This window comes from Patella vulgata, chromosome 8 (assembly GCF_932274485.2).
Source record: "Patella vulgata chromosome 8, xgPatVulg1.2, whole genome shotgun sequence".
In the NCBI taxonomy this organism is placed as follows: Eukaryota; Metazoa; Mollusca; class Gastropoda; family Patellidae; genus Patella; species Patella vulgata.
In genome coordinates, this window is record NC_065886.2 from 16,785,836 (window position 1) to 16,857,924 (window position 72,089).

Sequence of the window (72,089 nt, forward strand, 5' to 3'; positions counted from 1 at the left end):
TTACTCATAATCAAATTAAAATTGTCTGAAATACCAATCTTAACTTTAGAATGGCGTTGATGATAAAACATTAAAATTATATTAATGGTATTTAATAACTGAACTGGAATACATAGGGTCCTATTTTACAAAAACTTAAATTTCCTTAAAATCGTCTTAAACTAAAATTTCACCCTAACTTAAGATACACGAGTTAAAATCTTAAAATAATAACTTAAAATAGTGGTGTTTCACAAAACTATTTTAGTGACAATTTTAACTAAAATCAATTTTAACTTAGGACAGCTGCCATCCTCACCTAACTTTAAATCAAGACATTAACAAACGTTCGTTATGGCTACGTTGTTAGATGATAATAATAATAATAATAATAATAATAATGATAATAATAAATTGTCTTATATAGCGCTAAATTATGTCCGCGGGTCATTCCTTAGCGCTTCACAGTGAGTTCAACTATTTATTCTTGCACAAACATTTGGTAAACAGATGTGTCTTTAGTGTTGATTTAAAACTTGAAAATAGAAGTGTCGTGTCCATCTGTCAAGGAACCTCATTCCATAAATATGCACCATTTTACTGGTAAAAAGTATTTTCCATACAATTTATTATATCTGGGAACCGAAAGCAATGTTTTATCTGCTGAAGATCGCAAATTTTGTCACAAAGGAGTAGTGAATGAAAACAGTTCACGCATATATGTCAGAAAACTTGGCTTTATGGATAGTTGTCAGAATGTTATAGTCAATTCTAGCTTCAACAGGCAACCAATTGCGATATATAGATATATTTAGAATAATGATAATATTGCCCATTAACCGGGTCCCATAATTTTAATATACCATCATATTCACAAAAACAATTCTGATCCATTTCTTTTCATGGCATGGGAAATACAGCAACGGTCCATCTGACTATATTAATGTAAGGCAATTTAAGAATTTAGATGACACCCCAAATTAGACCCCAAGAAACAAAAACACTCAAAACCCCAGTTAACAAAACCCTTTGTTACGGTTTTATATAGTACTATATGATTCAAGTATAAATTATACTATTTGAAAATAATAAACAGACAAAAAAAAAAACAGCAACAAAAGAAAGCTATATGAAATGTCATTGAAAGAAGAGCACTCTTGTCTATAAAAATATCTTCATGTAGAATGGTTTTAAACGGCCAATTTCTTGGTATTAGAAGGCCTAAAGACCTATAATACTAAACATGCCATATGCAAATTGTTTTGGGATTATGATTATTTGTAAAAAGATAAATCACTAAATCAAATGTGTTTGTTGAAAAATGTTATAGGCTTATTTGACATTAAATTTAAATATCACAAATTTATTATTATTTCTTAATGAAGGCTTACGTTAATAAAATAACGTAAACCAGAGAAGTTTTAGAGCCAAAAGGTATTTTATCTTGAGAAAGATCATTTTAATTAAGTGAGATAGATAGCCATTATCCAATAAGGAATGTGACACCTTGGCATTTTCAAAGTATCATTGAAAGGGTCTATGGGGCTGACATTCAAGTCTAGACATCGGAACATTGGGTATTTGGTGGATTAGTTTCAAACTTGTTAAATACTTTTAACATTTTATTCATCTTTTAAAAATATTAATCACGTTTTATAAATTCCGAAACACACCCACAAATATCATATGTTTGTAAGTGACAATTGTCAGTGGTTTGTTATTCAAAATACCATAAAACTACAAAAACATTTAAGCGATTTATTTCCTCTGAAGAATGTGAGTAAATCAAATGGTTTTTAGTTATCTTGCCACTGCCACGTGATATCTGGGGTAGCTCCTTTGATCCGAAACGTATCATAAACAAAAATAAACTCGCTGGTGTACAAAGTATACAGTAATGTATGAAGGGTAAGTTAATTTCAACAATACATGTATAACACAACACAGTTTTATCGATAACAATCACTATATTATACACACAGCGATAATAGCGTCCCTCGTTTTTTCCTAATTTCTTATTTTTGACTTGCATTGTAGTTGTAGTAGTCTCAATTTACCATGTCGCATTTGAATACGTGCAATCAGGGCTCACACTGTCTTTCATTTTTTCCCGTCAAAATGGATAATAATTTTTATATAAAGGAATTATTCATATTTTTTTTTCCACAAAGTCAAATATTTTATCTGCCAAAAGTGTCTGATAAAGAATCACACCTTAGGCTACAACAATTTAATTTATTATGTAGGCCTATTTTAAAACTTACAAAATCCATCTTACATGGGGGTTGGGTGGTCTAGTGGTTTAACACGTGCGCGGGAAATCACAAGGTCTGCCATTGATTCAAGTGGTGTGGCTTAAACATGACAAGGGAGTAGGGTCGCTTGTCCAACCTTGTGGGTTTTCTCCGATACCCCAGTTTCTACCCATTGCTAAAGACCTCTACGTGCAAACGAATTATTGAAATGATTTAGTTTGCGTCCTGGCAAATTGGGACTACAACCACTTCCGAGGCGAAACTCGAAAAGTCGCCAGTTCGACAGCAAGCCAAAATGGCTTGGTATGCGTGTTGGCGCCTTCTTACTGACATCAATAAATACAAAAATATGACTAAGTCGAAAGTCGACAAGACGGCACATAAGCCAAAATGCAAGTCGAAAATTAGAAATTAGGAAAAAACGAAGGGCGCTATTATCGCAGTGTATTATTTCTTAATTTCCTATTTTCGAGTCGATTTTGGCTTGTATAGCGTGCTGTCGCCTCACATTTTGTCGTAACTTCTACTCTTCGACTTTTCGAATTTCGTGTTTTGAATGGTAGTTATAGGCTTCCATACAAAATACTATTTAGCATTTTCGATCAAAAGAGTGTAGTTTTTCGTAGAGGGCGACTAATCGCCAAAAATATTTTGCCCGAGTTTCTAATTTTATCTGGCATTTTGATTCCTACGGCAAGTCACATACGCTCACACCCTGCAGGGACCAAACCCAGAACTACAATCTCGAGGTCGCTGGCCAGTTATAGCTTGAAACGCGACAACCCTCACGCAAATGAAGTGATGACGCCACCCATATGAAGTGTAGGTGACACTAAACCGAGACGTGCTCGAAGTGAAAAATTTGATATCTGAAGTGTTCATTTCTACCACACTTCCGTAACAACACTTCAAATTTTCAATGAAATAAAGAAGGCAGAAATGATGTTGAAGTGAGGAAGAAGCCATGCCAAATATGCAAATTAGGCTTCAACGAAGTGTTCACTTCAACCAAGTGCTTATCGGGTGTTATTCTCACTTCAACTCAGTGCTTATCGTGTGTTTTTATCACTTCAACTCAGTGCTTATCGAGTGTATTGCTCACTTCAATCCAGCGCTTATTGAGTGTTTTATTCACTTCAACTCAAGTGCTTATCGAGTGTTTTGCTCACTTCAAACCGGTGCTTTTCTCACTTCAACCCAGTGGTTATCAGGTGTTTTTCTCACTTCACCCAGGGCTTATGGAGTGTTTTTCTCACTTCAAACCGGTGCTTATCGGGTGTTTTTCTCACTTCAACCCAGTGCTTATCAGGTGTTTTTCTCACTTCAACCCAGTGCTTATGGAGTGTTTTTCTCACTTCAAACCGGTGCTTATAGGGTGTTTTTCTCACTTCAACCCAGTGCTTATCGGGTGTTTTTCTCACTTTAACCCAGTGCTTATTGGTTGTTATTATCACTTCTACACAGTAAGGTTGCAGACTTCAACAGTGTGAGGCCTAGCTCACAAACCAGGTGGGGGGGACTGTATTTGATCCCAGTGTCAGTCATGAAAGTTACTCCACCCTCCCAGGATTTTCTGCACCGTTCGCCTGATCAGTAGATCTAGGGCCTGGCAAATTATAGTGATGGGGCTGAAAAGCCGAAGTTCCATGTAGAAATTGTCGTCCATGTAAAAAAAAGAAACCTGTGTAATTAAAAGAGGACAATTCAGAAAAGCCACATCTGGGCTTAATTTCCCTCATAGCACACTGAATAATCCTAGTTGTGCTGAAAAATTGCAAACATGAAACAAAACACCACTTTGATATTTATTATTTATTATTGTTTTCAAAATATTACAACACAATTGATACAATTAACAAGTGGTTGCCATCTAAGACACACCAACATATTGCAAAAGAGAATAAGGAATATAAATAAGGCTAATCACCCATTGTCCCAATGTTTCATATAGAATTAGAAAAAAATCTGTTAAAAAAATTGTAGCCTTATCACGTTCACATAATTTCCAAAAAAGTGGGTTAAGTGTGGATTGCTGATATTTATTGGATTTGTCCTCTCATGGTCCCAATGCTACACGGCAAATTAAAACATTGTAGCCTCATCACATTCACAAGCTTTTTTGAAAAGGTTATCTTCGAATCGCTGCATATCGTTGGGGTTTCCGATCTCATGAATCCAATGCTTTACACCAAATCTGAAAAGGATCGGTTAAAAACTGTAACTCCTATCAAATTCAAAGTTTTTGGCTATGGGGCATAACTCTGAACTCGAAAGCCAAATCTTCAGCAAAGAGGGTTAATTCGGGCATGGGAAATGTTGGCATATAAAACTGAGAATTCTAGAGGATCCAGAAGTTAAAAACAATGGATCGTACAATCAGGTGTAATATTCTATGCCAAAATCCTCTGGATGGGCTCACATGCTAAAAACCCAATTTTTCCACAATATAAGGGGCCATAATCCATGAGGTTAGAGTTCAAAATGAATCCGATCCCAGATGATTTGAATATAAATATGCATTTAAATTTCATTAAAATCGGATAATTGTGACCACAAACAAATTTCACCGGAGGTACATCTGGACGGACAGAGGCAGCGACATGAAAATGTGGGTGCCATAAAAAATAAATATTCATAGACTCAAGGGCAGGTGTTTTGTAATTTGGATAGCGCCAGGCTATAATCCATTACAGTTTACACATTTCGTGTGTTTTCTTGCATCTTTAACACACCATATTCAACCCACATTCAATGTTGCTATTAATCAACTCCACACCTTATTCGACCACATTCATAGGTTTGATTAACCTGAAATTAAAACAAAAAAAATGTTCAGTTAAAGATGCATTCCGAAAAAAGTAATTATAGGGAGATTATTTCGAATAAAATATGGTAAGTTTGGATATGGAAAGTAGAGACACCCAATCTTACTACAAAATACTAAATTCCTGCGGAGAGAGAGAGAGAAATGAGGTTTAACGTCCACTCGATATAAACTAGGTCATTTCGGGACTAATATATGGTTCCATTTTATTTCAATAATTCGAAACTGGAGAAAACCCATGAGATTGGACAGTTGACCCTACTCCTCATCACATACAACTGAGGAATCGAAACCATGCCAGTTAACTCAATGACAGACATGAGCTAACCAGTCTGCCATCCAACCCCCCAGATTCCCATGGAAACACTAAGAGACACAGTGAAAACAAGCAGATGCCATGCAAGATACACCCACATTTTGTAAGAGGTGGACAGAGAACAAGCCCAAAAAGCGATTTAAGTTTCATCAAAATTGGATAACAATTGTGATCTCTATAATGTGATTTGTACAATCAGTCGCCATAATCCATGGCCATCCAACCCCCCAGATTCCCATGGAAACACTAAGAGACACAGTGAAAACAAGCAGATGCCATGCAAGATACACCCACATTTTGTAAGAGGTGGACAGAGAACAAGCCCAAAAAGCGATTTAAGTTTCATCAAAATTGGATAACAATTGTGATCTCTATAATGTGATTTGTACAATCAGTCGCCATAATCCATGGCCATCCAACCCCCCAGATTCCCATGGAAACACTAAGAGACACAGTGAAAACAAGCAGATGCCATGCAAGATACACCCACATTTTGTAAGAGGTGGACAGAGAACAAGCCCAAAAAGCGATTTAAGTTTCATCAAAATTGGATAACAATTGTGATCTCTATAATGTGATTTGTACAATCAGTCGCCATAATCCATAAGTTTTGGTCCGATATGCCTGAATATTCTAATGAACTGAGATCTTTGGGATATAAACATACATTTCAAGTTTTATCATAAAAATTGTCACTCTAAAGGGTCCACAAGCTAAAAATGCAATTTTTCATACGATCAGGGGCCATAATCTATAAGTTATGGTCTGATATGCATGAATATTGAAAGGAAATGAGATCCAGGGAGTTACGACCCAATATGCGCGAATATTGAAAGGATCTGGGATCTTTGAGTTATATACATACATTTTAAGTTCAAAATTGCGACCTCTAGATGGGTCCAAAACCTTGGCTATTTTGTTGGGCAATTTTAGTCTGATTTTCACGAAATTTGAGCTCAACTGTTATTAAGATGTAACGGTGATATAGTTGAACCTTTTTTTTTTTAAAAATCAGATAAAAACTGTGATTCCTGGAGGTTTCACAAGCTCAAAATGTGATTTTTTCAATACAATCAGGTGCTATAATCCATGAAGGAAAGGGGATTAACTAAGACTAAGGCCTGTATTGTGCTAAGACAAATATGGATGACAGACCACAGGAGTGGATGACGGAAATATATGACTGTATTGAAATGTAAATGCATACAAAGGATTACCTTCCATTGACTGTAATCAACATTGTTAGTACCGGTACAGAGCGTCATTAAAATCTTCAGCTGTAATGACTTTCAATGACTGATTTATACCAAATACTGTATACAGCACTTATTATTTGTCTTTCCATCATTCATCCATCCGGGTCACAAGCTCACCATCTGAAAACATAAAATTATCTTTTTAGATCAGATGGGATGATTCTTCTCAAAGATGAGGGTATGAAATGAAATGAAATGAAATGGAGGTTAACGTCCTACTGTTCTGCTCCTAACCTGGGCTAATGAAGGCGGGCATACGCCATACGACTAGACAGCTTTCCTTGTCAGCCCCTCCGTTCTACATACGAGGGTATGAGTTACATGTATAGTGAGAAAAAGATACAATTTAATTGCAGCAATTTATGAACAATCCCCATACATTTTTTAACAAGCGGTTGCCATGCATGATTTGCCCACATTTTGCAAGAGATGGACAGAGAACAAGCTCAAAAAAAGTGATTTTTCGTACAATCAAGGGCCATAATTCAGGAAGTTACGATCCGATATGCATGAATATTGAAAGGAACCAAGATCTTTGGGTTATAAACATGTATTTCAAGTTTCATCAAAATCTGATCAAATTTGTTTCCCCCCTCCAGAGTGTCCAAAACCTTGATATACCATATATTTACAATATTTGCGTACGAGGAGCAGCCATTTTGTCCGGCAGTTTTGGTCCAATTTGTACGAAACTTCGTACTCAATCATCATAAGGGTGTAACAGTGATATATTCAAACGTTTTTTTAAATTGGATAAAAATTGTGACATCTTGAGGGATCACATCCTAAAAACGCGACTTTTCATATAATCAAGGGCCATAATTCAGGAAGTTATGATCCAATATGCACGAATATCGAAAGATCTTTGCGTTGTAAATATGCATTTCAAGTCTCTACAGGGTCCACAACATTAATATACCATATTTTTACGCCATTTGACAATGAGGCGTGGCCATTTTGTCTGTCAGTTTTGGTTAGATTTTTACGAAATTCAAACTCAACCATCCTTACAGTATAACGGTGATATATTCAAACGTTTTTTTAAATCGGATAATAATTGTGACCTCTAGGGGGACCACAAGCTATAAACGTGATTTTTCGGCCATAATTCAGGAAGTTATGGTTCGATATGCGCGAATATCGAAAGGAACTGAGATCTGTGGGTTATAAACATGCATTTCAAATTTTATCAAAATCAGATGAAAATTGTGACCTCCAGTCCACAACCCTGATACGCAATATTTTGACATTACATGTATTTGCGAACGAGGGGCGGCCATTTTGTCCGTCAGTTTCAGTCCGATTTTTAAATCTGATAAAAATTGTGTCCTCTATGGGGTCCACGTGATTTTTCGTACAATCAGGGACCATAATTCAGGACGTTATGGTCCGATATGCGCGAATATCGAAAGGAACCGAGATCTGTGGGTTATAAACATACATTTAAAGTTTAAACCACATCGGATAAAAATTGTGACCTCGACAGTGTTCACAACCTAAAAACGCGATTTTACGTACAATCATGGGCCATAATCCACGAAGTTACGGTCCGATACATGCTAATATTAATATCGAAAGGAACCGAGATCTTGGGGAGATAAACCTATATTTCAAGTTTCGTTGAAATTGGATAAGAATTGTGACCTGTAAAGTGTTCACAAGCAATTGTGGACGGACGGACGGACGGACTTGGGCGACGACAATATACGTCCACATAAAAAGGACTGGGGAGCGACATTAAAAGTTAACTGGAGATTTTTTTTATCAGACTACATAAACAATCCCACCTATATGACTTAATTATCCCACAAAGCAAAATTGATGCAATTTGTACATTTGGGCAATCAGTTTCATTTTCAGGCAAGTGAAATCATTGAACTACTTGCCCTAAGAAGTTAATGTTGAGTTAGGAATGTGTCATGTTTTATTTTCCAGCAACAAGGGAGAGAGAGAGAAATGGGGTTTAACGTCCACTCGACACAAACTAGGTCATTTCGGGACTAACATATGGTTTAATTTTTAAATATTTACACAATTCACCTGCGCGTAGGGTCTTTAGCAGTGGGAGGAAACCGGAGGACACGCAGAAAACCCACGAGGTTGGACAGGCGACCCTACTCCTTGCCACGTACAACCGGGGATTCGAAACCACGCCAGTCGACTCAATGACAGATTTTATGATACTTTGAGAAATTATTCAATATTGGGACCATCTGAATAAAAGGTTGAAAGATTTAAATTTACGGGCCATTAGCTGCCTTTAAACTACAGGGAAATAGGTAGGGAACGTATGATTATTGGACAGCAGTACTGAGGGGTAATCTCTATATCTGACTTTCAACCCCAAGAACCATTGAACTAACGGATTTCAGATCATCGGCCCATGTATGGAATAACATGTAGGGTGACAGAATAAGTTTACTTCAATTTACCATCTTGTCTAGACACATTTTTCACATACCGCACTGGTGGATTATTAATTTACAACCTCTGAAAAAAAAAATAAAGACGAAATAAATTCACCTTTTTTCAAGTACCAATATAGTGTACCACAGTTTAAATTTACCGAAAACAACTGTAATCATTCAAAATGAATGCCAGTTAACTCGTCCACACAAAAAGTCTAGTTATGTAGTCCACAAATATCAAAATACATGTACACTAGTTAGTCGTTGACACGACATTGGTCAACTCGTCCACACAACCATGGCGCCCCAATTCGACAATCACAATGGCAATGATATGCCATGAAAATGAAATGAATAAATCAATTATCTGCATAGATCTAGTTCAAATTAAACTGAAGAATTTTCTGGGACAACTCGTCAAATTATAAATAATTCGGTGTACTTAATCAATCAATGAAATTGGCATTTCGACGCCATGCATAATACCAAATCCAAATTGTTTGCGAGTCATGAGTCATAATCACACTAAACTTATTTTTACGCGATTTTCAGCAACTTAGACATGTTGTTAGTGATAAATCGTAACTAATCATTAAATTGGCTAGCTATAACAAAAACCTGGTCTTTACAACAATTAAAACTTTGAGAAATATTATAATAACTTACCTTAAATTGTTTTAAATAGTATCAATCAAGTTAGCGAAAAGAAAAATGGCGCCCATAACATGAGACGAAGGCTACGATTGGATTAAATTTCACTTACGTCATTATTGACCAATCCTAGCGATCTTTAGAAAATACGAGTAAAAAAAAATTAGAAAGTTAAAAATAATTTTTTACTACCGGTATCATTAACATTAACAGAAATTCTTTTGTTTGTGTTTGGTTATAAATCTATTTCCTAAACAAATGTGGAATTATGTATCAAAACATTGTTTTCCAATATCTTAACAACTTTCATGAACTGGGCTATAGGCCTATTTCGCTTGAGACTTGTGATGTATTAATTATCTCACATCTGGGTCACAGTAACACCCACACACCCACAAAAATAAATAGGTCAACAATATTTTTAAATACCGGTACTTGATCGCCATTTTGATAATACTAATAGGCTAATTTAATTACAACTAGACCTACAATTAAAAATTTAGTTTAAGATGTTGTAGGTCTAGGACCTACATCTCTATATATTTATTTAAAAAAACAACTTAAAAACACATATTTAATTTAAACAGGATTCTATCTGACCCTGTTGTATTTTAGTATATTATTACCATGGAACTTATAATACAACTGTTAACATTGTTTTTTTTTTTGTTTTTTTTTTGTATTGTCACTCTGTAAGTTCCGCTGAGCACTATAAATATGCTGTAATAATAATAATAGTATAATATTAAAAAACAGAAATAATAATAACTAGATCTGCATAGCAGATATGAAAGCTTTCATATTAACTGCAATGGGGGTTATTAGAATCTATTGAAACAATAAGTATAAATGTCATCAGGTATCTGAAAAGTTACATTTACCTTATGAACAAAATGGGAAAAATACAAAACAAAAATTGTCGACTTGTGGCTACCATCCAAGGCATATTTAGAAAACCGTTTTTTATATACAGAGTACGCAGGACAGGAATTAGTTGTGCTTCAATGTAAACCGGCCCGTTTCTTGCTTTTAGTTTTAGTGTTAGGTGTGATTTTCAAAGGATTCAATCGGAAATCGCTGAAAATCAATTGGCTTCTTCATCTCATGACCTTAAACACTGTATAAATTTAAAGTCAATCGGATATTGAATTTAGCCTCTAGAGCGTCCACAAGATTTTTTAAAGTGATCAAGGGCAATAACTCTGACGGTAATTATCGGAAATGGCTGTAAATATCAGATATCGCTGAAAATCAATACTGTAGGCATCTTCGTGTCATGACCTTAAACACTGCGCATAAATTGAAAGTCAATCGGATATTAACTTTGGCCTCTAGAGCGTCCACAAGATATTTTGAAGTGATCAGGGCCACATCTCTGGCAGTAAATATTAGATATCGCTGAAAATCAATCGCCTACTTCGTCTCATGACCTTAACCACTGTGTATAAATTTAAAGTCAATCGGACATTAGCTTTGGCCTCTAGAGCATCCACAAGATTTATTTTAAGTGATGAAGGGCCATAACTCTGACAGTAATTATCGGAAATCGCTGAAAAGCAATTGGCTTCTTCATCTCATGACCTTAAACACTGTGTATAAATTTAAAGTCAATCGGATATTGAATTTAACCTCTAGAGCGTGCACAAGATTTTTTGAAGTGGTCAAGGACCATAATTCTGACAGTAATTATCGGAAATCGCTTAAAATCAGTAGGCTTCTTCCTCTCATGACCTTAAACACTGTGTATAAATTTAAAGTAATCGGATATTAACTTTAGCCGTCCGGACGGCGGCGACGACAATATACGACCACATTTCAATGTGGGCGTATAAAAATTAACCGATGGCATATAATATTTAATGTATGATAAAGACAAAATAGTCGATTTCGGTTCCTGGTGTTGCGCTCATTTTAAAAAAAAATGTCTTTTACGGATAATGTGTATAGTACTAATAGCAATCACATACGGAGGAGGCGATAAGATCCCTTTGCATTTGGAATTTCAAAATTAATTAAAACCAAATTTAAATTCCGAAAATCGGTTGTTTATTTTTTGCTGAAACTCCTTTTTTTAATCTGATCAAAATGGGAGTAAGTCACAGAGTGGTAATGGGCGTATTGTGTCCAAATTTCATGGTTTTGGGACAATCGGTGCCGGTGTCGTGGCGAAATTCCACTTTTTTCGCCATTACAGAAGCCGTAAATGGCGGAAAAAACGAACGGCAGGAACCGTGTCAAGATCAAACGACCTGAACGAATACAGGTATCGCCTTGAAGTTTTCAGTGCACCTAGGTACCAACGTGAAAAGTTCCTCGCCGTAATTTGGTAGTCAACGTACCTTTGGTTCCAGCGTGGCACATGCGCGAAGTAAAAAGAAATTACGGTCGATTTTGGGATTTTGGGTATATTTCGGAGTGGTTTGGTAGATGACGGTGGATCAGAGACTCAGATTGATCTAACATGGCGATCATAACACAACATGATAATCACTTTGAAGTATGAGTAAATTTTCGCGACCGGGTTGATTTGCTCTGTCCAGGCAACGTTCCTGTGATCCGATTGCCTTCAAATTTGCACAGAATGTACCTTGGGGATTTTAGTTATCACATATTAAAAATAGAAGAGTGTTGGATTCCGAGAACGTTCAAAATAAATTCAAAACCCACCCCCAACAATCAAAGTTTTTTTGCTTAAAAAATTGCCGTATTGTATCGAATTTTTATTGTTCTTGATATCTGAGGATTTTCTCAATTTAATATGTGATAAATATCATCGCGGCGCAGCCAACCGCTAGAAATTCCAGAGATTTGGACCACCGGAAGGATGCCTCAGCAGTCAAAAAAGGTCAAAATAGGCGATTTCGGTTTCTAGTGTCGATACATCGTTACGGTCATTTTAAAAAATTGTCTTTTAAGGATTATGTGTATAGTACCAATACCTATCACATACGGAAGAGGCGATAAAATCTCTTTGCATTTGCAATTTCAAAATTAATTAAAACCAATATTAAATTCCGAAAATCGTTTTTTTGCTAAAATGGGAGTAAGGCACAGAGTCCGGGGTGGTAATGGGCGTATTGTGTCAAAATGTCATGGTTTTCGGACAATCGGTGCCGCTGTCACGGCGAAATTCCACTTTTTTCCCCTCATGGAAGCCGTAAATTGACTTGAAGCCAGGGTCCTTGAAGTTGTACAGCTGCACCCGGTGACCGATATTTATTTAACGGGGAATAAGTGATAATTCATATTATAGCAGTAAATAACAAGCCAACAGTGAGGCTGATGTCCCCCGCCGAAATCCCCAAATAAATAGATGACATATATTAATTAATCGCACATACAGACGGACGAACCCATTTTAATAGTTCCCTGCTTTCTTCGAAAGGCGGGGGACAATCAAAGTAGGAGAGTTATTGTTTTCCAAAGTCTCGACCAATCAAATTGCGTATCGCTCTGCTTACCCTGAGCAGAAAATGCTCATTATCAAACTTAGTCAAGGTATTACTGTAATGAAACTATACACCAAGTTTCATCAATCTCACTTAATTAGAACTAAAGTTATCGTGTCCCAAAGCATCAACCAATCAAATTGCTTATCTCTGCTTACCCTAAGCGGAAAATGCTCATCTTCGAACTCCATCAAGGCATTGACCTAATCAACACATACACCAAGTTTGAACATTCTAGCTCAATTAGGAAGAGAGTTATCGTGCCCCAAAGTATCAACCAATCAAATTGCTTATCTCTGCTTACCCTAAGCGGAAAATGCTCATCTTCGAACTCCATCAAGGCATTGACCTAATAAACACATAAACCAAGTTTGAACATTCTAGCTCAATTAAAAGTTATCGTGTCCCAAAGCATCAACCAATCAAATTGCTTATCTCTGCTTACCCTAAGCGGAAAATGCTCATCTTCGAACTCCATCAAGGCATTGACCTAATCAACACATACACCAAGTTTGAACATTCTAGCCCAATTAGGAAGAGATTTATCGTGTCCCAAAGCATCAACCAATCAAATTGCTTATCTCTGCTTACCCTAAGCGGAAAATGCTCATCTTCGAACTCCATCAAGGCATTGACCTAATAAACACATACACCAAGTTTGAACATTCTAGCTCAATTAGGAAGAGAGTTATTGTGTCCCAAAAAGTGTGACGGACAGACAGACGGACAGACAGACAGACGGACAAACCCATTTTAATAGTCCCCTGCTTTCTTCGAAAGGCGGGGGACAACTAAAATATTTCATAGGGATTATAATAATATGTATATCTTGTCTGGATACAGGGTTAAAACCAATATTAAATTCCGAAAATCGTTTTTTTGCTAAAACTCTTTTTTTTTTAATGGGATCAAAATGGGGGTAAGGCACAGAGTCCGGGGTGTTAATGGGCGTATTGTGTCAAAATTTTTATGATATATTTAATATCAATAATATATGTATATGCATGCTTTATTTTACCTTACACGACCTCTAAAAATGCCCCAAATCGTTAATGTACGACTTTTTGGATTTCGATCTCCTTTTTTCGGCTACCCCGGACATTTTCAAAAAATGATACAATGATTTCACACAACAGGCCAGCTATTAGCCTCTCGATTGACAAGAGTTTCATCGCCCTCCATTCATTATAACCAATGTCATCGTGCCCTAAAGAATCAACAAATCAGCTTGCTTATCTCTGCTTACCCTAGGCAAAAAATGCTCATCTTTGAACTCAATCATGACATTGACCTAGTGAACGCCTACACCAAGTTTGAACATTCTAGCTTAATTAGAAGGAGAGTTCTTGTGTTCCAAAGTCCCGGCCCTTCAAATTGCTTCTATTTTTCATTTTCAATTCAAAATGGTGACCATCACGTGACCGAAATCAAAATTCTGATCCGATAGATTTTTAGGCATTCCTTCCAGGATTCCGAAAATATGACGCCCGAGTCTGTAAGTAAAATAGCAAAAAAGCCTTTTTGATTTTTCACGTTTAAAGATGGTGGCACTTCCGGTTCGATCGACAAACTCCATATTTTGTGTACGAAACAGTAATTACTTGTCTAGTATCGAATTTTTTTTTTAGGTCATTCTGACCTATATTTCGACGATTTTTTTGAAAACTTTGATCCTTAATTTCACCAAGGGGAGATAATTTAGAAAATTTCCAAGGACATCATTGAAGTCGCATTGGCAAGATCTACTAACATTCTAAATTTCACGAAAATCGCACAACTATTAAAGAAGTTGTCAAATTGGTAATAACTTCCGGTTCGAAATGACAGCGACGAATTTTCGAAATGCCAAAATCCGAAATTGCAGATTTGAAGTAAATGTTTCAAGATACTCAAAGAAAAAAGAATTAGTAAAATAGGTCAAATAGTCACAAAGTTACAGCATTGTAGGTCAAATGCATTCCTTCGTAAAATTCGGTGATTTCGGATTCGTAAAACGTTTTGAAAATATATTAAATCAACAGCCACCACCCATTTTTGGGGGGATAGGTAAAAGTTTCAGAACGATCCTATGGTTAGATTCTGAGAAATCCGATTTGTGGACAAAACACAAAAAAAAAATAACAATAATAATCTTAACAGAAACAATAAGCTTTCATATGTAATATGAAAGCTTAATAAGTAAATTTTAGCAATGTCTAAATGTCAACATTTTTTGTAATCTTTTTACATTTCTTCCAAAGCAAATGTTAATTATTGTATCAAAACATTTCCAAAGCAAATATGTTCTTAATGGACGTAATATGCAAATAAAAAGTTGAAGTTGAAGTTGAAGTTATTGTATCAAAACATTGTTATTCAATATTTTAACTTTTCATGAATTATAGTTTCTGAAATTTCGATGTCATTGAAAATATGATAGGTGTAGGGCCTACGCGGGGATCACGTGGCTAAGTGGGCAAGATGCTGGCTCGCTAGCCTGGAGGTCGGGTTTTCGATCCCTGCATTGGCAGAGAAAGTTCATTCAGATTTTCCGGCGTGGTTTCCCCTTGTTAGTGATTCACGATGGAGGGCCTGACTGCTGTCTAGTTGTTCGGGTGGGACAAAAAACCGAGGTCCCGTGTTCACATTGGCGTGCACATAAAAGATCCTTTGACAGTTGGAATTCGATATAAGAGTAGGTCGTAGCGCCGCTGCCCGGGCAAAATTTCCCTCATAGCACACTGTATGGTGTATGCCCGTCTTCATTAGCCCAGGTTAGGAGCAGAACAGTAGGACGTTAAACCCCATTTCATTTCATTTCAGGGCCTACGTAGGCCTAGGACTGTTTTTTTTTTAAATGACAGATTCTTGCAATTTCAATATAGATTATATACCTACTTAATGTCTTTTTGAGACTAACATATGGTTCAATTTTATTTCAATAATTTGCGCATGCACGTAGGGGTCTTTAGCAGTGGGAGGAAACCGGAGGCCCCGGAGAAAACCCACAAGGTTGGACAGGCGACTACTCCTAGTCACGTAACAGGGGAATCAAAACCATGCCAGTTGACTCAATAACAGACCTTACGATAACCATTCACCATCCAAAACCCACCCCCGGTATTATCAAAAGTATACATAGGTGTATTGGAAGGTTAATTTATGGTATCAAAACCAAATTTTGTCGGCATCAATAACAAATTTGGTCAAATACTGAAAGAGAAAATTTCAATAGGGCCTACAGTAACTTTTTATTTTACAAAACCAAATTTGTTTTGAAGCTGTATATATCAAACAACTTTACAAGTACATGTCGTACAATTTCTTTTCACTTTAATGAATGTAATATAATTTTAAACGACATCTAAAAAAATTGTCTCAAATTAAAACAATTCTGGTTCTTACATGTATATTGAATATAATCCAGCTTGTCAGATCAAAGAAAATTCTTGCTTGATATTGGGAGACACTGTGCCTCAGTGAGAGAGAGAGAGAAATGGGGTTTAATGTCCACTCGACACAAACTAGGTCATTTCATACTAACATATGGTTCAATTTTATTTCAATAATTGGCTTCCGCTTAGGGGTCTTTAGCAGTGGGAGGAAACCGGAGGACCCGGAGAAAACCCACAAGGTTGGACAGGCGACCCTACTCCTTGTCACGTACAACCGGGGAATCGAAACCACGCCAGTTGACTCAATGACAGACTTTATAATACAGCGAGCACGTGCTACCCATTCGGTCATCCACCCCCCCCCCCTCAGTGAGTGAGACGTTGGCACACTATCCGAGTCGTCCCGTGTTCGATCCTGTCATTGCCCAGGAAAGCTCTTCTAGATTTTACGCCTTGGTTCCCCCTTTCCAGTGGTGCAGGACATAGGGCCTGGCAAGAAGAGAGAGAAATGAAGTTTAATGTCCACTCTACACAAACTACGCCATAGCAGGACTAACACATGGATCAATTTTTTTTCATTTATTTGGCTGTAGGGGTCTTTTGTAGTGGGAGAAAACCATAGGGACCAGGAGGAAACAGTTGTATAGTCGTGCGGATGGCACAACAAAAAAAAAAATGACATCACACATGCACATTGGCGTGTATGTAAAAGTTGGACAGGTGGATTTTGAAATAAGATACATGTAAGGCCTTAGTGCCTCATTGCACACTGTATGGCATATGTAATGGGTGTCTTTTTCGAACGTTTTTTGATAATAAGAGCATGAGTAATTCTTTTTTGTTAAGAATAAATGTTTCAATTATCCCAGGTTGGATCCCGGCATGTCAACAAAATTACTCAGGATTTCCGGAATAATTTACCATTGACAGTGGTGTCGGACAAGGGTCCTGGCAAGAAACAGCATCTAGTTGTTCATACTGTTCATATAGCACCGCTGTGTGTGCATTCTCCCAAATTGTCTGACCGAGAGAGAGAGAGAAATGGGGTTTAATGTCCACTCGACACAAACTAGGTCATTTGGGGCCTTTCATATGGTATAATTTTATTTCAATAATTCGCTTGCGTGTAGGGGTCTTTAGCAGTGGGAGGAAACCATAGGACCCGGAGAAAACCCACGAGATTGGACAGGCGACCCTATTCCTTGTCACGTACAACTGCGGAATCAAAACCAGCATGTAAAAGAATCCATGGCAGTTTTAATTTGATATAAGAGTAGGTAATATGGCAGCTGTCAAGGTAAAATTTCCCACAGCACACTGCACATTTTGTGTTTGTATATGAGATAGTGAGAAAAATGGGGTTTAATGTCCACTCAACACAAACCGGGTAACTTCTGGGCTAACATTTAGTTCTTTGCTTGTGTCTTTTCTTTTCAATGTGGGAGGGGGTCACGTGGCTAAGTGGGTAAGACGCTGGCTCGCTAGCCTGGAGGTCGGGTGTTCGATCCCTGCATTGGCCGAGAAAGTTCATTGAGATTTTCCGGCGTGGTTTCCCCTTGCCAGTGATGCAAGACGGAGGGCCTGACAAGGACAGCTGTCTAGTCCTTCGGATGAGACGAAAAACCGAGGACCCGTGTATACATTAGAATGCACGTAAAAGATCCCTTGGCAGTTGGAATTCGATATAAGAGTAGGCGATAGTGCCGCTACCCGGGCAAAATTTCCCTCATAGCACACTGTATGGCGTATGCCCGTCTTCATTAGCCCAGCATAGGAGAAGAACAGTAGGACGTTAAACCCCATTTCATTTCATTTTTTCAATGTGGGGGTTGAATGGTCTTGTGCTTAATGTGTGCACATGAAATCACAAGGTCTGTCGTGGATACACTAGCCGAATCATTCGGCCAAATAAGTGGGCATACTCCCACCTGATTCACTAGTCGATTGCATCACCTTTGACATCGCATGATTAAACATGGCAGCGACCATGTCTTCAAACAATCACGTGACTTCTCAATATGATTGGTGATTAAGTATAATTCGGGCGAATATATCAAACATGTTCGATTCGAGAATCATTAAGCGCGGATTCATTCGGCAGAATCATTCGGCTACTGCGTCCAGCGCTTAAAGCAATATGCACTAACTCATTTCAACAACAATAAAATGTCAGCAGCATAATGTTGTAAACATAGGATATAGCAATTTATAGCTATCACTTTCACATGCAAAATTGTTTATATATTTTATGGCCAAATGGAATTTTTATTTGCCAAATCTTAATTTGCTTTACATTAGCCCATTCTTTAGATGCTTTACTAAGATCCAGTTTATTATTTGGTTATATTAATAAAGTTTTGCTTAAATATCACAGCAATATTAGGCTATCATATACATTTACAAAATTTTATGACAGTCAGATGTAAAACTACATGTATTGCCTATTGAGTATTATTGGTGGCTTTGGTCTTTTAAAATACCGTACCGGGTATTGAATGAAATATTTTAAATATGTACCGGCACCGTGCAGCCTACACAACACATCAAGTCTTACAAGGATAACCAAATTTCCAGCAAATTTACTTTTACTTTTACCGTGTAGCCTACACGTGATGGTCTGTTATTATAGGTACCTGAATCATTGATAGAAATAGCAAGTTTCTTTGTAAGATTAGCCTACACAAAACTCGTCATTCACTTGTGTACATTTTGAAGCGGTAGCCTGATAAAAGAAATGCCGACCGTAAATCTCGATCATTCGGGAATCGTCGCTAATCGCTATATAACGCCTACGCCCCATGGTGGCAGTATAATCTGAAATAATATCATGTCAAATAAGGCAGGCATGCTTGCATGCCGTGTGTTCAAAGCCACATTAGGTTCTAATGAAATTCAACTATCAAAACATTCAATTCTCGTCGGCCATTTTGATTATAGTCTATGTCTATATAGAGCGTACCGGTATCCGATACATGACCTAGATACAGGACGCCGCCATATTGGTGGACAACAACACACAAAGTACCTCTCCGTAAACATGGTAATAGATTTTAGGACCATCCAACATTGATTGTTTTTCAAAGTAAATAAATATAAATGCGCCAGAAAATAATTTACATATTTGAAAAGATCAAAGAACGTGCTTTTCAGTGATACGTAATATGACATCTGGAATTTTGTATTTTAAGACCCATATTTTTAATTTAAATACCCGGCCATATCCCCGTCAAATAATACGAGTTCCGTACCACTGGACTTTAGACGAAGCGAAACAGCGAATAACCACCAATATGATTAATTATTATGTGTAAATAATGAATACAGGATTTCATTTCCTCGATACAGAAAGGGGGGATATCGCAATAATAAGCTGCGTATCTAGTACTTGGACTCCGTGAAGAGCGAACCCCGCTAATGACCTATTTTTAGACAGACGCCATATTTCAGTACATTCACTTATTTGTTTCAATCGAGCAGGCTAATGAATATGGATTTTAAAACAGTTCAGGCGGTAATATATATATATATATATATATAATTACCGCCTGAATTGTTTTAAAATCCATACAATTTTTCCTTTTTTTGTTAATGAGCGGAGCCGGTCGATGGGGGTGAATGAAATGATCATTTTTTAATAGTCTTTCAGAAGTGACGATGAAATGATCATCTATTTTCACTATCTCTTAGAAGTGTTAATGACACGCAGTTGTATATAGACTATCTTTCAGAAGTGACGATGAAATGATCATCTATATGATCTATCTCCCGGAAGTGTGAATGAAATGATCGTTTTTTTAATAGACTTTCAGAAGTGACGATGAAATGATCATCTATTTTCACTATCTCTCAGAAGTGTGAAAGGCATGTAGTTGTATAAAGACTATCTCCCCGAAGTGTTAATGACATGCTGTGAAAAAAGACCATCTTTCAGAAGTGACGATGAAATGTTGTGAAAACAGGCCATCTTTTGGAAGTGTGCTAGAAATGAACATTTCGGTGGAGTTTTTTTAACACTTCGTTTGAAGTGTCGATAGAAGTGTGTTGGAAATGAACACTTCGGAGGAAGTGTACACTTTATTTCGGTACGGGAACCCCTCCCACATCCCAGATTACTCACTCCTTAACTTGGAAGGGGGTAGACATAATGGGAAATATTTAGTGGTGGTGTTGAGCATGGGATGGAGCGTTGAGTGGGGCAGGTCCTCTCCGTCACTGCAGTTTGGATGGGCTGTAAAAACGAACAAATGAATATCTTTGTTCTGCAAGTTTATCATTCAATAATGCACAAACTTATACAGCTTAAACATCAGTTGAGACGTGTTCGATTGTATTATCTCGAGCGCTCGAGATAATACAATCGAACACGTCTCAATCCCGTATGTCATTTGCAAACTGCATATGCTCTGTGTACAAGATCCACATGACTTCAAAGGAATAGGCACTGGTCAGTAGGCATGCCATGACGAGATAAAAGAGACAATTGCATGTATGACCATGTGTGGTATCTATTCCCTGGCGCTATATAATGAGGAGTTCACTGACAGTTAAACAAGACAATTGAGGTCGACTATTGCTGTACAATGTACATCCAAAATGAATACATATTTGTAATCTACGCAAAACGTCACTCTTGAGGAGTATAGGTCATTAATCAACGTGAAAAGTCAACAATTTTGATAATAGCCATTAAAATTTCATCACCTCACAGATTGACAATTAAAAATATAAATCATCGAATACACAAGTTGGATTGTAATATATGTTATAGTAGGGTAAATTAAATTTCATTATCAACATTTTTTTGAATTGTTTACCTCTATCCCACATGGCCAAAATTGAAGGAGAAAATGGGTATATTCTGTACGTTTTCAGTGTGCATTGAATTTCCATGCTGAATATTTGGGAAAAGTATATATCCCATCGACTCATTATCTTTTGTAAATTGATTAAAGACAAATATACGTGATCTATGCCAATTTTGAAGGTTGTGTATACAATAGCGACTTTGCCAGAGGCTGTGGAAGTCCTAAAAAAGAAACGAATAGTTATTTTGTTCCACATTTTGCCACCTGGTGGCACGAACTGTGTAAATCGCACATCACTTGTGATGCTAAATCTACACCAAAAGTTGTCTCAGATTACAAAGTTCGAGAGTTCTACTCCTGTAATAGTATTAGAAATGTGAGTTTAAAGCACCCGAAAACCCGAATGAAATTACTGAATTCATGATCCGTTTCAGCACCCTAATTTCAAATGGCCATATCTCAGCGAGTTTTTGACCTAGAGAGGTATAATTTTGGATTTGTTAGCTTAAAGGACAATATTGGTGCCAGTCATTATCATGTGATATCTTATCTAGTGACATTCAATTACGTTTTTGAATTGTCAGATAAACTCTCACAGTCCTACATAACAACTTTTGGTCTTCGAGGGAATTATTTGTGAGCAGAAATTTGCCCGTGTATCTGTTATCACTTGAGTCAATTATGTAGAAGGATAACTCGTGTTTTCCTTTTGCGTTCGTCACTTCCGTTTGTTGAGACCTTCATAAGACATCTATCGTAGCAATGATCTCTGTGTTAAAATTATATTTAACGAGTTCTATCACATATGTGATAATGAATGACACCATTATTGTCCTTTAAGGCCATATACTATAACATATATTTTTTATATAATTTTTTTGGAGGGGGTGATGTTCCCAACTTTCCGAAATTTGGTCCAACTTGACACGGAATAACCCGTGTATACCACAACACAGTTTTTATCAGATTTTATACTCAGTTAATATTTATAAAATTAAACACTTAACAATAAAACCAAGACTGTGAAGATAAATGTTTTAATGACTCATAACTTTAATAATTCGATCTTATATCGAAGCTATCCGATCTTTAGGAAAAAGGAACATAGTTACCATATTTAGTGATGCTATGCAATAGATTTGTTCACTGCTGCCACCTACAAGTTTATAGTAATTAAAATTTTGTAATGCAATTGCTTAAAAGCAGATATAGTTCAATGTCGCGCCAAAACGTTATAAATCTTGCATGTATCAAGCAATTTATTCAAATTCAAATCAATTTAGTCCGTGTGAAAGTTTATTTCTATTTAAAACAAAACGTGATTTGGCCGAGGTGAGGAAGGTCATTACCACCTATTCCTTTCGAAGCCGTTTTGAAGAGAGTGGTCAGGATAATAGTGCTATACTATCCTCTTGTGCTACACCATTATGTCAAATCATTACTTGAAATTAGCTGTTATAGAAACGAAATTCATATTCGATCTTTTATGAATCCATGAAACAGAAAACTTTCTGTCTTTTTACCCTTTTAGCGCAACAAATTAAATAACAAAGTAAAGAATATATAGTTTTGTTTACATTATGTATTTCGATTACCGTTATACATAGCTTTATATGTAAATATCAAAATGAAAATATCGAGAGATACGTGATTATATTATCTGTCATGAAATGTCCAACGTAATATTTTACAATTATACAATTAACAATGATACATTACTATCATGATCATGGTGTAAGACTGGAATCTATATTATTCCGAATATTTATTTTCCCAACAAGTGGGGGTTGGATGCCTGAATGGTAAGCGTGCGCGCGCTGTATCATAAAGTCTGTCATTGAGTCGACTGGCGTGGTTTCGAATCCCGGTTGTACGTGACAAGGAGTAGGGTCGCCTGTCCAACCTCGTGGGTTTTCTCCAGGTCCTCCGGTTCCCCCCCACTGACAAAGACCCCTGTGCGCAAGCGAATTATTGAAATAAAATTAAACCATATGTTAGTTCCGAAATGACCTAGTTTGTGTCGAGTGGACGTTAAACCCCATTTCTCTGTCTCTCTCCCTATTTTGTCTACAAATGATATACGTTTTTGTGTGTGTTGTAACATGTTTGTCTATTTAAAAGTATTACACATAATAGTGTTACAAAGTTACAATTATATCATGGTGTAAGACAGAAATGTACATTATTAGGTCGAATTTTTATTTTGTCTACTAATGATATACGTTTATTGTGTTGTATTATGTTTGTTTATCCATAAATGTGCGCTATGTACAATATCTATGATACATTAATGTATAATTGACAGGTTATTCAACCTGGGAAGAATTTTATGAATTTATTTGAAAAAGGGGTAGGATCTTGATTATTTGCAGATTTGTTATTACATTTCATTATTATATGTTTCTATATTTGATTTGTAGTAGCCATATTTGTACAGAACAAGAATCCTACCAAGAAAAATACACTAAAGCCTGTGGATTTCTTTGGTTGAGTCGATGTACACACCATAGGTAAGATATTGTGATTGTATTTAAGCTTACTTGATTATACTAAACAAATTGTTCTAGAAATAGTAATCCTTTAAGACCTAGAGCTAGTTCGACCACTGGAAATAATACAAGTGTCTACTACATCGTTAACACTGTTCATCACGTGCATTTTGCATACCGATAGTTCATTGGCCAATCACGCTATTTTACCGAGATTTCGCCTAATAGTTTGGATGCAGCTATGGCGGGTGTGGCGCCAGGCAGGGTAAGCTTATAATTCCGGACACCTGTTACCACTGTTTGTCGTGTATTTTGTACACGGTGAACAGTCCATATGCTGATTACACTATTTTGCCTTATTACACTATTTTGCCTATACCGTTTTTTTAGGACTTCGAATTTTGTCTAATGGTTTGGATTGTTCGTACTTGGTTTTATTTTATTTACTTCATATGTGTATGCTATCAAAATGTAATAGCTAATAGTATAACAATTGTCCATGATTGTGTAGCCATGGCCAGACACGCAAGCATCACCCAATAAAATCATAACCCACACTTTGAAATAAGAAACAGATTTAGGATCGTGTACGACATTACGCTATCCTAAGTTTGACTTAATTCTGACTTTGTGTATGCACTGCCCCAACTTTATTTCATTGTGTGTATGTAATTCAATCATTGTCAAACATTTAAGTTGGTACGGTGATTTTCATTCCATGAGTTTAAACTTATCTCTCTATAAAGTTTAAACGCCTGGAATAAAAATCACCATACCAACTTAAAGGAGGCAAGTCTTTAACATTGCAGACGACACGGCTTATTGGTCAATTTTAATCAACATTGATGGGGTTATCTTTTTAAAATTGGCAGAAGAATCGCTTTCGAGCGTCATTTGTATGAAGCGGCTTGATGAACGAAGCTAAACATAATCCATGTAGGAGAATACTACTGGTGTAGACTAGAAAAACCAGACGGCAAAGACTGCCTATTAGTTCGGACTCTTCGCGTATTTTACCGGACACAACTGTTAGAAGTTACAGTAAAAACAGAAACGATTGAATGTAAATCAGTTTAGGTACATTCATATTACATTATTATGTGCGTTGCGACCCATTTGTGTTCATTTCTAGGAGCAAAAGAATAGGGATTTAGCTCCATTAACTGTTTGACAATGATGGATATACATACATATAGTAATATGCAGTGAAATATGTATTTTCTAGGACTAAATATAGGACTAAAACTTTTTGCTGCACTGGTTGGACAACTGCTGTTTTTGGTCAATCGTGTGAACGTGGTAAATATATTTCATATCTGTATTTTTTGCCGGTAGTAAGGTTGGAATGGAGTGCAGTAAACGTGGCGATCACATCATCTCGTGACGTGCCAGCTGATTTTAATTTGGTACAATTAATGGAGTGGATTGCTGACTTACTGGAAAGTGTGTGTCGACTTAACAAAGAAGACTTGATAGTTGACCGGACGCGTAATATCCAACCTTGCTGCACATCGATCCATAACTCGCCAATGTCCACCTATCCTGATTTTATTTTTATTTTTATTTTTTTCAATTTGAAAAATTTGTTGAGGTTGCCTAATCACGGGAAAATTATTAATGCTTTTAATTTATTTCATTGGGTTTTTTGGGTTTTTTTTTTAAATAATTACATTTCAATTTGGATTTTTTTAAACTACATAATTCCTAGAAAGAAAGAATAAATTGATTTGAAGATTTTTTTAAAAGATTTTCTTAAGATTGTTTAAATTACAGATTTTGCAGAAATTTTATCTATTGATGACATGTTTCGATTTGGAGAAATTATTGAAATTTGGCAGTCGTTTTTTCATTTCATAAACTTTTTAGAAATAGAATAAACTTTTACATGGATGAGATGGTTACCGATAGGGTGGTTGTATTAGCTAATTACGTAATTGGTAGGTGTGAATTGAGGGGGGCGGGGTGAGGGTGGGGGTGGGTGTATTAATGAACAATTGCGTCCGATTGATTTTGACGAAATTCAACACATTGCGCGTGATAGGTATGTATACTGTTTGTGCACCTCATATTTTTTTTTGTTTGGTAATCCACCAACCCCCAATGTCTTGTACACTATCCATATACCTCAGTCTGGACACGTTAAAAATTCGAGATGATTAGCAACATGTGATGAAATGTCACAGACCAAGAAATGGGATGTATCGGGACTAAGATTAGAAACTGTTATGTGGAACTGTTATTGGTATTAGATTATGGTCTGTCAGACATTGGGGGGTTGGATGGCTGAATGGTTGAATGGTTAGCGTGCGCGCGCTGTATCATAAAGTCTGTCATTGAGTCGACTGGTGTGGTTTCGAATACCCGGTTGTACGTGACAAGGAGTAGGATCGCCTGTCCAACCTCGTGGGTTTTCTCCGGGTCCCCCGGTTTCCTCCCACTGCTAAAGACCCCTACGCGCAAGCGAATTATTGAAATAAAATTAAACCATATGTTAGTCCCGAAATGACCCCATTTCTCTCTCTCTCTCTCTCTCTCTGTCAGACATTAAACTGCAATTGGTATTACATGATTGTCTATTTCACATTGAACTGTATGTATTTTATATTCAAGCCATGTCACACCGAGATAGACCCATCAGCGTGTGATAACTATTTTCCCAACTCCCATATAATGGTAGTATGAGGAGTAAGGCCGGTAACTATTATGTGGAACTGACATTGGTATTACGTTATGGCCTATTACATATTGAACTGTGTGTACTTTATATTCTAGCTTTATGTGATAACAAGATTGACCCATCAGCTTGTGATAACTATTTCCCCAACTCCCATATAAAATATAGTGATGGTAGTATTCAAAGATATATATATGGTACATGTCCAAATCCTGATCAATGTAGCTGTCCAAAAGATGGTTTCTATTCGACTGGCCCGACGTGTGAGAGTATGTATTATCTTTTTTCTGATCTATCATTTTTTTGTTTTTTGTATTTTATTCTTAAAAAAATATTAAATAAAGTTGGTATTGACTTAGCAATATACGAGCGTGGGACTCATAGAAATCACCCTCATTAAGCGTAACGAGTTCGGCGATGTGTTACTTTGTTCTGATCAACGAATAGAATGTAATTTAAAAATGCATGGACCGAATGTCGTTTATAAATATTCAGATAGTAATAATTATACTGTCGTCTCATATATGAAATGCGACAGTCACAACAGATGGCATGAAAAGTAAAGTGTGAGCTTAACTGACAGATATTGTAAAGCGTGATCCACATTCAATAGTAGATGGGCATTTAATAATTGTTAACGCTTGTCGTTGATAGTGTAGTATGATTTAGTAACGTATTTTCATTAAATTTTATAGTGTGCTCAGCTATTACAAATTGTGATCTGGAAACGTGTACATCATCATGGAATGAGAGGTGCTCTAGATGTGAAGGAGTACGAGATGAAAAACCTGACTATAGAGCTTATGTTGTTTCCAGTGATAAAACACGCTGTACAAGTTAGTATTTAATGTACAGGTATCAATATTCTATAATATATGACCAACATAAATTCGGCCCTTGATGTTGAAATAAAGATGCATGCTGTATAGCGGTTATCTTCGACCCAGTTCTAAAAACAACGTTATCCATTCACATATTTGACTAACATGTGTTTGAGGTGTGTATGTGTCGTTATATCTGGCAGAGGTCAATGGTCCAGGAATTCAATCAATCCAAGCCATTTTTGTATGGTCAGCATAAATTATATTTGTATTATTACAGAGGCGTGTTCCTGGCGATCTGACAGTACTCCATGTTATCCCGGAAGCTGTGCTAATGAATTGGCATCAAATTGTATATGTACCTCAGGATTTACAGGATCAAACTGCGATAAAAGTAAGTGTTGCCACTGTCTTTTAAAATTTTAGCGATATAATCACACAAACGGTTGTAGTAGGGTTTTGTCGACATCGATTTGATAAAAAAAAACCGTGTCATTAGGTCTAGTCTGCTCCCCCATTCTGTGTTAAAATTTCTAAATAAAATTACTGTAAACATACTATTCTACGGCGTTTTATAATATTCACAATAACGAATTATTCATTAGTAACTAATTCAGATGGCGTGTTGCAAAGCTGTTAAGGAAGCGTATTCACTATTGGTTGAGTTTGTTTAAACTGTTAAAATGCAGTATTAAGGAGTGTAGTAAACTTAAGTCAGTACTAAAACCTGTGCGGATTAGTAAAACGCGTTTGTAAATTAATAGCTATTATTGCCATTATATCTTTTTAGTAACAGAAAAGCCTTCAATTAAAGAGAATATACTAAGTCTGACAGCTAATAATGGCGGTAAAACTGATGCACCAGGAAATACAAATATAGGACCAGTTCAAGATACTGTATGGACTAATATGGTTAATCCTGTTAATATTCACTTTAGATTTACTGCGGATTACCAACCAGTTGTACCTTCTCGACAGGCGTATGTCAAGGATTTTAAAGTTGGCATTATTAGTGCGAGTTTACGTCTGGAAAGAGGTAAGGGTCCTTTTAATACTGTATCAATACAACACAAAACTGTAATTTTCTATACGTTATTCGCGTTGGTTGCATTAGTATTAATGTTCTTAATCCTATAGCTTAATGCCCTATGAACCATAAGCAATACTGTATATCTATAGGGGTTATTTAAGTTCTCTGAATGGTGTTTTGCTTAATGTATTGAAGTCGTTAACTACAAATTGGTGATAGCTAGCTTTCTAAGCTTTGGGATAGTTAGGTACTTTGTCGATTAAAATCGGTCAATGACTATTACGTTAATGGACAGGTCATCGGTCTCCGGCCATCTGGTATAGTACAGATTGGACCAATTTTATACAATAGGGATGACGTAAATGGGTGCCCAATAAAACACGTATCAAAATATGGTAATGGTCCGCGCTAATAGCTGACGTACCTAAACTTTATATATAAATTAAACCATGCAGCGCGATAAGTGTTTTAAAGACATCGCGTAGTGTTCTTAGAAGGACGTACCCAGGGCCCCTGGCTTATGGGATGGAGATTATCAAACGACGTTCCAAGGGAGACGTACCATTAGCCGCCTCGGCCTAGGCCGGGATAGAGACAACACGTAGTGTTTCATCCGTTAAATCTGGTTCTAGACTTGTTAAACTCAGACTGTAGATATTATAGGTACTATCATAGATGTTGTAGTTTCTTGTATTTCATATATAAACAAGGACTTTATTATAACAACACAGGTTTTATCCATTTAAAAAAAGTACATTAATGTGAAAGTCTGGATACAGCGACACACGAAAGTGAAATGTCTGTCTTTTTGGCGCCGTGACACTGCATAAGTGTAACCATAGTGTCGGATATATTATTAAATATACATTATTGTAGATTAGATAAAGAGCTGGCAGTTCTTACTATAATGGTTAGAACTATATATTGTAAAGGCAATTTGCTGAAACTTTCAGTCAAATTGATACTCTTCTAACCGAGAATTTACCGATTGAATGTTCGGCCTGGCCTCGGTCATTATTACTAATGTCGGTAGGATAAAAAACATAGTCTCGATTATCCATTTCATGATTTAATCATGAATCAAAGTTGAGCAGCAAATTGGATCATAATTCAGTAAATATCGCTGGCTAGCGATGACGCCGAGAGTTGATTATGATCTGGATAAGTTAATTTATGTCTCATTAATAATTTAGATAACATTTCAGGGTTAAAGAAAGACCTGCAATAGGCAGATTTAGCTCTTGCATAATGTATGTTTAAGTAAGTAAAGTAAAAAAAAAAACCCATGGATTTTCATATTTTTGAGAGACAAACATTTGTTAACAGCACACCGGGCGATTGAAACCAACTTATATTTACTTGATGCCAGATGATTCCTTTGTTCTTGGAATACGTTGTTCTATTTCAGATGTCAATAATATTCTTTCTCATCCTTGTGGCGGACCACAGAGTCGAAGTAATCCTAATCAGGGCGTGTTTACCTGTGAACAGACATTAACAGATTTATCTCAGTTATCTCTACCATTTAATCACAAGGATGTGTAAGTTTTCGCACAAAAAACTAGCATGCTAATACAAAACGCATGCACGAGAGAATAAAAACGTTTTTCGATTGTTTTTGACTTACCAAGAACATAATCATTATCTCTACCATTTAATCATAATGATGTGTAAGGGTTTTAATTAACTAGCATGATATCACAAAACACATGCACGAGAGAATGGAATAAAAATGTTTTTTGTTCTTTTTCACTAATTATGATGCTCAAAGGGCTAGAATACAGTAAAAGCCCTATTCTCTGCCTTAAGCTCTTGAAGTCTTGGGCAAAGTACCCAAATGTGCTGTCTAAAGTGCGAAACAGTTTCTATGTAACTGCATATAGCTGGGTTGATTGGGGCTAACTGACAGACATATTTCACTTTCGTGATCATTGTGAATACAACAGTGGATACAGTGTTATCTTCTCTGTTTAAGATTTACATACAATATTCAGATGTAACTATCCAGACAACAAGTGCTGTCAATAATTTGTTACTGTTATTCGCACAGTTATGTCCCTTTTTAAATTCAATGAAGATTGATGAATGTACACATTTGACAGATATGTCTTTATACAGATATCATAACCAATATTTGATATTCTGTAGTTAAAACAAAATGTCTTGCTCACAGTTTACAATGATGTACATTTTAGACTCACGTTTTCGATGTCCGTTGCCAATGGTGGATTTGTTAAGATTGAAAATAAAGAAACAAACTTGGTGGAAACTAGATATCTACAAGGATTGACTCAAACCAATACATTTTCTATAACATTTGACAGTGTAGATCCATATCATTGTAAACCCAGGTCAGGATGTTCTCTAGATATGCTCTCTGATGTAGACTTATCTAAACAGGTACATATACTCTAGACCAATATTATTGTAAACCTCAAACAGATTATCGTCCAGATAAGACACATATTATTCTATATCACATCCATTCCGTGTACATCTATTTAATTGTAACCCCATGAAGATGTCCTCTAGACATGCATTGTGATGTTGAGATTTCGCAGAACAATTTAAGTGAATTTGAAGCATTTGGGCATATGGCTGGGATGAGGATGGTCGGGGTGGCGGGGGCATACAATGGATTTAGTGTATACCAGAGTCTCAATCAGGGAGTAGCGCGTAGAGATAACTCAGAGTAGGTGTTCAGTTGTCCCACTACTTACTATGTTAAGAAATGCCTTCACTTTCCGAACAGGTTTATATCATTGTAAATTCCCAACGATGCATTATTTATTTCATCCTCATATTATCTTACCTTATACAGCTTCAAATGCATCCTTTAGAGTAAGTACGGAATAACCCGATTCTGAACAATTTAGTTTAACATTTGCCACTTTTTAATTTTTACCCCCAGGCTAGTGCTTCATAAGTATTTCTCCGTCGATGACGTTGTTATTCCTGAAAACCCATTTAGTTTGTTGGGAATAAAACCATTTCGTTTATTTAAATACCATTCACGGCGATATAATATCAACTGGAATGACGTGAGAATAAAGTCTACAGCCACTATTTCTATCTAATCCTAAATTATTTATTGACTAGCGTACTCAACGTTTTTCATGGGACGGCTGGATGGATACAGATGCCCGGATTAAAGAATACGAGTATGAACTGTTTGAACTTCATCGTGTTGGTAATGAACTTGGTGTCAAGGCGAGGAAGTCGGACTCGAGAACTACGTCAGTGAGTATGATATGCAATATTTACAATGACAAAATAATGCTTCCGACATCAAAGTTTCAATAAAGTAGTCTTGTGACACTATCCTGGTCCCGTATCCCAAGACAACGGCACCGCAAAGCGGACTTTGTGACTATCCTGGCCGCGGTCTCCAAAAGCCTCAGTATGTGTCACTATGGTGACACTTCTCTAATCAGGACTTTTACGTTTTGTATAAAATCTCAATAATCAATTAACTATGGAACACTGTGTTGTTATAACTATGTTTATATGAAATACTGGAAATTACAACATCTATGATAGTACATTATGAATTATTATAATATTTACAGTCAGAGTTTAACAAGCCTAGAATTCAGACCTAGAAAAAAAGAATAAAGATGTAATAAAAGCAATTAAATGATATCGTTGACAAAGTCAGATAAAACCCAATAACCAACTACAACATAAAAACCGACATAATTAAAATGGTAGTAAATACGACTACAAAATGAAGTGTATACTAAAATGTTTAGTTCGGAAAGATGAAGATAAAGGTGTATGTTTAGATTTGTAATATGCTTGTCATTGTGAAACTCTATTCTTTCAGAAAAGTGTTGTTGTTACATTCCCCGATCCCGCCGTGTATTCCATGATTTTATCAGCTTATGATAAAGCTGGAAATTACAAGAAAGCCAGACGATTGATTATATTTGATGACACATCTGCTGTAACAACGACGTCTGGGAGTGTGCTTAGAGTGACAACTGCTGTTCCTACTACCAATTACAAATGGCAGACTAATTTAAATTCTGTTACAATCAGCTGGACTAATAGATATATCAACACTGTACATCATAATGGTCGTTTTCTAGCAGCTGTTAAACCAGAACCTGGTGTAGAGTCTCAATATGATGATAATTATGGGTCTAGAACAACACAGGCAATCAGTAATGTACAAGGTAACAGAGGTTTAATTATGGTTTGGAGGTATGACTGTAGGCCGTCAAACAGTTTTACCAGACATGATATTGATAAATCAGCGGTGCGCCACCTTCAACAGCCTAGGTAAACTTAAATGGCGAAATAATGTGCAATCAGCAAAATCCGAACAGTTTGGACCTTGATGACTACGTTTTATTATTATATCAAATGCATATAAAGTTTATGAAAAATCTTAAGGGATTGCTCCATTTTTATTGCCTGTTATATGATCTTACCCTTGACATTTGAATATTATATTAGATAATTTGGATTTAATTTTTCAGGAATTGTTAGTATTAAAAGCATACATAAAGTGGACCACTCTGGAGGAAGTTCGATTAACCAGCCTTCTCAAAATGAATTCGTAGATCTAGGACTTGATCAACAAGTGACAATAACACCAGTTCTGAAAGATGGCGATACTTTACGATATTTTATCAAAGGTTACGATATTTTATCTCAATACAAGGAAGAATCGTTGACCGTCCATTTTGATAGTTCACCACCTGTTATTGAAAATCTATGGTTAACAAAAGGTGATGAGGTTAATCTAGCAGTTCATGGTTTTGAGGAACTTGATAAAATGGTGTAAGTAACAGACGTTATACATAACATTGGGGACACCAACACGAGATTGTGAATTAAGTATCACCCTGATATTTACGATATCTTCAAAATATGACTCCTATATTACCCGTGAGACTACAATTACGAGATTGAAAATTAAGTAAACTTGAATAGGCAGAATAGTTTCCTTCCATGTAGAATACTTCTTTTACATTTTATGTTTTGTCATTCAGTTTTTCTGTCCAGGGGGGGGTTGGATGGCTGAATGGTTAGCGTGCGCGCGCTGTATCATAAAGTCTGTCATTGAGTCGACTGGCGTGGTTTCGAATCCCCGGTTGTATGTGACAAGGAGTAGGGTCGCCTGTCCAACCTCGTGGGTTTTCTCCGGGCCCTCCGGTTCCCCCCACTGCTAAAGACCCCTACGCGCAAGCGAATTATGTAAATAAAATTAAACCATATGTTAGTCCCGAAATGACCTAGTTTGTGTCGAGTGGACGTTAAACCCCATTTCTCTCTCTCTCTCTCTCTCTTTTCTGTCCAGATTCTGTTTGAAGTTGATTATATTGACAGCAAAGATGGCATTATATTTTGTTATGAACGTATTATATATTAAACATACATGTATTGATTTAATGTACCCTTTACAGTATAGAATGGGAAGCCTATGATGATCATAGTGGAATAGAGACAGTACAATGGAAGATATGGGATCATTTAACAGAAGTAGAACATGGATCTCAGCGTATTCCACCACAAGGCGAAACAGCGGTAAGTAGACGATAATGAAGGAAAAGTTTTATATACCAATGGGGAAACTGCGTGAATACCATCCCGTGAATTGCTTATTAAATTCGTTACTCTTCTAACAAAAACGAGTAGACTATATTTTGTATTTTAAAATACTTGGATATTAATTAAAGAGAGGGGATGGGGTCTTCAAAGTACAACAAGGGAGACAACTCCTCAGGCACAAGTTCCTCTGACTACTATTGAATACTATGTACTGATTTTATCTTTCAGAACATTGAAGAATGTCAAAGTAAATATTCTAATAATGCCAGAGGAGCCAATTGTTATTGTATTCCCACTAGTACATGTTATCATCGCCATTTTCAAATAAAACCACCTAAGACTGCTACACCAGGAGAAGGCATCTTAAACAATAAAAATACTGGTACACATGACCATGATTATCGTATCGTTATTACTGTGATGAACCAAGCTAAATTAGAAACAACTCTGACTAAACAGGCATGTATTAGATTTTTAAAATGAAACCATAACCACAAATATAGACTTCACACTTTACATCCATCCTTGCTCCATGCAAGATGTGTTTGGATAGTTAAACAGTGTAGCATTGTTATAAATATATTATGAAAACAAATTTAACTTTTTAGGGTCCCCTGCCTTTCGACTATTAAAATGGGTATGTCCGTCTGTCCGTCACACTCTCCTCCTAATTGAACTAGAATCTTCAAACTTGGTGTAGGTGTATATTAGATGAATACCTTGATGGTGTTCGAAGATGACCATTTTGTGCTTAGGGTAAGCAGGGATAGCAATTTGATTGTTTGATACTTTGGGATACGATACATTTGGTTATAATTAAGCGAAAGTGATGAAACTTTGTGTACAGTTTCACCATATCAATACCTGAGCATTTTCAAATTTGGGTAAGCAGAACGATAAGCGATTTGATTGATCGAGACTTTGGAGCCTGACAACTTTGATCCTAATTGAGTGATAGTAGTGAAACTTCGTGTATGGTTTCATTAAATCAATACCTTAACGAAATTCGATGCTGAGCACTTCGATCTAATTTGTCGAGACGTTGGAACACAATAACGCTCCTTCTAATTGTGCTAGAATGTTCAAACGTGGTGTATGTGTCTATTAGGTGAATTCCTTGGCAGAGGTCTATCATGCGCATTTTCTACTAAGCAGAGATAAGCAATTTAATTGGCTTCGACTTTGGAACACGATAACTTTAGTTCCAATTGGGTGAGAGTGATGAAACTCCGAGTATAGATTCATTATATCATTGCCTTGACTAAGCTCGATAATGAGAATTGTGAAATTAATTGATATGTATCATCTATTTATTTTGGGATTTCGGCAGGGGACACCAAGCTCACTATTGGCTTGTTGGATTTGTCAAGGGGCATTCACGTGTTGAATTTACTTTAGAGGGATATACAGAGATGCATCTGGTAAACATATCAATTATTAACTGCTTCTTTTCATTATAGTCTCGTTTAATTTCAGATTACAATTGATACTAGTCCACCGCACCAAGGGATGGTGCATGACGGTAAATCTGGTACACCGGAAGTAGACTTTCAACCAGATTTAGAACTATTTGCACACTGGGATGGTTTCTTTGATAGAGAGAGTGGAGTGAAATTTTATCAGTATGGGTTTTCCACGTCTTGTTTGGGTGCCAATAAATTTCAACTGGCTCTTGCAAACAGACAGGTAATCTAAGCAAATAAAGTGAAACAAATAAAATGAATCTTTTGTTTTTTAAAGTAAATGTATTTGGTAAGAGTTATCTCGTACTATTATACTTTTAGGATGTCCAACAGACTACATCTACGCATGCTTCTTGGACAGCACCGTCTGATGGTAAATATTACATCACCGTGGTAGCATATAACCGAGCCTTAGAAGTATCTATACCAGTTTGTTCTGATGGAGTTGCTGTTGATAGAACATTGCCTACCATAAGTGAAATAGATATAGAAGGGGCTAGAATTAAAGGTGGTTTAATAAAAGAAAATAATCAAGTATATTATATATCAAATACAAGACGCAAATATTTACTCAAAGACCCAGATGCAGCTTGTATGTAAGTACAATCTTTAGTTTAAGTGATTTTCGTATATAAAATATAACGTTATGTACGCAAATAGTGTTAAAGTATGTAATATCCATGTTGTGGACCCACTAGATGTCCCAATTTTTATCCGATTTTAAAAACATTAAAATATATCAGTGTTACAACCTAATGGCGATTGAGTTCGAATTTCGTGAAAATCAGACCAAAACTGCTTGACAAAATGGAAACTCCTTGTACGCATTTAATGTAAAAGTATGTACTACCAAGGTTGTGGAATCTCTCTAGAAGTCAACTTTTTTATCTGATTTTGATGAAACTTAAAATATATGTTTATATCTCAGAGATGTCGATTCCTTTTGATATTCGCGACTATCGAGCCATAAATTCCTGGATTATGTCCCCTGATTGTACGAAAAGTCACTTTTTTAGCTTGTTTGGTGTCCAAACAACCGCTTGTCTATTTGATTCATTAAAATATATCGTTTTGTATAGTAACCCATTTAAAAGACGTTTTTCAACTAATGTGAATTCACAGTTGACAAAAGACCTAGTTTGGCAATATCTCCGTCCCTCGCCTTAACCATTATTAAAGATCCCCATATTTATATCTTTAAAACATCAGAATAAGTAAACAAATTAAACTATGTAACAATACAAAATGGTAATGGACCTTAGCTTAATAAGTAACAATGGCTGTTAGTCATTGAGTAAACAGAAGACGACTGCGATCAATTGTGTGCAGTAGAAGGTCGGATTAATATTATCAAGCTTGGAAATAAAGACGTTATAACATGTCATATTGTTAACACATGCAAACTAAAGATAACACAAGAGTCCGTTGGAATAATTGATTTGCTAGTAAAACTTTATAAATGAAGTAAATGTAACCTTTCCAAACGAAGCTTACCTTCTTATAATCGTTTCAGAAATCTTAAAATCTTAGAATGTTATAACAGAATAGATCAATATATTTCAGGAGAAATGCCAAAACGGTCGAAGTTACTGATCTTTTTCCTATTGAGCGGTTTTCCAATGGTACAATACATACATATCCGGCAAATATGTTTTGTAATGAAAACCCAATCACAGATGTATTTGTTGCAAAGATGTATCTTGCAATGCATTCTCGTGTAAGTATTTCCGTTTCTGAATTTGGTCTCTCCAAAACAGAGCCTGTCATAAACCGGTTAATAATCTTCAAAATAACTAATAGAAATTAGGTTTAGCGTCCGTGATCATTTTTGGAATTCGGAGGCATTCTTGTCACATCTCTTGTAAATCAGAATTAGATTTACTTAGGAGGCTACATCACAAACACGGTAAAACATCTTTATTGAATTCTCTTTACCGGATTGAGTCCCATTTACATAAGTCTTAAAAATCTAAAACAAGACTAGAACATAACAAATAGTAATTTTATTTCAGTTATATGTTAATTGGACTGCTAAGGGTAGTTTGATGAATACAGAAATTTACAATTATGAATTTGGTCTAGCATCTGCAGAAAGTTCAGTTTCTGCCCCTGACATTTTACCATTTACATCAACCCATCACCATTCTTGGTACCGTGGTTACCACCTGCAACTTAGTGATGGAACCGAATTCTACATCAGTATTAAGGCAATTAACAAAGCTGGAAAAGTAACTGTTCAGGTTGGTGGCACTTGTTAATGATTTTAGTACTTTAATCCAAAAATTGGTTTATTTTTCTACAAAAGTTTAAAAAGTTAGAATATGTTATAACTATTTTCCAGGGATTAGGCCCGATCTTAGTTCATACTGTTCCCCCTACTCTTGGTGGTGAGGTATTGGTTAAATTTGAGGATGAGATATTGGAGGCCGATTGGTCAGCAGCAACTGTATCTGATCCCGAATCGTCGCAACTTATCTTTACAACGGCCGTAGGTAAGTTTATGTATGAGTTCCCCCTTCGCTCAAAGGCGGTTTCAAAAATAGAATATAGTTAATTAGTAGTTGATAGTGTTCGCGAATAGGGTCAAATCTGGCAACTATTTGGAACTCTATTTTGAGAATAGCAGTCATAAAATTGAATTCGGATCTGAAAAACCAAAGGTTTGTTCTGTGTCGTGAATATTCAGAAGCAATGTATTTCATTTTACAGGTAGTTCACCGGGAACTGAAGACGTGTATCCGTATTCTTCCTTATCGTCTGGCGGAAGCTGTACGTTAGCTAACCCACCAACCTGTACAGCTCTCTCCATGGATGATCTTCATTGGGATTTACATCACAGCTTTACCTACTATGTATCTATAAGAGTAGAGAACATAGTTGGATTACACAGTGTGTTCACATCTAATCCATATATTCATAATACCAGAAAACCAGCCAAGGGAGTTGTATTTGAAGTTATTCTACCTGATGAGGCAGTTGATTTTGGAATTAATGTAAGCTTTTTCATATATGTTTACGGCGGACTCGTTTGCATGGTTCATCTGCGTCCATTTCTATGGAACAGATAGTTTAAATGCGCACAATAACCTAATGGTATTGTCTTTGTGTTAGCTGTTTTTAACAGTTGGTGGTATTGTGAAAGTGAGGTAGCCTGGTTAAAATTAAGTATAATATCAAATCATGTTTGGCACCTTGGACCAGGGACTCTTCTCAAATATTGCAACCTACATAGTTGGTTAAAGGAACCCTCTAGTCTTTGGTCAATATTAGATCATTTATCATCAGGGTATTCAGATTCCACAAAACCGATACTGCAAAATACATTTCCTCTTTCTAAGTCAGTGATTGTCAACCAGTGTGCCGCGGCACACAGGTGTGCCCGCGAGATCTCCACAAATGTGCCGCGGAATTTTCTTAGGAACCCTAAGAATATGCGAAAAACCACATGATCCCAGTTGAGTATTCGCTGATAAGTTCATAGATGTGTTTTCCTTTATGTTTCTACGACTAGTCTCTGTCTACGGTTGTATGCCGTCTGACTTGCCATGTTTTTATTTTGCAAAATTCAAATGTTTTTCATATATATTTAACCAGGTGTGCCGCCATTCTTTCATGTGTTCCAAGGTGTGCCATTGGCAAAGTAGATTGAGAACCACTGTTCTAAGTGTATCCGTTGTCACACACATACACTACATAAAGTTAATAGTCAACCATATGGTAAACATTTGCGCTAGTATTGATAACAGTACCTAACATAGGCTTTCATCTGCGTTTGTATTTCTCTATTGGAACACATTTGTTTATGTTTATATAATGTACCCTTTAGGAGTTAGAAGACAGTAATTTTCAACTCTCAACCACTAAATTAAAAGCACCCAAACCATTGGCAAAGTAGATTGAGAACCACTGTTCTAAGTGTATTCGTTGTCACACACATACACTAAATAAAGTTAATAGTCAACCATATGGTAAACATTTGCGCTAGTATTGATAACAGTACCTAACATAGGCTTTCATCTGCGTTTGTATTTCTCTATTGGAACACATTTGTTTATGTTTATATAATGTACCCTTAAGGAGTTAGAAGACAGTAATTTTCAACTGTCGACCACTACATTAAAAGCAAGATGGTTTGGGTTTGAATCTGACGATATGACCGAACCCGTGACTTACAGTATTGGTATTGGCTCACAACCACTTGTTAGTGATATAAAAGATGTAAACGTTGGTAGTAAGACCCAGCACACATTTCTCTGGCTTAATTTACAGCTGCACAAGGTAGGTGGGATGTTTTAATGCAACAATTGTATACAAAAGCTACAAGATACTCGTTTTTCAGAAAAAAACCCAACCTCATTGCTCTATCCATAGATGCTTCCCTTTCAGTTCCGTGCACAAATACCGAAATCTACATTTGTATGTAGTGTTATTATTCTTTCAATATTATTATTGTTACAATTTTTAGACATACTTTGTAACGGTAACAGCTAGAAGTGACGCTGGAACAACAAAAGCATCATCTAATGGTATCACTATAGTTCAGAAAAATATTAACCTGAATAATGAAGTTCGGATAAAAGATGGCTCTGATTGTCAGCAAAAGGGTAAGTTAATACACAGCCTTATTCATAACTACAGTGTTTACGAATAAAGATTACCTCACAACCACATATTTTACGAATAAATATTGCATTAATAATTAGATTGAGATTACCTCGTAGATGTAAACATTTGACATCAACAATATATCATCTCAAAAACCAATAGTTGGTGTAGGCCGACAGCAAGGGTCACATTTATGTCTCTTGTATTTGATAAGTACTACTGACCATGTACAATTCATGGTCATAATATGTCTATGGCACTGTTGATATTTTGTCATTTAAAACACCACATTATTTGCCTGTCCTTATAGCATATTACTTTCTTTCATTTTATAAAATTAACAAACATAGAAAAACTATCCTGGCTACCAAACCACTATTCGCAACAGGTAAACTATTTTCCTAATATTAGTAAGCTAAGAATAGGACAATATTGGTGTTATTAGCGTTTTGATTCTTATTTTTAATTGTACACTAAAGATATATTATTGGAGATTAGATAAAGAGTTGACTGTTCTCGCTATAATTGTTAAAGAAATAGATAACCTAAATAGAATATATTGAAAAATTAGTCAAATTGCTCCACCGATATATTGGATTTTGATTTTTAAGCATAGCCTCGATCATAATTACTCAAGTCGGTAGGATAAAAACATAGTCTCGATTATCCATATTTGGATTTAATCATGTATGGGCGTTGAGCAGCAGATCGGATTCAAATCCAGTAAAAATCCGACAATAAGATGACGCCGTGAGTTGATTATGGTTTGGATAAAATCATTAATGTCAAATTAATCGTTTAAACAACATTTCAGGCCTAAAGAAAGACCCGCAATGTATTTTTAAATCATGTTCATGAAAGACAAATTATTGCACTGATAATGGGAGTAATAATAGTGATACAATTTAGAACACTTTAAGATTATACGCCATTTTTTTCTAACACAGAATTCAAGCTCAGATTGTGAGTCGGATATTGACTATCAAAAATCAACATCTTATTACATGGCACATTGGACAATATCAAATGCATATAAACATATGTATCCTGATATTAAATGGACGCTACAAATGAGACAGAAAAACACAGGTATATGAAATATTGAATTACTTTGAAATAAATGATTAAATTACTTTGAAATAAATAATTGAATTACTTTGAAATAAATGACTGAATTACTTTGAAATGAATAGCATTTGGATATATTTATTATTAGAATAAAAAAAATAGAATGGTTGTTAAAAATAAAGAAGGTTAATCAGCAAACTGATATTGGAATGTTATTATTAAATTATTATTCGTTATTTAACAGATGATATATGGCACAATGTAGAAGATAAGAATTTTCTTTCAAATTCTGGTCAAATCTTCCAACAAGTAGTATTAGATTATTGTAAAACATATAGAAGCAGTGTGAGGTTCTGTTCGGGTGAAGTTTGTTCTCGACCTGTAGTCAGTAATGGTGTAACAGTGTTGAGCGAACCTGATATGCCACATATAGATATACTCCACAAAACGATGCAAGGTTCCCAGGTAATTCAAATATAAATAATCCAACTAAATAAAATGATTTCTTTGTATATGTCCAATATTTATACATAATCAAATATTCAATTTGCAGCTCACTACAGTAATAGTTGCTGGTCGAATGCCAACACAATCACCCATAAAACAACTTAACGTTAATATGACGTTGTACCAACACATTAATGAGCACAGTGACGGCATGTAACCTAACGAAGTAGCCATACAATTAACACAGTATGCACCTAAAATCTGTCAATGAGCTTCTAAATGTAATCTGATATGAAGTTCTGATTGATTATAATACAGTTATCATTTCATGTTTTATTCCATATCCCAGTTAGATGTTAGCTTGACTTACAAGAGTAATACCGAAGATAAAGTGTGTTCTGTTGAGTCTACCATAGATAAATATATGTGGAGTATAACAGATAATAAACACAATAGTCATCTATTTACTAAATGGAGTAAAGTAAACAATGTACAGAGAATAAGCGAGATAAAGGTAATAGTCTGACTTCTAAGATTGTCTGTATGCTTTTATAATTCTGTTACAGCTGTATACATTATGGGAATGCCCATAGAAAGAAAAAACAAAAAAATGTAACTGTGTTAATGCGCAACTACCAAATGTATCAGGTTCTCAGCATAAGTGATGTGCACCCAAAAAAATGGTTGCGTTTAAGCAAAAATATATGTGTGTTGTTTTTCATTTCAACAGGATATCTATGTAACTACACGAACCTATTTCGGGGATCGCGTAGCTAAGTGGGTAAGACTAGCCTGGAGGTCGGGTGTTCGATCCCTGCATTGGCGGAGAATGTTCATCCAGATTTTCCGGCGTGGTTCCCCCCTTGTGAGTGATGCACGACGAAGGGCCTGACAAGGACAGCTGTCTAGTCGTTCGGATGGGACGAAAAACCGAGGTCCCTTGACAGTTGGAATTCGATATAAGAGTAGGCCGTAGTGCCGCTGTCCTGACAAAATTTCCCTAATAGCACACTGTATGGCGTATGCCCGTCTTCATTAGCCCAGTTCGGAGCAGAACAGTAGGACGTCAAACCCTATTTCATTTCAACACGAACCTATTTCATGTAATATTATTCTATTTCTTAGTTTCAGTTTAGCATTAATTTAGATGGTGAAGTTGATTTTAGTGAATGTAGAAGATTGGCTGTAAGAATATTTAATAAAGCTGGTTTATCAACAATAATATCTTCGGATATTAAAAACTGTTCATCTGTAGATCCGGTATTAATTATACCGGCTATTGTTATAGATGCTATAGGACAACCATTAAATAACGGTAAGTATTTTTTGAATATATCGTGCAATTGAAATAAACGCCCCCGCCCCCCCCCCCGCCACACACACACCCACACACGCGCGCGCGCAGTTTTGACAGACCCGATAATGACATTTACATCCTTTTATTAGAAACGTTTGACGACAATGAAGATGTTGTTTGTTTTGTATTTCAGATCCCAACACAAATGACATCGGAAAGTCAATTTCTCTGGATCTGAACCTAGCCTGGTCTAAACAAGATGTGGACTATACATCTTATAAAAATATTATATCAGCTGTATGGCCTACATTAAGACATAGAAACTATACGTGGGGTTTACTGGAAGACCCGGCATTCTCTATTCTAACACATTTTACTCAACCGAAGATGATGATAAGAGATCCTTGTTCACATCCAGATGTTATACAGTGTGGACAAACCGGTGAGGGAGTTTCGGTAATCTTCAAAATAGCATTGGTTCCTTGTGCTATTTTTTTTTACTTTGAAGGATTCTTCGTTGACTTCATCATTTTAATAAATACTTAAATTTTACCGCATTTCTTTATAATTTTTTTCGCAGAAAACGAATACATCAATGTTTTAACTCAAAATACTTTAAAACACGGAAGACGGTATTATATCTGTATCCATGCTGATGCTGTAGTTGCTGGTCATGAAAAATGGACGGAAAAATTGGAAGAAGTAAACTCTTGTAGTGATGGAGTAACTGTTGATTTGACTCCACCAAATGGTGGTCGGGTGTGGGTGGAGAACTTGAACGAATTTAAATACCAGGTAATACTGCTGTATTAATATAGTCGAACCCCGTTATGGCCATCCCAGTATACTCGAACACCTATAATAGGTGGTGTGTCATTCATTCCTGTTGGCCCGATTCATAGTGTTTCGGTATAATGGTCCAATTCTCGGATAATATGTGATATATTTATCCGTTGTTTCTAGTAAGTCTGGTTAAGCCCACCTTTTGTTTTATATAACTTATAGCGGTATTAATATACTTTGTACAAATTGTTTTTCGGGATAATGTTTCGATCCCTGTATATTCGAACACACATGAGATATGGTGTGTCATTCATTCCCTGTTAGCCCGATTAATTGTGTTTCGGGGTAATGTTTCCGTCCTCGAATAATATGCTGTTTAGCTATCTGCTGTTTCTGGTATTTGATTAGTAAGCCTTTTGCATTATACAGTTCGAAATATATATGAATATATCATTTTATTAAGTAGTTCTTATGTACTCAGCGGTTTTGATATACTTTACACCAGTACTGAATTAATGTTTTTGTGATAGTTTTATATGCATAATCCAATATATTATTTCAGTCATCCGACAGTGATGTAGCTGTCTACTGGGATAGTTTTCTTGACGTAGAAGAAAATGGTGGAAAAACTGTTCATCCAAGTGGAATATCAAAATATCATTTATATATCGGTAAGGATAATTTATTTCAAGGATTTGACAGGAATCGCTGAATCAACAATATAATATTGGATGAACATGCCTTATTGTCAATCTGTAAATATGCTGTTCTTTACATTCTGTAAATTTTCTTTTACATATAAAGGTTCTATAGAGGGAGGTGAAGATATTGTAACTAAACATAATGTTGGTTTGATAAATCATAAAATATTCCACCATCTTTCTTTACAAAATGGCCACACGTATTACGTCACTGTAGAAGGTAAGTATAAATTCGTCTTTCTGTTTCATAATTAAAACAATTTCTGGCTTAGCAAACAGAAACAATTAAATTGAATTTATTCATGTATTGCATTCGTCTAAATAATTATATAGCTATATACCATTCTACTATACAAAATAAATTGATTTCTATTGCCCGCTTAGCAGAATTGCTCGTTCGTTAGTGATGTCATCAAAACTATTTTATCTCTCGCAATTAAATTATATTTGTTAATCATGTATTATATTCGTGTAATTAATTATAAAGCTATATACCATTCTTGTATTGCCCGGTTGTTAAAATTGCTCGTTCGTTAGTAATATCATCAAAACAATTTTATCTCTCCCAACCGCATTCACCCTCGTTGGTTCCATATTTTTATTATTTTTTTTATTTTCAGCAATTGATTTTGTAAACAGAACAAAAACCGTTTCATCAGAAGGTTTCACAGTTGATAATAGTCCACCAGAAACTACATCTAAACCTATACAATTTACTAATACATATATACAGTCAAATGATGTATTGTCTGCGTGGTAGGTGTATATACAATCTAGTGTTAGTAAACAAAACAAAACGAAAGCCGTCAACCACAGCAAAAGTATTTGGTTACCGGTGTTTCTGAAGGCGTGAAATAGTAGTCCGAGCTTGACACGTGTACGATCCCTTTTACCATTTATAGCTAAATGGATCGATGCTTTGGACTTCACGAAGACGGGTGGCCCAGCAAAGAACCGGGTCTGGTCGTTTGGATGTAATAAAACAGAGAGGTCTGATGTAAAAGTAAAAGAACAGAATGCTTCGGTTTCCCTTGGCAGAAATTTAGTTGTAAATAATGTGTTAAAGAGTCATTTTATTTGATTTATTTATAGTTCAAGTGGATCATTCCTTTTACATGATTTTTTTACAGTTGGAGTGGATCACTTAAAGACACCGAAAGTGGTATAAGTCAGTATCGATGGGCAATAGGTACTAGACCAGGCCATCAAAACATTAGGGAATATATGGTAACAGATAATGATTGTGATGAAGCTAACCTAGAACACAAATTACAAGATGGACACGTTTATTACATCACAGTTCAGGTATATCTCATTTTGCATTACGTTTTTGGATAGAAAAAATAGTTTCATGAATTATGCTCGATGTATAGATCAGTTGGGAACAAACATTGTGTTTTACTATTTGTCCTATAATTATTTCAAATAAATAGACACTAATCGTTAAGAAGGTATGCTATAACTGATGTCATTTCCAATAGAAACATTTTCAAATTCATGCTATATATATGCTGGTCACATTTGTATTCTATATACCAATTTTAGAATAACTTTTTGTCTATTGTTGTGTTTCAGGCCATTAACGGTGCAGGGTTATCTACTACATTAATATCTCGTCCAGTGACAGTAGATACAACGCCTCCTACTACAGGACATGTCATCGATATTCTTAATACAAACTATACCGAAGATGACGTAGATTATATAACTAACCAATCACCACTTTCTGTTAGATGGCAAGGATTCCGTGATCCCCATTCATCAATGAAGTACTATACTGTTAAAGTTGGTACCTGTGATGATTGTGATGACATAATTCCAGAAATCAAAACAGGAATAACTTCACGTAAGGAAAATATTATTACAAATGTTTTTGTTTTAAGTACAATCCAACTTTTCTTTCATTGCACTATTGATGGTATTCCAAGAAGATGTAGTTAAGTTTTATTATACAAATATGGTAGATGTTCTAATAAATTTTAACAACCGATACATATTTCAGATTTTACCTTTCCACCGTCCAAATTTACTCCTGGAACAAAATATATCACCACGGTAACAGGGTGCAATATGGCTGACATGTGTACGTCGGTCACTTCTGACGGGGTAATAATTGACGTGACACCACCGGACATGGGAAGAGTTGTAGATGGAACGAAAGATTTAGATGTAGAATTCCAAGCAACCAGGTAATTGAAACACGATTATCGAGTCTATTTATTTTATAGACATAAGGATCCAAGAATATTATTGGATCACGGTTATCAAGTCTCTTATCGCTATACGAGACCACACCACACCGGTACATATTGTCTTAAAATGCATTTTACAGTAACTCGTTTTAATTAGATGCTTGACATTCTTAAAGCGGATATGGGCAGCTTGCGTAGTTTTATATAAGGGTGTTGCTATTATTATCTTACAGAATCGGATTCTACTATTGAATAGGTTAACATAATGTGCAACTTTTAAGAATTCTCATCCTGGTTTCAGAAACTTTGTTGGCGCCAAATGGTATGGGTTTAAAGATGCACAATCTGGTATAGCGAGATATGAATGGAGAGTAGGGACAACCATTGGAGGGGAAGAGTTACTTAGCCCTCAAGTTTTACCAGTGGTGGAACTGGCCTATAAATCTAATTTACCTGATAATAAACTATTGCCTATTGATACTAGAATTTATATTACTGTTAGATGTTACAATAAAGCAGGTATGACTGAAATTATTTTGATAACCCTAGTGATGCTTACAAAAACAATAATTTGATTTACATCGTACTTGAACAAGCACTACTGTTGTGGACCCAATATAAAAGTTCGCAATATGCTGTAGCCATCCTCGGTACACTAACCCCTGGGTTAATCTATTGGTGGGGGGGGGCATGTTTTCAAGTTGTCGATTGTGCTATTTTTATTGACCAATCCCATAAATTGTTAATTGCAAAGGAAGTTTGCAAAGGGAAGTAACTCTCATCGGATAAAGTAAGCAAAACCGCAAGGACTCCCCTTCAAGAGACAGGGTTATTATTAGCCAGAATGTAGCCTAAATTATACTTAATGCGTATTTATTAACACCAATTATTATATAATATATTAAGGAAGACGGACATAACAGAATGAAACATTTCAGACAAAGAATGGATAGTAATAATAGATGCTTTGCATATTTGAAATCAACGGAACGTACTACAGATTTTGATAATACAATTAAATATAAATGAATTAAAAATATATAGATTATTTACATAAATCATTCAGTAGATGGACATGAATGGGTTATCTACGAAAGCGAAACGAGGGTCGTGTCATTAGTAAGACTGGTCTGTAAACTGTTTTTTGATTGTTTCGTAGAATTTAGCCACAATCAAGGCCAGGGAAGATAATTTGAAATTAAGCCAGGGTATCATGGAGTAGAACGGAATGAGACCACTGGGGATAGCGAGGATGTGCTCTAGTCGGCTTTAGGGACGGCCCTGTTGTTATATAAGTAGTTATAAATAGAGTCCTAGTCAAAAGAAGGTTATCTGCCTTGCTAAAATTGTTTAGAGTTATCACCACTAAGTTAACGTCCACTAAATTCAAACTATTTCAATTCGAGACTAAATATGTAAAGGAGATGAATATTGATCACAACTGATGTCTTTTTATACGCCCACATTTTCACCACTCTACATGTCACAATTTTTATCCGATTTTGATGAAACTTGACATATTGGTCTATCGCCCACAGATCACGGCTCCTGTCGAAATTGGCATGTATCGAATTATGGCCCCTGATTGTACAAAATCGCATTGGTTTCTTTTCATCTCTTGCAAAATGTGGGCATATCGTGCCTGGCAACCTCTGGGTTAGTCCAATTGGTTATGTGTGTTACATAAATTGCCTATTAGTCATTTAGCTATCCTGTGACCTCACAAACACAAACTATAATTTAGCATTCCGTGGAATGGAATGTGGATCCAGAAGGCTTTTATAGTATGATTCGAGAAGGTGCCAGCGTTATCTCCTCTAAACCCGGGTTTATTTTTCAGACGAATCCACATCTTTGTTTTGTTAGAACTGCATAGGATTACTATTATATTTATATCATCATCGTTTGTATTATTTGTGCATTTCAAAGCCGCCACTGCACCTAGATTTTATTTTATTAGGTTTATACAGCGAAGCTACATCAAATGGTTTTAAAATCGATACAACATTACCAGTAGTGGCGCAAAGGGCAGTTCCCGTTTCATCGTTTAGTTCTATTTTACCTTCAACTACCATATCAAAATCTAGTATTAAAATTGAATGGAAGTTTACTGATGATGAATCGGATATAGAAAGACAGTACATTTCTATTTCACCCCATTTATTGGGAGATTTCACTTCTTCAGCTATGGAGGTACGTCCTATTGATAATTTTAAACATGCTTTGTTTTTTAAAACATGAAATATTTTTATAAGAAAATAGCATACCTATATTACATTCAGTTATTTGAAAAAAAATGCAGTGCCATTACCACTTTGTCTTATTGTGCCTCTACAGTCAATTAGGATAAAACTTCAAGGATCAATTGACTATGGAAGACTTTGTTGGTTAACTATGTTTTTTATATTTTTATAATATCCACAATGCACAGGTTACATACAGGCAGCTACACACCAGCTATGACAAAAAATATAAGCTAAATATAAGTTATCTAGCACTTAGAGCTTGTTCTCACTTAGCGTGTGTTCTGTGGCGAGAGCCATTCCGGCCTCTAAGCCGAGGAGGTTGTGGATATGATGTTCCCCTAGGAACCCCGAAAGATATCTTTCCTATGATCTCTAAAAATGATCTCTGAAGGGACATTTAACCTTGCTCTTTCTTATATAGAAAGTATAGATGTGTCAGCTATTAGGACGGGACAATTACCATTGTTGGGTGAGTGTTTCGTATGGCTGCTGTTTAACGTCAGCGTTATTCTATTTACTTGTACTGATCTGTGCATCAAATGTCTAGACGATAGTAACCCCTTTGCAGAAATGGATACTGGCATAACTGTCAGTGAGTGAGTCTAAGAAAATGAAATTTTGCGAAATACCTACTTAGCCCATTTCTCGTTGTCACCTATTTGTTTAACCACTTTAATATATAAAACAGAACACCTTTCATAGAACTAAAATAACCCCTATATTATTACATTATGAACAGTGACAGGGTAAAATTGTATAGTTGGAATACTTTTAATTTTAGGGAATATATTACTAATTTTTCTTCAGATTCCAAGTGTGGTAACAGAGTTTGCGTTTTCTGGTCTCGCTCTACACGACGGTAGTAAATATAAAGTTAAAGTGATTGGTTGTAATTTAGCTGGTTTGTGTCTGTCGAGTGTTACAGATGATATACTAGTTGATTCTACACCGCCTACCAGAGGTACGTGTATTGATTCTTTTGATTGAGAGCGCTAATGGTTATGCATGCATAGAAGAACAAAGGTCGTGATACCTGATCACTAATTCACGATCAAAGTAAATCCAAATACATAACAGAAAGCCGGCAATTTTAATTCATTTAATTTATTTTCCACTCTAATATTGGTAAGTAATTTGATATTTATAAACAATGTGAGCTCGATGTCGATTTGCAGACCATTTTGTTTATGATTTTTTTTTAGTGATATGATAATCATAAACGATTTTAACTCCATCTCATTTTACTTGTCATCATGCAGATTTTTGAAGTTTTACCATCGTACAAAGTGTGTATCTTCTCAAAGAAATATTTTGTGAATGTTATTTCAGGTATGTTTGCTATTGATACTGACCACGCCGCTAACTTAAACAGAGATAGGAATAACTGGAACCACTGGTCTACTACGTCTATTAAGTTAGCATGGTTGGGATTTGCCGATCTACATACTGGTATAACTGAGTATAAAGTCAGTGTTGGAACCAAACCTTTCCTTACCGATCTCAACCAGGCACGTATCTCTGATTATAGTAATATGTTGTATCCGTGAGCAAAATATAATAATTGAAGTAAATTAGCAGCATTCAAACACACATCACCTTTTAAATTAAATACTTGGCTTCGGTCTCCAGTTAATCTTAGTTAATGTGACATATTTTCTATACTTTCACTAAATTCGTTTCTGAAAATTGTTTTAAACAGGGCGATCAACAAACCACGTTTCAACATGTAGCTGGAGATAATTTTGATGATGAAGGAATGGTACAATCAGTTACAATAACTACCAAGACACTTCATATGGGCAATTCTGTTTTCATATCTGTATGGGCTGTTAACGGGGTAATTATTGATTTCTAGTGTATTATAAGCAGTATAAGATGAGAAATTAGTTAAACCCAAGGAATGTATCACAGCTGTCAAATAATACTGTCGTAGACAAAATTGCCACTTCCCCATCAGTACCTATCAACACAACCACGAATATATTCTACTACTAATTGTTTTATTGTGTTACATATCATTTCATTTTTATTTTTGACATAGGTTGGATTAAAAAGTCAGCCTGCTCATTCTGAATTTGAACTTGTAGAAGGAGGAATGTTAGATTTAGTCAGGAGATGTCAACCGTATAATTGTCTCGGACATTGTGTTTGTACTGCACAAGACAAATCATGTTCAGATGCTGAAAACTGCAGAGACATCTCAACAGGTATATATCTATCAACTTTATTTAAAATTATTCATATTAATTAATTCTTTGTGAGCTTTGCTCCTAGGTTTACCTTCACATTCGCTACAGTGTTTAGTCTGTCTTAAATAATTCCAGATTTTATATGCCACCCTATACTTGTATTTCTATGTTTTTGTATATTTGATGCTATCTGCCATGTGATTGATTTCTTATTTATAATCATCCTTGCAGGGAATCCAAATAATATTGTCCAAGTTACTGACATGACTAATTTGATGTCATCTGATGCTGCACAGACTTACTACACATCGTCTGATAATTTTGTAGCTGCCAGATGGAGGATAATAAACCCACAAGGCATCTCTCCTATAAGGTAAATTAAATTAAAGTATATTATACCGACAAGGTCTTGCGAATATAAAGGTAATTAAATCTATTTAATCAACCAACACGGTCTCTCGTCTAAAAGGTAAATTAAACATCCCCAACCTTCATGACTAGAGGAAGCTGAATATATGTTTTAAACGCAGTTGATGATGATGATGATGATGACGGGTGTGTAAGACTGAGGTTCTAGGCTTCAGCCTGCCAAGTCCATTTTAGTTCATTATTTTATTAATGAACGCTATAGAAATTACTAGGAATTCAAACTCGGCATATATTTTAGATATGAATGTAGTGCCGGATATTCCAGTGAAAATTCACCCAGTGGAATATATGACACTGATACAGAAAGGACATGGTTTGATGTTGGTGAAAATACCGAAACTATAATAACTTTACCTACAGGTATACCTTTTAAAAATTTTATTCATTTCTTTCAAGAAACAATCATTAATGCTGTATATTTATTAGTATGCAATATTAACAATGCACACAGTCTTCATTAGACTATCTCATCAATATATTTAACTATAAACACTGAAACATTTAAAGTGGTGCAGTATGGAATGCCTAACAAGGACGGATGTCTAGTCGTTCGGATGGAATGAAAAACCGAGGTCCCACGCATACAATGGCGTACATGTAAAAGATCATTTGGCAGTTGGAATTCGATAGAAGAGTATGCCATAGTGCAGCTGACCGGGCAAAAATTCCCTTATTGCACATTGTATGGCATACGCTCGTCTTCATTAGCCCAGTCGAAGCAGAACAGTGGGACGTTGAACCCCATCTCATTTCATTTCATTTCTATAAAACAAAAATCTTCTTGCTTGTAAAGGTGTGCCACAGGTGTCGGCTTTATGTCCCTTTGTATTTCTAGTACATGTAATTTCGTAATAATATTTTATGTATTCCAGCTAAGGTTTTAGATAAGTCTATACCATATAGTGTATTTGTGAGGGTATGGTATAATACAAATCAATATGCGATATATAAGTCTCCCGGCATTACATCACTGACGTCTGCGCCTAGTGTCAGTCACATAGCGACAGCTGCTGTAAGTACATACAATAAGTTAAAAACACAAAACTATTTAATTAAAACTGTTATTAGAACGATTACTTTTTTATTCGTTTTGATTAACCTATTTTAAATAGAATTATTGATTTGATTTTGAGATATATTTCTCCATTTTTTATCCAGATAAAAGAATTAGAAACTATATCAAGTGTTAAGGATTTAGATTACCAAACATCAAGCAATCAGATTATTGTTGGTTGGAAGAATAAATTTAGAGGAGGAATTCATGGATTCGATTATTTTAAGTCTTATATAAGCACACATCCACAAGGTGGGTTTTAATACTAACATAATTACATTGAATGACATTTGCGAATCAGAATGTTTAAAGGAAACAAGTATTTATTATTTTTATGACAGCATTGTTAAAATGAGGTTTCCATTCCTAAGGACACTTTTAATCACTCCCGCCCACTCTTATTTTCTAGTTTAGTGTATCTTAAAGATACATTATATAACAGCTAGATCTTTCTTTTAGCCGAAAATGATATATAAATTATTAGACATTTATTCACAAGAATGCCCATACTCGACTTTTTAGAATATCGGAATTTGATGATTTGAAGTGCGATAATCGAGACATTGTTTATTATTGTAACAATGGTAGTAATGAAAATCGAGACTACGCTATTCTTATCAAAACTTCAAACATTGATAACTTCGTTCAGAATAGAAAACTTTGACTGAAATTTTCAATATATTGCCTTTTCACTATTTATCTTGAAACCATTATAGCGAGTACTGTTAGCTCTTTATGTTAAATAATGCGTCTTTTAATAATGTAATCAATAGCGATTTTGACTTCTTTTTCTGAAATGTAGGCCACAACGTTCATCAGTCATCTACAAGAGTAGCTGGAAATACTAGTATCTATACAGCTACTAATCTAAATCTACAAGATAATAGAGAATATTATAGTACTGTACTAGCTTATAATAAAGCAGGATTACTGAGCTGGGCCAATAGTGATGGCATATTAATAGACAATACAACACCCACTTCCGGTATTATACATGATGGTAATGGTAAGTAAACTATTGAAATTATTGAATATATGTCAAATTACCCAACATAGCTCATAGATACTGTGGCTGATAACTGACATGAAAAATAATATCATTTTTTTTTTAATATTCACCCTAGTCAATTTTAATATAATTTGTTTTTTTGTATAATTTTCACCCACATAGACTTATTTAAGACGATTTTAATTTTTTAAATCTGGTACATATTTCCCAGTTATTTTCCTTTATGTGATAAGTTTATTATTTATGCTTTTTATAGACAACCATAATAAATTGGGGGATACGGTCTTTTATTATTTCATATTTAACAGATATCTATGATAAAGATTACCAATACTCTACAACAGTTATATCATCATCATGGTATGGGTGTACTGATAGTGGTACTGGTATAGTTAAATATTACTGGTGTATTGGTACTGGTATTAGTACTACAGATTGTAATATACACGACTGGAAGAATGTAGGATTAAATACTAGAGTGTCTGTAAACCTAACCTCACCTTTAAATCATGGTAGGCATTCTAATACAAAGTTTCCATATTAATTGAATCCCAATTTCCGTCAGATAAGAATTGGATTAAGTAAATAAAAATCCTTTCAATATCGTGACACTATGTATTCTACAGTAGGGATTAATATATCACTCGTCATATTGTTTTCTTGACTCGACAATTACGATACCGGTCCCCTGCACTGGTATAGTGAACGAGAATAAGATAATGAAAAAGGTTTCTTTTATCTCTTCAATTAACTGTAGAAAGAGCCCCCCTCAAATATATTATACCACAAGCCATCTCTTCTTTAGAAGAAAGTTTCTGAATGCTTTTTTTCCAATGCGATCTTCTATTATCAAAGTATTACTGCCACCGTAACAAATACCGTTACTGTATTTTATTTTTATAGGTATAAAAATTTATAATAAAGTGTATGCTGTAGATGGGAGTGGGTTGAAATCTGATGTAGTAGTGTCTGATGGTATTACAATTGATACCACGCCCCCAGTACCGGTTGATATAAAATATATTGGAGAAAATCTCATCGCCAATCCATCATTTGAAGAAGGCGTGACGGAATCAAATAAGGAATGTGATGACCAACCACCAGCTCCTTGGTTTAAAGACACCACCTCTTGTATTAAAATCATCCAATCACAACCGTCCGTTTCAAACGAAGGCGAAACATATATAAAAGTGAGAGGTCATATTCAGCAAACAGTGTTTAATTTAAACACCCAAAGTGCTTACCATGTTATTGTACATGTCGGATACCCACATGACGTTAGCATTCAGCATCACAACGTGGAAGGTTTCGTGCAATTCGGACAAGAAACTCACACTTTCAGCCTTGACCCAGAACGATGTCAGGGGATATGTACCATCGACCAACAGCCATTAATATTATGGAATAAATTTACTTATGTATTCCATCCAAGAGAAGCAAGAGAAGTGATAAGAATTGGTACAAGTAAATTACATATGATATTAGCTGTAGATGATGTATATGTACAACAAGTTAATTATATAGATATAACACGTGATTCTAATCATTTAATACATCATACAGTGTTTAGACCTTATTGGTCATCTCTTCATCTTACCTGGCATTTTAAAGATGATCAAAGTCCTATTACAGATTATCGATGGGCGCTAGGTGAGTTTAGTTTGAATACATTTATTACTATATTATGTAAATATATCTGTTACTAGTTAAGTAATACATTATTGTTTATATCATATCAGTATTTATTTATAACTAACGTCTCCTTTCTTCGTAGATTTTATTAGAAATCGAGTTGATTTTGGTATCAGTATATGTTTACCGATTATATTGAAAAATTACTCAGGGAGCATTCTTCTCTTCTAAAATCCAGGAACCGTGAAAGGTGGAAACCAGATTCGGTCGTTCACAAATGTTGGCAGAAATCAGCAAGTTACAGCATCCGGTCTCCAATTAGCCCATAATACACTACTTTATCTGACCGTGATGTCAACAAATGGCGCCGGACTAACAACTGTCAGCCAATCAGAGAGTATTGTTGTCGATATGACTCCGCCAATAATATCAGAGATAAACGATGGTATAGGTAAGAAATTAAATGGTTATTGTGAGGTACTTTAATGGAAAATATTATTGGCCACCACAATGAAATATCAGGTATTTAAATAAATTGAAAGAACCTATGTTCATGGTAAAAACTTAGTTGTAACTTGGTAGTCCTTTACTCGTCACTAAACCAATCAAAGTTAACATTGTCGAAGGTTTAAGCTTTGGTTTATATCAAAACCACATAACCGGTGTCATCAAAATTGTGAAAGAAGAATTCACACCCACGTGATGGCACCGAAAATTGTTTCTTGTTTAATATATTAAAGGAGCTAAATCGCTAATATTTGGGACCTACAAATTGACACAAATAGGTCGCAACCTATATAATAATTATATATGAATGTAAAAAAAATGATTTACATTCAATCGTTTCCGTTTTTACTTTAATTTCAAAGCAGTTATGTTCGGATATGCCAGAAGTCTCAATCGAATGACAATCTCTAGCGTCTGGTTATTCCAGTCTGCACCGATAGTATTTTTTGCGCATGCTCTCCAGATAAAAATATGAGGTCACCCTTTGACATGACTTGTGAAATATGTTAAACCTCGTTCTCCGAGTCGCTTTTTACAAATTGCGCTGAAATGCATTATGGTACGCGATTCGTGTACCAATCGTAAAATGTTTATTTTGTCTTAAATATTGGATATCAGAAGCCCATCTTTTGTCGGTAAGATCACAACACCAATGTTGATTAAAATTGACAAATAATTCATGTTTTCATTATCGAAGGTTTTGGATGATATCGAGTTAGAGACTTGGCTACTTTAACTTGTCTTTCTCTGCTGTTGATTTAAATATGTTTTGTTCATTTTAGCGAATGATGTAAATTTCCAGCTGACGAAACGTGTATCAGTTAATTGGGAAATAGGAGATCCAGAATCAGGAATAGAATATTGTCAATGGGCTATAGGTAATACTTTAAAATTTTCAACGTTGTAATAAAGTAGTTTGTGAATGGGTTATAGGCAAGATTCCCCTCGTAGCACACTATATGGCGAATGCCCGTCTTTATTAGCCCAACCAGTGTAAAACAGTAGGACGTTATCCACATTCATTTTGCATTACAACATATAACAATGACGTATCTCTAAGTCGAAGGTCGAATGTAATTATTGTTATTTTCTGCAACATACAATCTATTATTTGTATCAACTAGACTACATGTAGGTTATTGGATTATTCACACGTGTATACATTTATCAATTAATGTTTTATATACAAGGTTCAACGCAAGGCGGTGTTGATATACAGCCATTTACTCCTGTACCAGATAAACAATCATTTGTTCAAGTTGAACTCAGTGTTGATCAAATACAGAACTCTAAACTAGTTTATTCTACTGTAAGATGTTATAATAAAGCTGGATTGCCAACTACAGCTACTACTGATGGCGTTCTGGTTATAATCAAAATGGCTGCCATAGCGGACGGTCAGATCGCTATTCATGAAGATGGAGTATCTGCATATCCGGTGAAGGATGATTGTTATCCAGTGACTAATAGTTTACGATTAAAATGGGATTTAGAAAATATCAGAGTTGAGACCAAGTCTATAAAGGTATATATCTTTTAAGAAAAGGGGATATTTTAGATAATTGGCACTTTTTCATAAGAAAACGATTTAGTGTTTCGGTTTAGAATAACCACCCTGACTGTTATTACAAGTATTAGATTTATGTATTTTATTACTAGGTATCAGTGTATGGTCAAGGTTATAATTTAGATAAAGAAGTTCGAGTTACAGAGATTGGTTATAACCAGGCTAAATTAAGAAGTTTATCACTACAACCTAACTCTAACTATAATGTTAGTGTTTCTACTATTAATGTATTAGGAAGACAAGACAATTCTATATCAACAGTAATATCATCTGTAGCACAACCTCCTATTTTACAAGGTTTGTATAAGTCATTCTGCCAATACAAACATTCATTTTTGCTCTACGATGTGTAATATTATCCGCGTGTAACAAAACGGCTTTACTTTTTTGATTGGATTATGCCAGAAATTGGATTCAGTTTGGGGTATCATTTATTTCGTTTATGAAGTGGAGTTCGAAAACACTTTAGGGAAACATTGCAGCCGTACATTTGCAACGATAGCGCATTTAACCAGATGAACATTGTTCTTGTCCTGTGTTTAGAAAGATGCTAATTTTCTTAATATTATTTGAATTTTATCATGCAGTGGAACCACGTCGAATGGACTGTACAATGTGACTACTGGTTTATATATTGAATGGTATATTCTGAATGAATAAAGTTACTATTATTACTACTCTATATATTTCAGCGGGTTCAAAATTACTAATTTCCAGATCATTTGATGGTAAATCAATGGAAATGTCATGGAGAGATTTATTTACGTCCGCATGGAAGAACCTGTATTATGAAGTCAGTTTAGGAACGTCCCTGGGAGGAGCGGATGTTATGCAATGGCAGGAGACAAAAGTTGCCTCCCTTACCATCCAGATGCCTGATATATCGGAATTACCAGAATTATATTTAACAATAACAGCGGTCGACCCCTGCGGCCTTTTCCTACATTATAATCATACCATTGTACTTTAACATACTGATGTTATTATTTCAAAATATCTTGCTGATTACACTATTTTGCTTGAATACACTATTTTGCCTATAACGTTTTTTAGGACTTGGATTGTTCGTACTTGGTTTTATTTTATTTCTAGATTGTTTCTACAATATTACCTAATGCAAATGATTGTGATTTGTTTCCCCAATATTTTTAAAAAATATATTTAACACACTGCTGTCAAACATTATAATTTATTCCTACATTTTCATACAATAAATATATAAATATTTAACACTGGAATTTCCCGTCACTATACTTATACAGCAAGTATATTCAACGTTGGTCATCGTAGATCTTTATAATTCTTTCCTGCATTATAAACCACCGGGTTTCAAGCGTTTGACGTATAAGAATATATATTCCACGGCGTATCAAGCGGCTGGAAAACTTAACTATAATAGTACGTGCACGGGGTACCATGCGGGAGAAATCATATTCTGGAATAAGCTTCTAGGTATCAACTAGGTAACAAGTAGTCTCAGAGTCAACTACTTAATTATCCACGTATATTCCACGTGGTGTCTATAAGGTGTAATCTTTTTTCTAGAATGCTGTAAGTGGTATCTACTGGGAAAAAAACGGGAGTAATCTCTTCAAAGGACAGATCAAGCCGCCGAAATCGTTAACTAGACAGTACGTTACGCAGGCAAATGATTGAATTAGAATAGTTCACAGTTCTTTGATGGATTTTGTCGTATCTACAAAGGTCTTCGGTGTGTCAAGCATATGGACTTTTAACTAGAGTAATACTAGCTGTGACGAGCGAAGCCATCTTTTGTTAGAATAGTTCTATGGGTGTCTAATGCCAGCCCCGAGTAATCTCGTTCTAAATAATTCGTTTTGCGTACTTGTTTTTACACGCCCACATTTCAGAAAGGGTGTATTATGTCGTCACCTATGTCTGTCTGTCCATCCATCAATAACACGACAGAGGTTGCAGTGTTTAATGTGTAGCGCATTGGGGAAGTGATGGGAAGAATCTCAATAACATTCAGCTTTCGCGAACCTCTGTTACCATCCTCTCGTTTCCGAAAATCTAGTTTACACAATAGGATCTACGGTCTGTAATGAATATTTTTCAAATTAGGCGTGACGTATATTGTTCATAATGGAACGAACTCTCGATTTTCAGCCCCCCCCCCTCCCGATCCCACCCAACAAAAAATCTCAGTTGCGAGCAAAGTGATGTGAGCATGGTCAGACCGAGTACTACATCTGTTGGTAGCAATGACGGGGCCATCCGTGGCCCTCCTGGACAGCGAGACCCCTTCCATCCATTGTGGGTGGTTGACATTCGAGAATTCGGTGTAATCTGTCGATGCCGTGTCGTCCTTTGTAGCACCATGAGTTGTCTCAATCTTTTTCACAGATAAATACGAAAGTCTTCTTATATGTCTGTAAAAGATGACTGTCTTCAACACGTGACGTCACATCACGCGACGTCAATCATTGGCTCAATGGCGCGTACATTGTTTACATAGGACGTTACTGAATCGGGCAGATTGCTGCCTTTTACTCATTTTAATACCCATTTACACTAAATAGGAAATGATTTTTACCTACAAATACTTTTAACGTCTTTATTTATTTTTCTAATACATAAAAAAAGATCTCTTAGAATTTAATTTCTCGGAGGAAAAAAGTTAGCTCATGAAGTCGCATCGATGTCAATGTCATCCTTATCAGTGATTATAGCGGCCTAGCAAATATTCACTGCTGATAAGTGTGGGGTTGTCTATCAGCCGTGGAAAGCGGACATGTCGCAAAACCGGTCGCCACATCCAGCGTATGACCCATGCACTCTATTTTCTTACTACAGATCTTAGAACAGCCCTTGATCGCCTAGTATTGACCCTGGTTGCATTTGTAAGTCTCTAACTGGATAGGACGTATATTTAAATGCCCCTCTGACATCCAACGTTACCAGTCCCGAAATATCGTATGATTAACAAACAAGATGACAGGAACAAAATTACGGTTTCTACAGTTTTATATCAAGCTGGATACATAGTTATAAGCATAGATTATAATATAGTCATTTTACACTCTCCCAACCCCACCATTCTTCTACGACTTAACGGGGCATTCTGAAACCAGCTGGTGTCACTTGAACCTCAACGGTCTCTCCTCTCTTAGAATCTGCTTGGTGTCTACCCTAGAACGCACATTCTATTAATTATATACTCTCAGATTCACAGCTATTAATATTCTATTGGCTAATAGCCACACTATCATTGCCGATGTTGGACTGTGTGAAACGTCATATTATTTCATTTTCAATACATGTTCTATTTACACCATGATGACTGAACTATCTTGTTATGAATTTCCATTTGACGTAATTAGAAAATATAGTTGCATCGGAGATAGTCAACTTCCCTTGAATTTAAAATTTAAGACCAATTTTCTATTCCATCGATGATTGTATAAGTACATTTATGATTTGTTTACACACTCTTTTTTAAGTATTCAATGATTTTCCATAATTTATAAAATATTTATAAACTGTTGATATACATGTATACCATAAAAGACGTAGTTTAATGCATTCGTGACCTATTTACAATTTCTTCCTTGTTCTTTCATTTTATTGTTATTTAATAGATCGTTTGCTGTGGGTTTTACCCGCATACATGTGTCGGATCCAAAGGTCCGGGTTCGTATTATTTAAGCTTATTATGTTGGATTATTGTTTATAGTCACGAAACCAGTGTCGTATTTTTGTATTCAACTGTCGACATCGTAAACCAAAATTCGAACTAAAATTAGTAAGCCAATCGACTTCCGCTAAAATCTTCCTAAACAAAAATTTAATTGTGCAAAGATTACCGATTACTAATCGAAATAACACATCGGGTCAACCCAATTCAATTGAATTGCAATCCCCAATTCACAATCTGTCTGTGCGCATTCTGTATATAGGACAGATTGTGAACTAGGGATTGCAATTCTTTGCGCATTCATCTATATGTGCGCTGAGGGGTATACATCTATTATAGATCTATTATAGATGTATACCCCTTAGCGCACATATAGATGAATGCGCAAAGAATTGCAATCCCCAGTTCACAATCTGTCCTATATACAAAATGCCCACAGAGAATCAGGAGCTGAGGAATCAAAGAACGATTCTTTATTGAAGGATATACCCTTAAATTAAACATGCATTATGCAAGAGCAAAATCTGCTTATTACAAGTCTTTCTTTAGGCCTGAAATGTTATCTAAATTATCAATTAAACATTAATTAACTTATCCAGACCATAATAAACTCTCGATGTCAATCAAGGCTAGCCTTCGATGTTGGCTGGATTAGATTCCTATATGCCGCTAACGGCCATTGATAATTAAATCAATAAAAGTGGATAATCGAGACTATGCTGTTTATATTAATGATTTTAGTAATGATGACCGAGACTATGCAAAAATTTCACCCGCTTCTTTCTCGGCTCATAGTGGATCAATTTGACTGAAATTTTCAGCAAATTACCTTTACTCTATCTAGTTTTTAACTATTATAGCGAGAACTGTCATCTCTTTATCTTATCTCCCATAATGTATCTTTAAACTGTAACTAACATGAAATCATGTTGACGTCACATTTACTGCGCATGACGCCATGAATCACGTCCCTTGCCATTGTTAACGCTATACCATTAGCAACACAATGTATAAGTTACCCTGATGATCACTATGTTGTGAAACCGGTTGGTAATGAATTTATATGAAGACCAATCTTCAGTTTGTTATTTTTAAAGAATATATATATATAAATTTTAATTGTGTCTGGTCTTACACTAAATGGCCGAAAGTTAGAAGGGACAGCTCTTTGTCGTTGTAAGATTGACATAAAGTTGGATATTAGAACTACACTCGCAATGGACAAATGGGCACCGTTAGATCGTTCGTGAATTTACTTTTATGTGAAAATTATTAAATTTTCAAAATTTACGAATCGAATTTTCTTTTATGTGGAAATTATTAAATAATCAAAATTTACGAAAGGGGGAAAAAAATCACACTATCATAGGCTAAGTTAGTATCCTTTAGAACATCGGTAGCAGAACAAAAGTCAAGGTTCATTTGACGCATGCGCAGTAATCCTTACTGAGAACCGTTCTCACTCTCAGTCCTAATAGCGTTAACACTACGAAAATGTAACTGTATTAATGTGGTATGTTTACTATGTCATCAAGAAAATATAACTGCTGTATGGAATGTTTTAAAATAAAATGTCGCTAATAAAACAGGTGACTATACTATAGTGGCGCTAGACACTGTTTTAATAATATTTTTTAAACTTTAATTCTTTAGTCAATTTAATCAAATTTCAATTTCCAAAAATTGATGAAAAAAAAGATGATCGATGTCCGAAAAATGTCACTCAAAGTGAATTAGTCCGAATGGTATAAACCCTGGTCAATTCAGTACAAAATGAAACAGAGTTGTATTACAGTACTTAGAAACTCAAATGCCTATAACTACATACAATTGTGAATAGGCCTATACAATAAGAAAGTAAAGTCGTTGAATAGAAACATACCAGTGCATGTCATGTCGGCTAATTTAAAGGTGATTTGCACGGATTTGAAATGAAATGAAATGAAACGAGGTTAAACGTCCTACTGTTCTGCACCTACTGGGCTAATGGACCCAGAATGCCCCACTTAGTGTGCTTTGAGGGAAATTTTGCCCAGACAGCGGCGCTGTGATCTACTTTTATTTCAAATTCCAGCTCTCCTGTTTTTTTTACGTGCTCACTGAACCTCGATTGTTCATGCCACCCGAACAGTTATACCAGGCACCCGGAACCTAGTCGAAAAACCCGATGAATTTTCTCAGCGAACGTAGGAATCGAGAGAGAGAGAGAGAGGGAGAGAGAGAGAGAGAGAGAGAGAGATGGGGTTTAACGCTCACTCGACACAAACTAGGTCATTTCGGGACTAACATATCGTTGAATTTTATTTCCATAATTCGCTTGCGCGTAGGGGTCTTTAGCAGTGGGAGGAAACCAGAGGACTCTGTAAAAACCAACAAAGTTGGACAGGCGACCCTATTCCTTGTCACGTACAACCGGGGATTCGAAACCACGCCAGTTGACTCAATGACAGACTTTATGATACAGCACGCACGTGCTACCATTCAGCCATCCAACCCTCGTAGGAATCGAACACGCGACTTACAGGTTAGTGAGCCAACGCCCTACTCACTGAACCACCGTGGCCCCCGGGTACAGAGTTGTCAAAAGGGTAATATCGTGACATTTTAGCGTTGATTTACTCAAACCCCGAGGGACTTGATTGGGGGAGGGTGTAAAACTGGAGGAAAGTACAAAATCATATTAAAATGAAAATGAGCAATGTAATTGAGTGGGCATTACTACATAACCTTTCCACCGACGTTATTACATATTACTGTGATCTGGACGTATTACCCACATCAATAACTACTAAATGACATCTACAGGGAGGAGTAAACATTCACAACAACAAATACAGAGCTTATATGGACATAACTGATATATTATATATATTACATTTTAAATTTACTTTGTAAATGAAGTCCATTTCTTTACGCTACGGGTATTTACTTTGTTAAATCGAAAGCGAAAATACAAGTTTTAGTTAATATGTAGACAAATAACCAAACCTTGAAAACGGATTAAGAATAGGCGTTGCTATTTATGAAAACATATTGCATTCGACATTCAATTAATCTGAATATACATAAGTACGCTTAGTCCATTCAAATCTACGGTGGCTGATAAGGGACATGAAAAATAATATCATTTATTTTTTTTTAATATTCACCCAAGTCAATTTTAATATAATTTGGTTTTTTTTATAATTTTCACCCAAGTCAATTTTAATTTACACCTAAGTCATTTGTAATATAATTTGTTTTATATAATTTTCACCCAAGTCAATTTTAATATAAGTTGTTTTTTTTATAATTTTCACCCAAGTCAATTTTATTTTCCACCCAAGTCATTTGTAATATAATTTGTTTTTTTTATATTTCCACCCAAGTCATTTGTACTATAATTTGCTTTTTATAATTTCCACCCAAGTCAATTTTAATATTATTTGTTTTTTTTTATTATGTTCACCCAAGTCAATTTTAATTTTCATCCAAGCCATTTGTAATATAATTTGTAACATAATATAACCTGATATCAATATCCAAGCCATTTGTAATATAATTTGTAATATAATATAACCTGATATCAATACACAGGCCCCTAGTACACATTGCAGTGTATGTACAACAAAACTTGACAGTTGAAATTTCATATAAGAGATGTCGTATTGCCGCTGTCAGAGTAAAATTTCCCCACTGGCATACTACATTCACTAGCCCAGTCCTGACTGAACAGTAGGACGTTAAACCCTCATTTCATTTCAATGCGTTTCACTGTCAGATCCCAACTAAGATTGTGTCGACCCATGCACGTTTATTTTCCCGCCCGAAAGAAACCCCCTCCCCCGGTACTTTCAAGGCCAGCAACGTGATTTCGTAGAAGAATAGGCAGGACCGCCGCTGACCGGTCAAAATGGCCCATCATTATATTACAAATGACTTGGGTGAAAATAATAATAAAAAAATTATATTACAAATGGCTTGCGTGAAAATTAAAATTGACTTGGGTGAAAATTATAAAAAAAAAATAGAAAACAAGGGAGGTAATTGGGAGATAATTGTGTTATTATTTCCTGTGTAAATGAGTTCCAAGTGTGAGAATGGCACCTATGATCGTATAATTGTGAGTTGACAACCTATTGAGTAAAAGACATAGAAATAATTACGTTTTGACTTTCTTAGAAAATTTGCAATTTCCGCTTTAACTATTTTAGATAAATATATAGCCACTTGACATCCCAAGAACGATTATAGGAAGATAACCTACGGAGCCCATTAAGTGCACGGTTCCACTCTAACATAATTATTTCATGCACGATTCCACTCTTATATACGGAGCTATGGAGCCCCTTAAGCGCACGATTCCACTCTTATATAATTATTTCGTTTAAACGTTATATCAATTCGTTTAAACGAAATATTAATTCGTTTAAGCGAATAAAGCTAGAGAATAAAGCTAGAGACCACGATTGTTTTTTTTTTTAAAACATATTTTATTTTTAAATTTGGTCATTCGTCGACGTGTTAAATCGTAAATCGTTGAAACGAAATAAATAATTCTTTGAAACGAAATAAATAATTCTTTGAAACGAAAGAATTACATAAAAGTGGAATCGTTCATATATAATTATATAAAAGTGGAATCGTGAACTGAAGGGGCTCCGCATATAAAAGTGCTATCGTGCACTTAAGGGCCTCCGTAGTATCACTTTCTAAAATAGTACTCGTATGTCAAGTGACCAGGATCTTTATTCGGATAACCTAAATCAGTATCATGCGAACAAAGTCGTTACCTGTATTAGTTCAAGTCGTAACAAACGGGAGTTTTAAACATTATGAATTCCTAGAACCCCTTATTCATATTACATACATGTTCAAACAAGAACTTGCTGGTGTCGTATATTACACTATTTACCTTGTTACCTGTCCCTTATCAGCCACCGCACAAATCAAATATCAGGGTCTTTACTATTTCTAGAATTTTGTCACACACGAGAAGGTTATATCATAGCACAACATCTATCTACAATTTATTAACTGAGGGCTACAATGAACCGAAGTAAATAATGGCAAATGTTATAAAAGGATTAATTGCGGGGTCACTCTTGTGTTTTTATTTTTATGAAATACAGGCCAGGTAAGTATATCACGACTTTATATCAGACTATTAATAAAATTATATTGATTTATATTATTATTTCATTCGTGGAATTAATTTAGAAATGATAGTTTTATAGTATTACACTACCGAGTTTAAATATTAGATATGAATTAATCCCAAATCTAATTGTCAACCAATTGTAGGTAATGACCCTAGTGCACTAAACAGACAAGATACGATAACGCCCGCGTACTACACGATTAATCAATGTTAAGCTTTGTTCAAACTGCCGATGTATGTTGTGAGCAGATCGAAAATAAAACTTATCAGTGTGTCTTTAACTTCTTAAAGAACAATTCAGTACTAACACCCCAAAGAGTGTTCCTTCCAGGTGATTCGGTTTATTTTACAACTAATAGATCTAAATCACTTTTTTGTCAAAATATTGACCATAATCATTATATGTACTAGGCTTTTACCAGAGTCTGGCATACCGAAGTTGCCTCAAACTGGATGCTGCTGTTGTCCGAGGTGATTTATTATTGTGGTTCAAGAACTTTCTTGACAATCGACAACAATGTTTTATGATAAATAAAACATCTTCGAATTCCAGAGGCATTTTTATTCTGGTATCCAAGGTGCAGCGGTGAAATTTAACCCTATCAAGACAGAAACTTTAACTTTATACAAAATCATCAACACTCTAACTCTACCTTATTAAATGGTGAACCAACATATACATAATACACTTTGAAATGAAGATAAACTAAATGAAATCTGTTACGGTACTGAACCCTTTGTCCAGATCATTTGTTCCATCCAGTATAAGAGAGTGGAATAAAATTGGAACACTTTACCAACTATCCAACCGCATACGGTGAACGCTCTTATGTTTTTAAGGGTCACGTCTTATTGATTAAGGTCCCATTTTGTATCAGAGAAAGTAATAGATAGTGAACGTGTTTTTTTTTTAAATCAAGTTATTAACCCACAAAAAATGTTATCTTTATATTATTTATCATTGTGTATTATTTTAAAGTTTTCAGATTGTATGTATCTTATATACTTTCATTTGTAAATAATGTGGTATATAAGAGTTTATTAATAATAAACAATAATGCCCCATCCTCTCCCCAGGATACGCTACAGCCCGTCACATATAAACCTCACACAACAAAACTCTTTTTTTTACTATCAAACAAACCTATCCTATGACACTGGATATGGTATGGTAATATGGTATAACAATTAAAGTCAAATCTTTACATATAATGTATTTAAAAATACATTATATGTAAAGATTTGACTTTAATTAAAAATACATTATATGTAAAGATTTGACTTTAATTGTCTTTAGGAAAAGTATAAAATTTTACATTACAACGACGATTTCAGTACGTTTGCCATGTAAAATTGGTTTCATGAGAAAGGATTTAAGTTAATTTATCAATCGTTTACTATGTTAAACTTGTTTCATTGGTAAGAATTGGGCGTAAATATTGACCGTAAACCAACTAATATATTCTCTTCATTATTTTCTAATTGATGCAACATAGTTTCAAAAGAAAGTAATGCAAACCTTGTCGTTCACGACTAAGAAATAAATATTGATCAAGCACGCGAATTCTTTACAAAGATATTCCTATAGGAGTAACAAGCCTTGGTAAACAAAGATCTATTCTAGGACATCCGCTTCAAACCACCAAGGGTTCTTTAGTTAAAACGTCAGGCCCCTTGAACTATTTTAGATAAATACAGGGTGACCCAAAAAAAATGCCACTCATGAAAACGTCAATTACATGCAAAGTCCTTTTTGCATTTTATTCATATTTGGTACAAATAAACTTTAGTCTATGCCTGACATTTCTACCCAGTTTCAAAGATTTTGGTTTGATCATCATTTTTTTTATGTCCGTTCCAAGATATGCTCTAAATGTCCACCTCTGCGCTCCAAGCAGACCTGAATCCGACGTGCAAAATTGTCAATTACTCTCACACACTCCTCCCTAGGGATTCTCCTGATTTTGGCAGTGATAGCTGTCTTCAGTTCAGGGATAGTCTGGGGATTGTCCTGGTGCACATTATCTTTGAGATAGCCCCACAGATAAAATCTGGGGGGTTAAGGTCCGGTGAGTGTGAGGCCAATTCAGGATCACACCTTCTACTGATGAGATGGTCAACAAAGCGCTCCCGAAGCCATTTCAGTGATTCATTTGAAGTGTGGGGCGTTTTCAGAGAGATGAACAATTTTTCCAGCAGGATGGGGCAACGCCCCACACTTTGTATTGTATTGTACCAAATATGAATAAAATGCAAAAAGGACTTTGCATGTAACTGACGTTTTCATGAGTGGCATTTTTTGGGGGTCACCCTGTATATAGCCACTTCAAACCACCAGGAGTTCTGTAGTTAAAACGTGGGGGCCCTTTAAAGCGGAAATTGCAAATTTTTAAGTTATATTTTTAAAATTTATTAAAATAAAGCCTGAAAATAGATGGTATCCATAAACAGTCCTACCTTGTTAAAGAATAATCCTATTAATCCTATAATTCACTATTGCCAGCTGAGAAATTGGCAAAAATATCATTTTCCTCTTCATTTGAAAAAAGCTACTCCATGGTGGAGAATAGAAAACAAGGGAGGTAATTGGGAGGTAATTGTGTTATTATTTCCTGTGTAAATGAGTTTTAAGTGTGAGAATGGCACCTATGATCGTATAATTGTGAGTTGACAACCTATTGAGTAAAAGACATAGAAATAATTACGTTTTGACTTTCTTAGAAAATTTGCAATTTCCGCTTTAACTATTTTAGATAAATATATAGCCACTTGACATCCCAAGAACGATTATAGGAAGAGAACCTACGGAGCCCATTAAGTGCACGGTTCCACTCTAACATAATTATTTCATGCACGATTCCACTCTTATATACGGAGCTATGGAGCCCCTTAAGCGAACGATTCCACTCTTATATAATTATTTCGTTTAAACGTTATATCAATTCGTTTAAACGAAATATTAATTCGTTTAAGCGAATAAAGCTAGAGACCACGATTGTTTTTTTTTAAAAACATATTTTATTTTTAAATTTGGTCATTCGTCGACGTGTTAAATCGTAAATCGTTGAAACGAAATAAATAATTCTTTGAAACGAAATAAATAATTCTTTGAAACGAAAGAATTACATAAAAGTGGAATCGTTCGTATATAATTGTATAAGAGTGGAATCGTGAACTGAAGGGGCTCCGCATATAAAAGTGCTATCGTGCACTTAAGGGCCTCCGTAGTATCACTTTCTAAAATAGTACTCGCATGTCAAGTGACCAGGATCTTTATTCGGATAACCTAAATCAGTATCATGCGAACAAAGTCGTTACCTGTATTAGTTCAAGTCGTAACAAACGGGAGTTTTAAACATTATGAATTCCTAGAACCCCTTATTCATATTACATACATGTTCAAACAAGAACTTCCTGGTGTCGTATATTACACTATTTACCTTGTTACCTTTCATCGCACATATCATTTTCATCTTTGATTGTATCAACATTATAAATCAAACATTTTAACATGTATGTAATATTGTATTGTTACAGTGATTATTACAACCAAGGATTTATCTTAGACAGTCTCTAATTGAATGTGTATCTAATAGTTTTATTGATATTAACATGGAGCAGGTCCACGAACAAGGGCATCTAGAGACCACATCCTTTGTTGGACATCCTTTGCAAGACATTTCGGATAGATGGTACTATAATTTATCAGGAAAAGGCTGGCAATATATTTAATAATTCTTCAACACAATGTTGGGTCATTTTCAGAAAAAAATTGCTTTATATTTAGTGTGTAATGCAAATTAGGGTAAGTTTTCCCGGATAGCAAATTTTCCACTTGCTCTTCATCTATTTTACACCGTCAAGTGATTCTTTTATGTACATGCCAATATGTATACGGATGAACTTAGGTTTTACATGTAAAGCTGTCCATTACTCAATCAAGTAACGGAAAGATTTGAAAAATCCAAATGGTTCTATCCAACCCACACTGGGTTTCGAATCCGTAACATTCTATTGGGAAGTCCACTTCCCTGAGCACGACCCGCCATTTTAATCCAGATGAAATATTGTATATTCTGGTTATACCTGTAGTTTGCATTGTATTTGGTAGTACAGTAACTAACAAATAATACTAAACGGAACCCGGATGTCGTTGATTCCACGCATCACTAAGTAATAATAAGGTATGTAGTATAAAAATCCGTCTATTGAGCATTGCATACACAACTATTTACCATTGTGTATCGATGGAGGGTTGACAGATATAATTGTAAATATGAGAACTTATGCTAGAAATGTTTGCTCAATTTATTAATTATGTTTTTATTAGTACGGTTTCTTACATATGGCGGGGTAACGGGTTCAAAATGCGACCTATAGTTAAAAGTAGAAAAATCAAAGTCTAAAGTAAAAAGTAGAAAATCAAAAGTAAAAGGAAAAACGTTTATCCAAGAGGGTATTTTAATGGTGGAAACCTATCACAAAATTCACACATTTTTCAACTTTAAACCGTCACAATTCTACATGTACTTTCATGGATATAATGTTAATTTTCTTCTATCAACTTTTGGCTTTCGATTTTCTGCTTTCGACGTTCTACTGTCAACTTTTGACTTTCCACTTCAGATTTTCTACTCACGATTTTCTGACTGTGGTAGCTGATAGTGGCCATGTAATTCTCGTCCTTTTCATAACACAACATCACGACAAAATTAGTGAGAGTATACGGCAAAATAGATTTGGATATTATCGTGTGATTGTTGTCGTAACGTTGTGTTATCATCGCTTTATTCTCTTTTTGTAAGACACAGAAATACATAATTTTGTTAGCACTATTGTTTTGGAAGACCAAACAGCTCCTTATTCGGTGTTCTTAATTCTTAGTTCTTAACTCTTAGTCCTGAATTATTATTGTTTTACAAATGAGACCCTTGTCATATCAGATCTATAAATTGTATCTCTGTAAACAAATTTCCTAAAACAAATCTCCAAATACAAATCTTGCAAAACACTTCTCCCAAAACATTTCGAACCGGAACATTATGACGACGTGAGTGGAACCCGTATTTTAACTCTAATACCCCCCCCCCCCCCCCACACACACACACACTAACTTATTAGTATTTAGATTCACCCAAATTTAATACCCTTTTCAAGGCATGTAAAATTAAATGTAAAAGCTATAATTTACAGTTTTGAAGACTTAAATGGAATTTCTTTTCAGTTGTGTTCATTGTGATATCTGGAATTATGTAATATGACCTGTATTGTGACGTTTAAGACACCCTCTCCCTTCACTTAATAGAGTTTAGTACCGCACATCTTTTCAAATTATTTTCTGGCACATGTATATTTTCATACCTTGAAACAATTCGAAACAACGCCAGTTGACTCAATGACAGGCTTTAAGATACAGCGCGCACGTGCTAACCATTCGGCAACCCCACCCCACCCCCATTTAAAGTTAAAAAACGGATCTTAATATACTGCTGGAAAGTATGTTTATTGCTAGCTACAAAATGTAAATTACTTTAGACACTTGTATATTCATATGCCTTCAACAAGAACAAATTTGAATGGCACTAACCTGTATTAAACGAGAGGGGGTGGGGGGCCTGTTTAACGTCAAAATAGAGGCCAAAACACGAAATAGAAGATATCGGGATATATACCATTGAAAAGGTCCAAATACTTTCTGACATATTCATATTCACGTACCTTATTAAAGCAGGTATAATTTGGATCGTCTCAACTCTATTTAGTGGCTAAGTGGGTAAGACGCTGGCTGGCTAGCCTGGAGGTCGGGTGTTCGATCCCTGCATTGGCTGAGGAAGTTCATCCAGGTTTTCCAGCGTGGTTCCCCCTTGTCAGTGATGCAGGACGGAGGGCCTGTCTCAGCTGTCTAGTCCTTCGGATGAGACAAAAAACCGAGGTCCTGTGTATACATTGGAATGCACGTAAAAGACCTCTTGGCAGTTGGAATTCGATATAAGAGTAGGCGATAGTGCCGCTGCCCGGGCAAAATTTCCCTCATAGCACACTGTATGGCGTATGCCTGTCGTCTTCATTAGCCCAACATAGGAACAGAATAGTAGGACGTTAAACCCCATTTCATTTCATTTATTTCTATTTAGTGGTGTGGGGGGTATTTCAAAGTCAAAATACGTTTCTTAATACGAAATTCCACTTATCGTGTAATGCATCACCGGAAA

The 72,089-nt window shown here is 35.5% G+C and overlaps 1 protein-coding gene and 4 long non-coding RNA genes across 5 annotated transcripts; 4 read left to right on the top strand and 1 right to left on the bottom strand.

The window, feature by feature from the left end:
- Positions 1-4,164: 4,164 nt before the first annotated feature.
- LOC126830721 (uncharacterized) lies at positions 4,165-9,279 on the bottom strand. Its single transcript, XR_007683939.2, has 3 exons — positions 9,063-9,279; positions 6,592-6,750; positions 4,165-5,042 (listed from the first exon to the last, which is right to left on the bottom strand). It is a non-coding gene; the product is annotated as an uncharacterized LOC126830721 (long non-coding RNA).
- Positions 9,280-27,196: 17,917 nt separating this feature from the next.
- Positions 27,197-28,318, top strand: LOC126830738 (uncharacterized). Its single transcript, XR_007683956.1, has 3 exons — positions 27,197-27,316; positions 27,582-27,695; positions 28,092-28,318. It is a non-coding gene; the product is annotated as an uncharacterized LOC126830738 (long non-coding RNA).
- Positions 28,319-45,968: 17,650 nt separating this feature from the next.
- Positions 45,969-48,517, top strand: LOC130014090 (uncharacterized). The gene is made up of 4 exons (XR_008789063.1): positions 45,969-46,100; positions 46,257-46,443; positions 46,748-46,965; positions 48,407-48,517. It is a non-coding gene; the product is annotated as an uncharacterized LOC130014090 (long non-coding RNA).
- Positions 48,518-51,121: 2,604 nt separating this feature from the next.
- On the top strand, positions 51,122-53,317 carry LOC126830731 (uncharacterized). The gene is made up of 5 exons (XR_007683948.2): positions 51,122-51,254; positions 51,549-51,670; positions 52,183-52,322; positions 52,469-52,616; positions 53,167-53,317. It is a non-coding gene; the product is annotated as an uncharacterized LOC126830731 (long non-coding RNA).
- A 420-nt stretch (positions 53,318-53,737) lies between these two features.
- On the top strand, positions 53,738-58,246 carry LOC126830717 (uncharacterized). Its single transcript, XM_050561130.2, has 7 exons — positions 53,738-53,885; positions 54,277-55,023; positions 55,244-55,456; positions 56,295-56,390; positions 56,703-57,037; positions 57,172-57,376; positions 57,772-58,246. Exons 2-7 carry the CDS (start codon positions 54,849-54,851, stop codon positions 58,047-58,049), a joined length of 1,302 nt encoding a protein of 433 aa, XP_050417087.1. The 5' UTR covers positions 53,738-53,885; positions 54,277-54,848; the 3' UTR covers positions 58,050-58,246.
- Positions 58,247-72,089: the final 13,843 nt, after the last annotated feature.

What these genes read in the sequence shown, in the direction of transcription:
- LOC126830717 (XM_050561130.2), top strand. Translation starts at nt 54,849, where the DNA reads ATGATATTAGCTGTAGATGATGTATATGTACAACAAGTTAATTATATA. An exon ending in AGAGATAAACGATGGTATAG is followed by an intron (nt 55,457 to 56,294) that starts GTAAGAAATTAA and finishes TGTTCATTTTAG; the next exon opens with CGAATGATGTAAATTTCCAG. An exon ending in ATATTGTCAATGGGCTATAG is followed by an intron (nt 56,391 to 56,702) that starts GTAATACTTTAA and finishes TTTATATACAAG; the next exon opens with GTTCAACGCAAGGCGGTGTT.